This window comes from Amphibalanus amphitrite, unplaced genomic scaffold, assembly GCF_019059575.1.
Source record: "Amphibalanus amphitrite isolate SeventyFive unplaced genomic scaffold, NRLGWU_Aamphi_draft 000049F_arrow, whole genome shotgun sequence".
NCBI lineage: Eukaryota > Metazoa > Arthropoda > Thecostraca > Balanomorpha > Balanidae > Amphibalanus > Amphibalanus amphitrite.
The window spans coordinates 676320-747643 of record NW_024881545.1 but is presented as its reverse complement, the minus strand read 5'-3'; the positions used below and the strand labels follow the sequence as shown (position 1 = coordinate 747643).

Genomic DNA, 71324 nt, shown 5'->3' with positions numbered 1-71324 from the left:
AGCCAGCATTCACACCACCTCAGAAACCACTGAAGTGAGGCCAGATCATATGAGGCCACCTCGCTTTAACCGATATTACCGAAGGTCATCTTTGCCGCAACTTAACGACCGCGGAATGTCTCAAACAATCCACGAAACACACTTTCTCTTCAGATCTTCTGAAAGCTAGAATTCCGTCGTGTCACCTGAGATCGCCTGCACAAGTCCGTTAATTCGTTCAGTCACCTTCTGTTTCGTTAGTTTTTTTCAGCCTATCCAAGACTTCACCTTCAGTTTCCTGGGCTGCCTCAGCTACCTCAGGGCTCAGGCTACCACAGTCACCCCCGGTCGCCCCAGCTCAGGCCCGACTACCTCAGGTCACCTCAATCACCTCAGTCACCTAAGGTCACCTCAGTCACCTCAGTCACCTCAGTCACCTAAGGTCACCTCAGTCACCTCAGTCACACGGACCCGTCACGTACACCGGCCGCCGTCCCCCCGCGCCGCGTCGCCGCCGACGACTGGCCCGTCGTTCGCCGTCGCCGGCGCCGACGCAGGCCATCGACGGTCGGCGGGCCGCCGCGACACTCGTTCCACGAGACTGAGGGTCGACTCGGCCGTCGGCACGCTCCGCTGAGGGCACGCTAAATCCGTGATCTACACAGTTCAACCCGTGATTTTCGCCGTTCAATCCGTGATCTACACAGAATGACCTGTGATTTTTACTGTTCGATTCGTGATGTTGACGGTTAAATCTGTGATTTACACAACTGATCTGTATTATACACCGCTCAATCCCGGATATACACGGTTCAATCCGTGATAAAACTTGATTCAATCCGTGATTCGCAAGGTTCAACCCTTGATTTTCACCGTACGATCCGTGATGACCACGATTAAATCCGTGGTTTACACAACTCAATCTGTATTATACACCGTTCAACCCGTTACTTAAGCGAGCTGATCCATTATTTTCACGGACCAATCCGTGATTTACGCAGATCGGTCCGTGACATAGACGCTTCAATCCGTAATCGACGTGGGTCAATCCGTGATTTACACGGCTCGCCCCGTGATGGACAAGGTTGGATCAGTGATTTACATGAATCAATCCGTAAAATACATAAATCAATCTGTGATTTTACGGCTGAGTCGGGTAGGAGACACACTATTGGTGAGTTGTTTCGTCAGTTCCGAAGCTTCGTGACTTTCTGTGACACTTCGTGACGTTCCGTGGTACCGACTGGTGTTTTAGCTGATGTAACGCGGCGTTTCCTAACGTTTTAACTACGTTCTGGGACATTTCGTGATATGATAATTTGATGTACCGTGATAGTGCTCCTGTCTCGGTTAGCCTTGTGATGTTACGGAACATGGCCCTGCTACGGATTGCCAGCGTGTTACGGAACAGGCCTCGTGATATTACGGATCTTGACGGATGCTGTCACGTGTTATGTCACTGTTAATCTCAGTTGTCTTGCAGACGTAATACGACGGTTTACGGAAAATGGTGACGTGGCGCTACGAAACGTATCCAAGAGGATTGCAGACACGAGGTGGCGATGTTACGGTGTGTGACCTGACGTCTGATGCTATATTTGTTATATTTTTGTAGCTACATAAGTGTTGTTACATTTGTTAGCAAAATGTTTTTATCAGCGGCGACTTTTCTCAATCTTGGGAACAAATTAAAGTAGACATCGCCATACTCGCATGTGCCGACATGGTTGTAATTGTGATGCTTCTTTGCATGGTTTTATTTGAATTAGTATTTTTCATTTTGCATTGCTAGGGAAATAATTAACGTTGGATGCATTTATTTAATCATTTTATTTTCTAATACAGCTTCCCCCAAGTGATCCGATTAAGTGAACTCATTCCACTCAAGACATCCTTTGCATTTACTTTAGTTGACTGGATAGAAAGCGGATCCACTCGGCTCTCTGGCCTGGCGGCTCTCTCGGGTCGCGACTCGGCAGTTCGAGCAGGCGGCGGTATGAAGTATCACTACGTCAGCTCGGTCGACGGCTATGGTAATTGCGGCCAGTTGTGGAGAGGGTCGGGGTCATGATTTGGCTCAGCGGCGGCCGCTGCCTGCTTATGCGGATGAACTCGCCATTTGCAATGCTAACGCGGTGACACAGAGGTCTGGTGATAAAATCATATGACGGCGAGGTCGTCTGAAATCCCGCGAGGGGGGCAGAGCTGACAACTGGCGGCACTTCTCGGGGAATTTTCGGCGACCGCAACCTGACCTAAGAGCCACAATCATACCCAAGTGGTTTGGCGGAGGACGACGACGAGACTTCGAGACGCACCACAACGCACTGTGTGTTATCTGGCGACGTAATCGCCCAGCTTCTGACGTCATCTTCAACGTATCGTGCCTTCTTCAACAATCGAAACGTTAGCCACGCCTCTAAACTCTCGGAAGGCCCACAGCGAATTTAAATTGAAGTAGGAAGACTAATATGTTTTTTTGGTTATTCGCATAACTATTCCTTGAGGCCTAGGCTATCGTCTAGACTGGTACAGGTCACGAATGATGGGGACAAGAGGCGCTCAGCCAAGCTCCGGGAACGACACTTATTTGTCGACGACAAACATGCCTGTTGGCTCACACAAAAACTGGAAGGAAAGCTCTACCGGTTCAGTAACGAGCACCCAATGACTATTTGGTGCACATCCAGCAGTCATTACTTCTGCGGCGGGCATAATTTTGCGTTGGAGGGCAGGGCACACCAGCGGAGGATACTAGGCGCCGGTTGGGTTTTCTGACCTACATCACGTCAACAGTGTGGCTGCGCTCGACACAAGTGAAAAACATCGCCGCTCGGAGGCGGGTCCTGATGTAATTATATGACGAAACCTGTCAGAAAATGAAAAAGGAATGCCTACTGCTTGCTGAAATTCAAGGGAACGATATCTTAGCTATCTAAATCACCACTGAACTTGGTGAGCAAATCACAATGAGGGAGAGTAACCAATAGGGAGCCGTTAGCAACAGTAGCCGACACGCAACTTCTGAACAAAGTACAAACCAATAAACAAGGTCCCTAAATGGCACCATGCGTAATGGTATGTATCAAGTTAGCTGGAGTTGGCGAACTGAAAAGGTGATCGGAACTTAGACCGGGGCGAAGTGGTCATTCAAGGTAAAGTAACTAGAATCTATTACATACCTACTAAAATGTTCGTGACAAAGTACCAATGACGGAAAACGAGAGTAGAGTAAGTGTTCTGACCAGAGAGTGGTGGAGAGAGAGAGTGATCGTGGTTGCAATATGCTGCTATTGGGTATATTGGTACATTTGCGATAGAACTCATCCAAATGCAAAATAAAAATATATTTCAAGTGCATGCCCTGAAATTCTGCCGTTGTACGTAGTTGCTTAATGCTTGAGAACAAAGACTCAAGCACTGTTCACTGTTCTCACTGTTGTCACTGTTCGCTTCTCTTCGGAACAGTGACATTGAATACTCAGCTGCTGTCGGGACCGCCAGGTCGCCAGATCGTAGTATGAATCCACTATGCGATATGCAATGCACATGCATGACTTTGGGTAGCCATCTGAGTCTGCCACTGGCCACTTTTGCCGAGGGCGGTATGTGCAGGTGGGTTGGTGCGCTGGGCAGGGATCCACCGACCGATGCCCTTCTCCGTAATGCGTATCGACCACACAACAGACGGCCAGCCAGCCCCAGGCGAAAGGGAGGATATGGGAAAACAATTACTCAGCCCCCAGCGACTTGCTTTTTCGGCATGTGAAAAAATACAACGCCTAAAGGTTGATGCATAAAATGTGAGAAACTAATTACATTTAACAGCACTCAACATAGCTCTTAATTAGTTGTGTTGTCCAAACAGCTAACAATAAACTTACTGAGTTAACAACGCAACCACAGCTCGGATTTCAAATCACACTCCCGTCGTCGCCGTCAGGCGGGTCACACGTGACGACAGTCTCACGAGCCGCACAGTGGGCCACCCGGACTGGTGCGGCGGCCAGCCGGGACGCTGCAGTCGGGGTCAATCGATTTACGGCGGCCGCGCCGACAGCTGCAAAGATCTGATCAATTTGTCCGGCGCACGACGGACGACCGGGGATAATGACAGAGGGGTGGTGTGATAACGGGTGACGCAGAGGGTGATACAGGGGACAGAGAGGGTGATACATGGGGAAGGGACGGGGATACATGGGGAATGGATGGGTGATACATGGGGGAATGGATAGGTGATACATGGGGACACAGAGGATGATACATGGGGACACAGAGGGTGATACAGGGGACAGAGAGGGTGATACATGGGGAATGGATGGGTGATACATAGGGACGGAGAGGGAAATAAATCGGATGGGGACAGAAAGGGTGATAAATGGGGAAGGGACGGGTAATACATGGGAAAGGGACGGATGATCATGGGAAAGGGACAGGTGATTGATGAAAAACGGACGGGTGATACAGGGGGATGAAGATGGAGTTACATGGGAGCTAAAAGCGTGATACAGTGGGAGTGTGGGCCGTATGCTCATCAATGCACTTAGGGCGACTTAAATGTGACGAATAACCATGGAAACTTTTCGACCAGCTCACAACAATCCTATGAGGTAATTTTTTTACTTTGATGGTTGTCAAGGAAAGGATATAGGTATACCGACAGAAATTAATTTGAATAAAATGTATAAGGAAGAAAGTTCAAGAAAACTGGCATATGTGAAACAAACATTTGCCGTTCGGTACACGAGGGCTAACTTATTCGTCAGGAGCGACGTCGCGTAATGCTCTTTGTGTGAGTGCAGCAGCCGAAGCCAAATATCCCCCACTGGGCTACTGTTGAGCCCGTCTAAAGCAACGCAGAACACCAATCAATGTTTGCCTGAGTGCTTCGGCAATGTCAACAATTGCTCTTTCGAATCCAATAACGGGAATGGCTCCCAGCCGCTTTGGTTGTATATCGCCTCGGGCTACGAGCTGCTGCGTCAGTCGCTGCCGATCTGCTGACAGCGGTAGGGGGGGGGGGGGCAGCGGGGAGTAGTCGAACCAATAGCTCTACCACGGACCGATTAATCTACGCCCAACTTAATTAGACCAGCGGGAGGCCGCGAGCTTGGGACAAACTACAGGGTCGCCAGATACGGACAGAGCTGCGGCGAGCTGTCTCAGCTCTCTCGGTCAGCGCCCTGAGCTCAGGAGCTGAGTCGTGGAGCTGGAGCTGGAGTTTGAGCCACGCTCAATGCGCAGGCCAGAGATGGGGTGGATCTGGTGCGCCGTATGGAGCAGCGATAGGATCTCGTACTGTCGAGAAGTGTGCGAGGAATAAGGTGAATATGATCCTTTATAAAGGCATAAGAAAGTACTCTGTGTGGATTGCTTGGATGCTGCAGATGACCGATTGTCCCTCTCCCACCAAAAGATCGACAGTTACCCGTGTTCCTAAGGATTACATATTTTCCGCGTAGGAAAATATGGCATTAATTAATGCATTAATAAACTCAAAGCAAAGGAGGACAGAGCCAAGTAAAATATATAAATTGTATGAAACACTACGAAATATACTCGTATTACTTTAACCCTCGCCCTGGCAGGGCATTTTTCATAACACGGCCTGGCAGGGGGGGGGGGGTCGATGCGACCCCCCCTCGCGATTGGCTCCTATGGCACCTAGAAACACCAAATTTGGTAGGTAGGTGGGCCCCCTGGAGTTCTCGCCCCTGTGCAAATTTGGTTGCTCTAGGTCAATATTTAGGGGGGTTTTGGGGGGTATAAATGTAAAAATTTCGCTAAAAACAGGCCAAAAGTTTTTCGCTTATAACTTTTGATCTAATTAAGATAGAGCAAAAAGAAAAGCACCAGTGAGCTCAGCACGTCAAGGCGCGTCGATTGATATACTTTTTAGCTTGCTTAAGTGTACTTAAAGTTTTTCTTAAATTTTAAGTAAACTTAAATTAATAAATTAAGTTCAAGTTAACCAAATTGCATCATATCGCATATCATTCGATTTGGCTGATCACCAGGAACACAATAATACCATTTTTTAAGCTCTAGCGTCATTATGTGCCAAGTTATTGGCAAAAACGTCATTTGACCTCAGTTGACCTCATTTGACCTGACCCATGGATAAGTACACCAAACAAAGAAGCACCAAGTGACCTGCTGTTAAGTACCGTGGTTTCAAAGCACAAAAGTGATAGAACGAAGCGGATATCTCCAGTATTTTCCGAATTTAGTATTTTCCCATAGGCTTAACATTACGACGTAATGACCTCTAACTGACCTCAGGTCAGTGACCTCAAAAAAGCCGGACTATATGTTATACAACTCGGTGAACTTAGCACATCCTGAAAGTTTGAAGGAAATCAGTCAACAAATGTGAGTTGGACAGGTGCAAAAAGAAAATTGAAATTTGACCATGACCTTGTACCGGTTTTTCTGACCTGGTGACCTGACCCAAGGTCACCCGGACCTGAAATTTTCAGGTCATATGTAAAAAGATTGCCCCATAGGCTGTGCCAAATTTGGCGGCGCTGCGCGCCGCCGTTTTTACGCTATCTTCGAAAAACCTTAGGGGGGGTCGCATCGACCCCCCCCCCCTGCCAGGGCGAGGGTTAAATCAACAAGATGCACGTTCCTCTGAACTCCATGTAATCAGGGTGAGCTGCGATACCTTAGATATGTTCCAAGTTCTGATTGCCTGCGGGCAGTGAGGAAAAGGTAACGCTTTTGTTATTTATTGACTGATAAGGCTACGCGATTAAAGGGCTTGATTCCTCAAGTGCTGATCGCTTCATTACTCCTCTCGCTTATTTATTAATTTAAACTCGATAGATTAAAGATTTCGGACTTGGGTGACAGCACTAGCTCATATAGTGTCATCCTAAGTTATAAATAAATAAACAACTGCGTCGATATCGTCGACTGGCTGAGGCGATACGTCTGCAGAGTCCCATCTCCGGCAGAGGTCTGGCCCATTGGTGAGTGTGGATATTTGACTTTCCGTCTATGATCAATCGGCGCATTCGTCAGCGCGCCGCGGTGCCATCCATCATGTGAACAGCGCGATAAAGCTGGACTGTGAGCCGCGGCTGCTCGGCATCGCGAGCGTGCCTGTCGAGCCGGACGGCCGCTCGAGGGCCCCCGGGTGCCGTCCCCTCCCTCCATCCGGGGGGGGGGGGGCGACCGGTGTCAAAACAGCTCCACCGACAGGGAGTAGGTATAGATGCAGTATGGTGATAACTTTTCATCGAGTGCTGCTTGTCGGGTGTGAATAGTACTGCAATGCAAAAATGTGTGATTTATTTATTTTGTAATTAATTCCTTCTATGAATATTGTGTCTCTGAAATATGAATAGGTATGGCTCCGCTTGACATCCAACGTCGCACTGATTATTTTCATACTTTCTGCATTGTATTGTATTGTATTGTATTGAACAATCATGAGCGATCCACATTCTAAAAGTGCGTGGCGATTACTGCTCAGAATCCGTATCCGCGGTTACTAATCTAAACATTCACAGCATTCACACATTCACTCACGTCAAAGCACGGACTGAGACACTTTCGTAGTGCCACAGGTACAACTCACCCACCCACCAACCCGTTGGTCAGCGACGATCAGTTGATGCCCCGTCCACTATCGCGGCTTTAACAGATCGGGCAAAGCGGGCGGGAGACAGCTGCGACAGCTGAGTTGGGAGACTGTTGAGTAGAGCAGCGGCTCGATAGCCGAACCGCCGCCTACCCGTTTCCAGCCGTGGTCGCGGAAGGTGAAAGAGGTGGTCTTGCCTGGAGTGTCTCTCCCGGACAGCGCTGTTTGTGACGAACATGGTTGCCAATTCCTCGGGTTCGCCGCGCTGAATGGCTTTGTGGGCGATAACAAGGGTTTGGTAATCAGCCATATGACGCGGGGACAGCCACCCGAGCTTTTTTCGCAGGTCAGAGACATGGGCAAATTTACGGCGACCGAAAATGACTCTAGCAGCGAAGTTCAAAATTTTTTGGAGACGATCGAAATTTTTTTGGGACCCATTGCCATAAACTGAGAGGCAGTACTGGATGCGTGATATAACGAGTGCTGTCACGAGCGTTCTAATGATGCCATCCGGGAGACTGTGGCGCGCATGGGAGAGACCGATCAACAGTCCCGTACACCGGCGACTGAGTTCGGAGACGTGAGCGTCCCAGGATAGAGTACTGTCAAAAGTGACGCCCAGGTTCCCCACCTGCGCGCACGGCTGCAACGCTGCGTCACGGAACGATACCCTGAAATCTGGCAATTTGCGTAAATTTTGACGACTGCCGAAGACAATGAGCTGTGTTTTACTGGCGTTGACCTTCAGGGCGTTAGCGCAGAACCATTCGTTGAGTGACGCGAGCGAAACCTCCATGCGCGAGATGAGAACTCCAAGGTCCCTGGCAGGACCGCTAACCAATACTTGGGTGTCGTCGGCATATTGAAAGACTACTGCATCACCCGCGTACAGCGATAGGTTGTTAGAGAAGATGGTGAAAAGTAACGGACCTAACGCAGAGCCCTGGAAGACACCCATGGTATTAGGAAGAGGCCGAGACAGCACTCTACTTCCGGACCCATTTTTCAACGACACGCTCTGGGTGTGTCCATGAAGATAGGCGGCGAACCAGGAAATTTCGATACCGTGCAGCATAAGTTTTTGCATCAGAAGCTCGTGGTCTATCACGTCAAAACATTTACTAAGGTCGAGAAGGCATAGCATTGAGATCTCCCCCCTGTCGGTGGCGGCCAGGATGCGTTCAGTGACGGACAACAACGCGGTTTCAGTAGAGTGCCGGGGGCGGAAGCCGTGCTGTGAGGATGCCAGCAGGTGATTGTGAGAGAGGTAGATGTAGAGCTGCTGATGGACAATGCGCTCAACCACTTTCATGATTACAGGAACCAGGGAAATGGGCCGGAAGTTTGCGGGGTCTGAAGGATTGCCGGATTTGAACAGAGGGTGAACTATGGAATGTTTCCATGAATCGGGGATGTCGGATTGAATTAAGCAGGTATTGATAATATGCAGGATGACGCCACCAATAGCTCGGAATCCGGCTTTCAGCATGCGAACGCAGACACTGTCGGTACCGCAAGCACCCGAGCTACGCATACTGAAAATCGTCCGCTCAAGCTCGGCAAGTGTGATTTCTCGAAGTTGAAAACTGCATGCGCCAACACGGGTAAGACGTACATTCAAATCGGTAGGTGCGTTTTGGGCTCGGATCTCGGCAGCGACACGAGGACCGACGGATACAAAGAAAGAATTTAAGTCATTGGCAGATAGGTCAGGCTGAACATCAGGACCATCCTTCTTACCGGCAACCACCGACCTGATACATTGCCAAACTTTGTTGGGGCCCCGTTCCCCGATTTCCCTCTGTAGTTCCACCCGCCGGTCGCGACGCAAAGCCGCCCGGACAGAGCGGTTAAGGGTTTTGTACTCGCTCGAGTTGCGGCCTAAATGGCGGAGCGCAGCGCGACGTTGGGACATGAGATCTCGAGTGGCGACGGAGACGGGAGGAGCAGTCGGGTTACGGATAGACACACGCTTAATTGGGGCATGGGCATCGAAAACAGGTACGAAGAAAGACAAGAAAGCATCCCACTTATCACTGACGGTTTCGGCGGAGAATACATAATCCCAGTCAACATCGAGTAAGTCATGATGCAGTGCAGGGTGATCTAAACGCTTAAAAGAGCGAGACGAGATAACAGTGGGCTTTTGACGCAGTTTCGGCACATTCACAACGACATCGATAAGTTTGTGAGGACTGAAGTGACAATATTTAACACGGGTGTCGCAAACGAGCTCACGGTTGTTAACAATACACACATCCAGGAGCGAGCCGGAGGAAAATGTTGCAGTTGTCACTAATTGATCTAATGAGTAATTTGATAGGAAGCTGCTTAGGTGTTGACGCGCGCGGAAATTAGGCTCTTTCAATAAATCACAGTTGAGGTCGCCGCAGATGACAAGCGGAACACTGGGGTAATCGATTATAACTCGTTGCAGTTGGGCCTCGAGGTCCGTGAAGTCGGCAACCAGAGCAGCCTCACTGTGTCGGGGTGGCCGATACAGGGAGCAGATAATCAGCTGCCGGCCCTGTTCAAGCTTTAGCAGCGCCCACAGTGACTCCAGGCTGCTGGCAGGGCTCCCACTGCCCGGGATCTTGAGTCGGGTTGACGTGATTTTAGCCTTGGTGATAATTGCGACACCGCCGTAACCGCTACCATCTGGGCGGTCCACACGACAAAGCGTATATCCTGGAATGACCAGGAGGCGGTTCGGGGTGGTCGAGCGCAGCCAGGTCTCAGCCAGAAGCATGACGTCGTAGTTGTGACGATTGAGCTCAAACGTCAGCTCCTGAATTTTGGGCTTCAGGCTTTGAATATTCAGGGAGCCGATGAGTAATTTGGGCGGGTCGGTCGGCCGGTTAGACTGGCGCTGAGTCTGTCGAGCGGGCCGGCCATGTGCCCCGTCCACTGGGCTGAGGGGGCGTGGCCGATTATGACGGCGGATGACATGGGCGGGAAGACTGCGCCGGATAGTCTCGGCGACTTCCCGAGCCGTGTTGTTGTTCAGCCGGTCACGCACCTCCATCAGAAATGCCAGGTCGTATGCACAGGCAGGAGCAATTTGGTCGTCCCGTCGATGGTTGATGACAGGTGTTTGGCACTCTACACGGCGAGACCCGTGAGGGGTCCCAGTGCCGGGAGCATTTTATTCAGTGTCATCATATCTCCCTTTAAATGCATTCTCCTACACTTTAATGTTTCCTAACCTAACAGTGCTCTCTCTCTCTCTCTCTCTCTCTCTCTCTCTCTCTCTCTCTCTCTCTCTCTCTCTCTCTCTCTCTCTCTCTCTCTCTCTCTCTCTCTCTCTCTCTCTCTATCTCCCTCCCTCCCTCTTATTCCCTCTCTGTTCCCTCATCCCTCCCCGTTACCAATACCAGTTGCGGTGCCACCTCCGACGAATTCTGCAAAACCCAGATCGCGGATGCGCCCCGCTACTCTTTCTATGAAGTGCAGCATCGAACCAACATCAATCATCATATGTCCCACCTGGAACGGCTCGGCGGACTCGTTTGGGGAACGACTTCCCGTCGGCTCTGAGGGCGGTCCCGCCCGCCACTGGCATCTCTGGTTAACTGCAGGATGACTGCAACGTCGATACCGGGCGAAGTTGACCAGCCGGCCCCCATATCACGGCCGGAGTTGAATTAAAACGGATGTTACAATGATATCGGATCTGTGTGGGCTCGGTGGAGCTGAGGTTGTTCCGCAGAGATGGAGTTCAGCTTCCCAATCAATCAGAGTTCAGCTTTGGGGTCGTCCGTCTAGTTCGTAGCATCGCCATTACCAATATCGAGCTTGTGGTAATTTCAGTGTTCCCATTAACTGGTGGCGGGTATCACAGTGCGTTGTAATATGTTTTACGAAATAATTTATATGTCATCTTTAATTAGCTTAATAGAGTTCCAGCATTTCTATATAAAGTAATGGATCTTGTCAAATACCTAAAGGTGATTGTAAATAATTGTTAACCGTTTTTCCGACGTATTTTCGCATCTTCCATAGGTACAAACGAATTGTGTCCTTCTGTTTTATTATGTGCCATGATGAGCACATGCGCACACACATTTAGGGATACAAACGGGTCGGACACAGAATTACAAAAGACAATCGTAATGGTGTGACAAGAGACCAAACTCCCGCGGTATCTGCTGCTCCCCGCTCCCTCCTGTCAGTCACATCTCGCCTCCCCCTGCGGCCGCTCAGAAGCCGAAGGCCGGGCCGGAGGGCGCCTCGTAGTTGTAACCGCAGTCGGCCGGGATGGTCGAGGTGACCACCACCTCCGAAACCACCGGGCTGGCCACTACAGAGGTCAGGAAGCGCAGCGCCGTGCGCGTGCTGGTCGTCACGCGCGTCACGGTGGACGCCGGCGCGTGCTGCGTGACGTGGCGCACGGCGTTGCGAGTCAGAGTGACGGTGACGGCCGGCAGACGGACGGTGCTGGTCACCAGGCGCTGCTGGGTGCTGGTGATGGCCACGTCGCGCTGCACGGTGACCAGCCGGGTGCGCAGAGCCGTGCTGACGACCGTCTCAGTGCGCGTGTTGGTGCGGAAGAGCCGCTCCGTCTCGGTGGCCGTCTCGGTGTGGGTGCGCAGCTCCGTGCTGGTCACCAGCAGCAGGCTCGGCACCAGCTGCGTGCTGGTGAGTACACGTGTGAACGGCTGCACGGCTGTGCTGGTGATGTGGATGGTGTTGGCCGGCTGCAGTACGGTGCGCGTGGCGTACTCGGTCTGTCGGTGGAGGGGTGGGGGTGGGTCAGCGGCGGAGCGGGGCGGGTCAGCGCGGCGGAGCGGGGCGGGTCAGCGGCGGAGCGGGGCCAGTCAGCGGTGGAGCGGGGCGGGTCAGCGGCGGAGCGGGGCGGGTCAGCGCGGTGGAGCGGGGCGGGTCAGCGGCGGAGCGGGGCGGGTTAGCGGTGGGGCGGGGCGGGTGAGCGGCGGGGCGGGGCGGGTCAGCGGTGGAACGGGACCGGCTGTGTATTGATTCGGTGACGGAATACAAATTGATGCAGCCAACAAACCTGTAATTGGGCGAGTAGTTTGTGGAAGTGTAATTAGCAGGCACGTTGCAGTTCAAATTATGCACCATGGAAGTGATAATTCAGACAATGCACCTCGCGCTGAATTACAGTCACCGCCATCGCATGGATATTCATTTTGACATTTCCATTTACTTCGTGATAAACTTCTGACCTTTCGCACTAAACAATACTCGCTAAACATAATTAATAGTTTCACTTCCCTGTTTGAATAGAGGACTTGAGAACTTATGACTTCAGGGACCTGTCTGACTACCATTTGGGTGTCGAACTTTATCGGCTCACCTGAACCTGCGTGCTGGTGATGAAGCTGGTCTCGGCCGGCAGACGCTCCGTCTCTGTCACGAAGAACGTCGACACCTGCGTGGTCTCAGCCACGTCACCGGCCGCCACGTACGTGGCCGTGACGGTCTCCGTGACGGGGCGCGCCTCCAGCTGGGTGCGCGTCACGGTGCGCGTCTGGGTGGCCGTGAGCCGTCGCGTCACGTCCACGACCTGAGTGCTCACCTGAACCACCGGTCGGAACTCAGTGCTGTCGTGCACCTGAGTGCGCGTCACGAGCACAGTGCTCACCACGGACGGCGGCGTGGCCGTCTCCGTAGCCAGCACACGTTGTGTGCGGGTCGTGGTGATTGTGTGCACGCGAGTGGTGGGCACCTGCTCGGTCTGGGTGACAGTCGACACCAGCAGCGAGATCTCCGAGGCAGTGTGAGTGATGGTGGTGTAGGTGAGCCGAGGCACCACCTGAGTGCTGGTGATCTCCCGGTTGGCGGTCGAGTAGCTGGTGATGACCACGATGCTGGGCTCGGCCTCGGCGCAGAGCGGCTCGTCGGCGGCTGGAGGAGGGGGCAGGTAACTGCCGGCCGTCTGAGGCGCCGCCCTGCCCACGCCCAGCAGGCAGCAGAGCAGCAAGACCACGCGCATCCTGCGGGGTCAGAGCAGATACAGGAGAGGTCAGGGGTGGAGACAGCACGGGTGGTCACTGAGAGAGCATATGGAAACATTTGGGCCAGTAGTTAAAAAACAAACTTGGATGCTACAGCATAGCCTGCAACTAACGTTCACATTCAGTTCACAACAGTAGAAACATTATTGCTTACCGTCGTGGTTCGTCGAGAAATGTAATCATAAATGAAGATTATGTGGCTGCAGTTCACTGACGCTGAAAAGAAGAAACTAATTTCGTTTATTTCAAAGGTGTATTTCATCAGCAGAACACGATTACAGGCATAAGTTCATTCGAGATTCTGGACCAGTCGCAATTAAGCCGCCGCTAAAATGCACCATCCTGCAGTCTGATTTTAATTTCGCTGTTATGATCTAGATGACCTTTCCGCGGAGCGGCAGACTGGCGGCCGATGGGCCTCCCCGGCACCTCCGTTGCTCTGTCTTTCAGCAGCAGCTCCGTTGTGCTCCGTGCGCTCAGAACTGAAGCGGGTTCTGTGGCGTGTTGTACTGGTACCCCTCACACTGACCCTTCACCTCCACCACCCTGGTGGTTAGCTGGGTCACCAGCTGCGTGGTGGTGAACACGCTGGTGCTGGCGATCTGGCTGGTGATGGTGCTCTGCTGCACCACCGGCGGCGGAGTCACCGTCACGGGCACCACCTCTGTGACGGTGACGGGCTGGGTGACGGCCGGGGCCTGGGTGGTGCTGACGGCGGTGCGTTCCACGGTCACCGTGACTGGATAGGTGACGACGCTGGTGCGTGTCACCTCCACCACCTGCGGCACCACCTGGGTCTCGTGCTGCACGGCCGTCCGGTACAGGGTGCTCAGCGCCGTGCGCGTCACCAGCTGGGTGCTGACGCGGGTCACCGTCTCGGTACGGGTCCGCACGTCCGGCTGGGCGACGGTCGAGGTGATGACGATCTCCTGCGGCACGGTAACAATTTCCGTGCGCGTGACCGGCTCCCGGGCGGCGTGTACCGTCTCCGTCTCGGTAACGTAGTCGCGCTGGGTGCGGTAGACGGTCTGCGCCGGAGCCTGAGAGGTGATTGTGTGCCGCAGCTGTCGCAGCTGTACGTGCGTCACCGTCACCGGCTCGGCCGTCTGCGTCTCGGTGACGAACCGGAGCACCTGGGACGGATAGAAGACGGTGCTGGCCACAGTCTGGGTACGGGTGATGGTGCCGGTCGACAGTGCCGTGGATGTGACGGTACGAACAACCAGGGACGTCCGGTGCTCGACGTGACGGCGCGTCTCGGTCTGCACCTCTGTGTTGGTGATGAAGTTGGTGGCGGCCGGCAGACGGACCGTCTCCGTCTCGGTGGTCTGCTGCAGCTGCTCGCTGTAGACCGTGCGGTCCGACTGGACCGGCACTGTCTGGACCACGGTGGTCAGAATCGTGCTCGGAATCACACGCGTCTGGTGTGTGTTCACGGTGACGCTCGAGATCAGCGTGGAGACGGCGTGGCGGGTGACCGTGTTGGACACCACCTGGGTCTGTGTGATGAACTCGGTGGCGGCCGGGCCGCACGGCTGGTCGGCGGCCGGCGGCGACTGCGGCGGCAGGTAGGCGTCTGGCAGCTGCGCGGCCAGCCCGGTGCCCAGCAGCAGCAGCAGCGGCAGCGGCGACCACATCCTGCGGGCAGGGCGGGGAGGGGCGGCCGGCGGGCGGTGAGGGCGGGTCGGCAGGGACGGCGGCACGACGGCAGGGTCGGCCGCCGTCACCCAGCGCCGCCCTCCCGCCGTGCGCCGCGCCTCCCCTCCCCTCTTCCCTACTCTCTCCCCTCCTCTCTCCTTCCTTCCGTCCTCCTCTCCTTCCCTTCCATTCCCTGCACTGCACTGCACTCCCCGCTGCTCCTTCCCAGTCACGAGAAAACGACGCGGTGCCAGCTCAGGAAGGCTTCATTTTTGGAGATCAGCCCATCACTCCTCCACGAAGGCAAATAAATAGAGTCCCCTCCGCCCTCCAGATGTAATCGGCTGTAGCCAATAAGGCGATGGCATAGTCTCAGAGCACCAAAAAGTGTCATTAATTCTATTCAAAAGATAGCACCATATTGTCAGGCCATCGCTCCTTGCGGAAAACGAGGCTCCATAGACAACATCAAGATAGTTTTGTACATAAAGGTGCCTCCTTAGAATGTTCAGAAACACAAGATATTGAATAATCTATTGAGTAACAACATTGAATAATCCATTAATAGGTATTGAAAATAAGGTACCTTCTAGGCATAGGCCGATGCAATGATGATTGGACGCTGGATAAAAGAAACATTTAAATATATTGGCCATAAGCATTACAAAAAAATGAAACAATTCAAATAGGGCTGCTTAGTCTTTGATCGCTAAATGGGCTCTAACTTAAAAGTTCTGTTGAATGATGTGAGCAATGAAACAGTTTCTTTGTTCTTTAAATACGAAATGTCAGAGAAAACATGAAAGAAGGTAAACTCTTCATCGAATATAAAATCAATGATATTGCAAGAAAAACGTCTTTGATCTATGAATGGCAAATAATTCCTGAAGATATCCAGCTAATAAGAATTCTTAATTGAATAGTGTAGCTTTAAGAAGTGTTTCCATTGCGATTTCTAAGTAGGTACATATTCCTTTTCATATTCAAAACTTATTCATCAGACCAAGCACACAACAAACGGTAAGAAGGCTCATGGCAATTTCATAACTGGTTGCAAGCACTGTGTTACATTTAGCCCCTCCAAACACGTCTGCCTCACTTACCTGAAGTTTGTCGGTGTAAGCGGGGAAGAAGAAAGACACTGTTGGTGTCTGCGAAAACCCTTTCGCTTAAATACCTCCGTGGCAGGTATGGGGCTTGTGGGCGGCCCATATGGACGCCCGGGGTGCCTCAGGGCTGCCTCCCGGCGCCTTTCCGCCAGCTGGAGGGACGCACGAAGGGAAGGGCATTGTGCGCAAAAATCAGCTGATGTCCGACCCTCAAAGGTCATCGACAGGGATTCGCAGCCGGTAACAGGTGACAGGTGGAGCAGACTGCATGTGAAGAGGTGACCGATCTACATACCTAACGTTTGACCTTGTTTAACGTGGAAGAAAGAAATATAAAATTAATCGTCTGACATTTAGTCCAAATGCAGATCTCAAGCATTGCATAAAGAAAAAAAACTTGGGCGTACGGCTCTCGCGAGATTAAGCGGTAGGTTTTGCACTTTTACATTTTCGGTTATATCTCAGAACCTAATCGATCTACGATGAAGCTATTTTACACGATCACGATCATGTGAACCAACAAGTCGATCGCATCTTCAACACTTAAAGACTTAAGACGACGAAGATATAGCCTGAAGTACACTAAATTTTCTAGGTGCAAAACCTACCGCTAAAACCCGCGAGACCTGTACGCATGACTGCAGCCATTCAGTGGCCCAGGCGTTTAACCTTCAGATGTCAACAGAGGTCACTTGGTCAATTAAGGTCACTTGCGCTAGTCAAATGTATGTTGCTTGGGGAACATACATTTAAAAGCCTTGCACTTAATACCAAACGAGTATATTACCTTACATAACTATTCTATTTTATTGGTATATAGATAAAGTACCTAATGCAAGGTAGTGCATATATGAGGTAGAATAATATAAGATAGAACCTTATATTAGTTTCGTCTCATTTTCATCATGTCTGCTTCTCAAAACAGGTATGTTCATGAGTACTGGCATACTTTTAGACGGACCATGTAAATGAGTACTGAGTAGTAAAGTAATCTTGCATGTAAATGACCGTAACTCCGTAACTAACGGCTACAGGAGCTATATCGGTTTTTAAGGATAGCTGCCGCACCGATGCATAAGATGCATAAGATACCTCAAAGCGTATATTCTACATGCGTAAATCCAGTTAGCTGTGCGAAATATTCATCTTTTTAGTCAATCTGTATTGTCCCGACTTTGGGCTAAATATGCACAGTTTTGACGGGCATTGCTTATAAGCAATATATGCGTCCAGTCGGCAATACCGTATACAGGCGTATACGGTCGATTTTTCGAGCGTTCAGAGCCAGCAAAGCGCTTTGGAAAGTTGGAAGTGGTTGGCAGCGTGTGCTGAACTAATAGTGAAGAATTGAGACGACTTTTAGCCGTTTACTGAGAATATGAATGATTATATAGATAGGCATATGCGATAAAGGTACACCGTTGATTGCTTTGTTGGAAAAAAATGCATTGCGAAATAATGACATTTACCTAACTTTGGATGACCTGTTTGGAGTATGGAATCAATGTTGAGCGAATGATTGATCCAAACATATTATGAAACTTTTAGAGTAATAAATCAAGAAGTTTTCCTAGATGAGAGTGCAAAGTTCGGCATATTCATTTCTCTAGCATTTAATTTAATCTGCTGGGTGGGTTCAGGAAGAGAGGATGGAATTGTCAGCCTTATGAAGTTTTCAAATATCACACGGGAAAAATAGTATATTTTTCATTCATGCATGATGAGACAGCGACAGCAATGTGCGTTCTTCGCTCCGACAATGCCTTAATTGAAACGAATGACCCCCACTACTCAGAAGTACTTGATCTTTCCTCTAAATGCTTACCGTAAATGTAGAAAAAATGATGCCACTAAGAATGCATTGTATAGGCTGTGACATGCAACTTTGACGAGCACTCGCTATGCGTGTTGGTAACTAAATATAGACATAGATTCATGTAGATACCTATTACCTATGCATAGATGGTAGTTGTATTTCAAAGGACAGAAGTTACTGGGTAAATCACTGGCGATAATGATTCGCTACATGCAATGATAACCTCATTATTTGTTCAGGATTCGCCGAAAAGAGTTGTGGCGTAAGAACTATCCACATTGGTCACGACTTGTAGAAGTGTAATCTTAGAACTGAAGCACTTCATAGAACTGAAGTGCTTCAGTTCTATGTAATATAGGTATGTATATAGGTAATGTGCAATGTAAACTATCTTACATCACTTTGGTCTCTCACTATAGAACATTTGCATTATTGAATGCATTTTGAACTGCCAGCTGTCCTCTGCTGCTGCAGTTTTGCAGGGTTATTGTCTCTGCTTAGGCTTGTTTTCTTTGCAAGGCTGTTTTCTGGACTGTAAGTTTGCCGCCGTCAGGTTTCCTCTTTCGTTTTCTTCGCTCAGGCCCGATCATGTTGTTGCTTTAGCGTGCCGCGTGCTTGTTAGAAACCGGATCCCAATTAAATCAAGTCTTAGCGGTGCGCAATTTTGATTGGCTGCAACAAACACCATTCTGGTTGCGTTGGTACTTTGAGCCGTGGCACAAAGCATGCAGTGCAGCATTAAAGCATTAACTAATGCACTGTTCGAATCCGGGTTCACCGATCCGTGCTTCTATCCTCAGGATACTGATATCCTTCTCCTCCACGCCGCAACCCTCCTCCGGGCTGGACAGGCAACTTTATCTCATGCGGGCTGCTCCCTTGGAGCGGCACCGCTGCTCCCGAGGGAGCGCACCCCGTAGCCGGGTGCAGTGAGTGCCTTGGGGCTGGGTGGCCTGTCCTCTGGACGGGCTCAGCCCCGGCGACTCACTAGGGTGCCTGCCCAGACCAATGTCTCCCCCAATATCCTATCATCCTCCCGGCTCTGAAATGGTCTTATTGGACCGAAAGGGCCTAACCCCCCCCCCCCAAAAAAAAAAGAATCCGGGTTTGTACGATGTCCAGCTTCCGTCTGTGCGAATAGATCGGAGAAGATAACTGACAAAACACGTAAGGTCGAGTTTATTGTTTATTGCTAGCGAAGCGATCTTTCCTAAATATTCCATAATTACATGCGCTCATAAGCACTGTAGTACCTATGAACTTATGTATATACTCGTACTTATTTAGATATGCATATACTTATGTATTATGCATTATATACTTATGTATTACATACTTTGTATTATATAGCATGCATATTGCATACCTACTTATTATGCTGGATTACGAAAAGCGTCATATATCTATACGATCCAAATTCGATCGAATCCTTAGCTGTTACATATGATTGCTCCCTTTTATCTCGCTTTTGTTTCTTCCTCTCGCTCTTGCTCTCCTTCTCAGTCTCTCTTTCTTTCTTTTTCTTCTCTCTTTCTCTGTCTCTGTCTCTCTCTCTCTTTCTCTCTCTCTCTCTCTCTCTCTCTCTCTCTCTCTTCTCTCTCTCTCTCTCTCTCTCTCTCTCTCTCTCTCTCTCTCTCTCTCTCTCTCTCTCTCTCTCTCTCTCTCTCTCTCTCTCTTCTTTAAAAACAGGAGCTGCAGCATCGCCTCCGCTGGCTCATTCGTGACACGTGAGCTCACGGTTATCGGAGCCGTTTTCTAGAGCCTCGGGCTAAGAATACGATACCGTCATAGCGGTACAAAGCGGACGGGCTGGGCAGAGCGGCACTCAAGGACGGGGCTGTCACTGGAGACGGTAATGGTTATACCCCGTCCTAAGGAGAGCCGATCAGAACTCCACCAAAGGCACTCTGGCGATGAGCGAAAGTGCGAGCATTGAGCATCAACGATGGAGCTGTGCGGCAAAAGACGTGTCACATTCCGTATTTGTCCTGGACTCATGGTAAATCGTGGCTAGATACATTTGCAATTCTGTTCCAGTTCACTCGTGACCCTGCCCTTCACCTTTCTCCGTTTTTTAAATCCCCGTCGTGAGAGGCATCTTGTTTTCGCCGATCCTCCATGACAACAGTCGGCCGGCCCCAAGGTCAGGCTGCTGTGTCCTGTGTTTACCTGTGTCCCAGACTGCCGGGGGCGTTTGGATCAGACGCGGAGAGGGGTGGGAGGTGGGCTGCCCGGCGGTGACGAGCGGTGGCGGCGGTGGCGGCGGCGGCAGCGGCAGCCCTATCGTCTGATGGTCGGGGTTCAGTAAACAGGAGGTCGCTGTGAAGACGGACAGGGCCGCGGGGAGGTGTTGCGAGCCCGCTCGGCCGTACCACACGTCTCAAACGTCAGCCCTGATTGTGATAGCTGGCCTCTGCCGGCGAATTCCCGGCACACTGGGCTCTGAGGCAACGTGAAACCGGTCGCCCACTCGACGGCCGCTAGAAAAACACAGCGGGATCTGAGCAGGGTCTCGACACATTTTTAAATAGCGACGCACCTTATTTTTTAAAGCGAATTTCAGGACAGGCTTTAAAAATCGACAATTTTGTAATTATATGAACGTAAGTCTTAGTTATACCTATGTTTGTGTGCATCGCTAGGCATTAATTTTTCTTATATGCTGCATAAAGCCCAACTAGCTTCTCACAGATCTCAGAACTGTGCTTTACAAATCGGTTAAAACATCTAATAGATGCTTGAAGAAGAATTTCGAGACAGTTAAGAACCTAACCTTAAAGGAAAAGGGTCACCTTTAACATGGGGTTTGAAACTGAGATGGCCATCTCGTAGCCCGTGTCCGAAAACCCCGAGAGTGTCCCACCTTACGGCCGATTTCGGCCTCCATTTGTAGGTATCGGCAACTTTAAAAGAAAATATGCCAGGAATGCGTCCTTATCCCAGGAATGCGTTCTTATCCTGTAATACAGCCACCCGCGGCGAGGCTTTGGTTTTTAACCAATCAGCTCCAATCAGCTCAGCTTTAACCAATCAGCTAATCTGACACAAGCCGACGAGACTGTCTTCTGAAGGCTGATTGGCTTAAGTGTGATGTCATCGCTATGACATCATACAGAAGGTGCGGTAGAGAGTACAAACATAGTACCAATATGTTAAATAGTTTGACATACTTTTTTGCGAATTATGCACTTCTGGCACCAGATTTAAAAAGAACATGAAAAATAATAATGTCAAAATGAAAAGCATCGATGTCTTCATATTTCACGAAGGTGGCACTGTTCCTTTAAATCCTAGAAAATAAAGCGGAAAATATTAACCTCACCTATGGCCAAGCATGCTGTCACTTTCAGTGTAAACAGCGGTCGGTGGCAATCTCAAATTCTCAATTAGGTACCTGGAATATGTAGGTGAATTATAGCAACTATTTACCAGCGAAAATTAACCACGTTATTGGTAATTTGGTGTGTAAGCACAGCACGTATGGTAGCTAACAATTCAGGGGCGCGGGAACTACTTTCCGACTGGGGGGGGGGGGGGCACACCATAATAGAGATTAACCTAGGGTACCCCCAAATAGGTATAGTTTTCTCACCGGTTTTGAGCCACTTATTTTTCACCCCTCGGCTTTTTCAACAAAAAAGAAAACATTTGCAAAAAAAGTGTGGTATTCCGTCTCAAAGCTGTGGGGGCATCGCCCCAACGGCCCCAGAGTTGGGGGGCAGGCTGCCCCCACTGCCCCCCCCCCCCCGGCTCCCGCGCCTAACATTTCGCAAGCAGCATTACGATCCACTGCGTAGTGCGTAGCATACATAATCCGTCTCAAGTAAAATGAAACACGTCTGGGTGCGAATTGCGCTGTCATTACTCGTTTGCTCATAACATCGTTCACATGCACGGGTGACGGGAGGGACGCTACACAGCATGTCTCAGAAATCAGAGCATACCTAATCTAAGAAGTGACAGAGAAGTTGATGTCTCATTGAGCATAATAGTTTGGGACAGTAGGTAAGGAGATGAGCTGAGATAAGCTGGTATGTAAATGGACTGTGCAAAAGCATCGGGAAAGAGTGCGCGCGCTTGGGGTGAGAAACGCACCTACCCAGTTACGAATAAGTGTGTGCACGGGAGGGGGTGAGTGTTAATTGGGGAACGAGGGGTGCCGCAAAAGGGGTAAGTGCTAGTGGGTGGGGAGACGTATGATTGCCTTGGGAGGGACAAGTGTTGGCGAGGGAGTGCCGTGGGAGGGGGCGGGGCACCAGACCGTGTGGGGGCGGGGACAGGGACGGGGCGGGGCGGGGCGGGAGCGGGGTCTGCCAGACGGCGCGGGTCATTACTCGCGGTATGCGCCGGCCGGACCGAGACGATGCCGGGCCGGACCGTGACTGACGATTGACGGACCGCGCCGGAAGCGACGGCCGACACACAGCTCTGCCCCAGTGACGTCACGGCCGCTGTCCGTCACCGTCCGACGGCGTCTGCCGGCGCGGCACTGACCGATTCTGATGGAGCCCCGGCCCGGTCAGACTAATTCGATGTCAGTGACCTGAGTTAACCCGCGCCCCGTAGGGCTATCGGCGGACCCTACCACCCGTAGGGAGGGGGGGGGGGCGTTTCGGCCCCCCCTAAGATCTCGGAAATTTACGGAAATTTACGATAGCCCCACCGGGGAACTACCTTGTGACCAAATTTCATTGACCTAGGTCAAACCGATGACGTCACAGGTCAGGTCAAAGGTCGGATTTTCACCGTTCACAAGCATTTCAAGAAATGTGTTGCGAAATCGAGTAAATTGGTAAGTTATTGAAAACCATCGATGGTACATTGTTCGTCAAACACATACTTCGCTATCTGAGGTCACTGATACCAGGTCAGGTCACAGAGGTCAGGTCACTGGGGGTCACAATATGAAAGTGTCGTGTGATGCATGTTTTATGGTCCATTTTACATGACAAATGCGATTATGTGGGTCAGGCAGCCTTTGGAGCCAGCTTAGGTCACGTTTTGGTGAAGGTCAGGTCAAGGTCAGGTCAAATTAGGTCAAATTTCAAAGTTGATATTTTTGCATAAAATGGGTATCGATTCGGCGCAGCTCGTCACAGGGAGTCTAATGGTGGTCTTTGTTTTGCTCTACGTGGTCTAGAATTGCCAAAAAATTGAGTTTGAAAATTTGACATCATTTTTGAACAGTTTTTTCGCTATAACTTGGCCAAAAAACAAGACATTGATCTGAAATTTGGTATGTCGATAGAAGACGGTAGGTACTATTACATAGGTATATTCCGGTTTTTCGAAACTCAAAAAACTTTTTGGATTTTTTGGCAATTATAACCAAAAAAATGCTTTTTTATTTTTAGGGATCAATACTCATAAATTTCAAAAATCCGAGATAGCAGTTTTGTAGCCCTGTCAATTCTACACCTTTTATGTATTGATCATTTTTCTGTATCTTCAAAGATGTAGGCCTGACAGCTCTTCTCGCGAAGGTCTTTTTTCGGTCGAAAATGGCAGAACATGACGTCATTCTGACGTCATTTGTGGCCAACCTATCATAGCCTCTGGAAATTTTTTTGGTCATAATATGTAAAATTGATGTCCAGAGGGGTCCTGAAAGTTTGGTGGCGATATCTTTAGCCGTTTAGGAGATATTGACGGAAAAGTACAGGGGGGGCCGTTTCGCCCCCCCCCCCCTACGGGGCACGGGTTTTAACCAGCGCATGACTGGGAGGGCTCCAGAGACCAGAAACACTATCCTATTTTTGTGCAATGTATTGTACCTAAACCACTCAACAGTTCAAGTCTGGCAGCCTTAAAAATAGCAACTATATAGTCGCTTTTCCATTATATCCCAAAAGTTTCACGTCAACCGACTGCAGTGGTTCCGCATGAATTTCAGCTTTATCACACGCAATGGTCGTGTCAGTTGTGGAGCCCAAAAAAAACGGCCTTCAGTCGATTTCGGACCAACCGCTTATTGCACGACGTGAATGCTGACGCTTTGCAGGAAGCGGCGACGACAGACTAAAATCGGCTATCATCAACTTCGAAATTATGACCAAAATATTTCAGTCATGCTGGTCAACCAAGCCGTTGCACCGGATTTGCCTGCGTAATACTATGTGTTCAAGTCATAATCCTCATGATTGAAGACTAATGATCGTTGAGCAGCTATGCAACTCGCCTCCCGCGGCTCAGGGCCATTCAACGATAAGCAGAACGCGGCATTGTAAAGGTCACCAAACACAATCACCAAGTATTTTGATTCTTTTCCGTTCGATAAAATGAGGCTGCTATATAGTTGCTACAACACGTCACAAGCCAAATGTTCACGGTTTCGACATAATATATTGGCGAACAGAACGTGACTTGTTAGCTAGAAAAACTGACATCACCGAGAGCATTAGCAATGGAGCTTTGTCGTTTGTTTTGGGAGAGACCTAAGAATGGCGGAACCAGGGGTGCGGAGCCGGAGCCGGAGCTGGAGCCGGAGCCGCCGGAGCCGGCATATTTTGCCCGGAGCCGGAGCCGTGAAACAATATAGCCCGGAGCCGGAGCCGGAGCCGGAGCCGTCAAAAAAGGGGGCGACTCCGGCTCCTTTTTGAAGAGGAAAACAATTATTGACCTAGTTCGGTTTGACGGTACAAGACAGTAAAACATGTGGTATTCATAATGGTCTTGTTATGCACATACAGAAGCAACGTGCACCAATCGAATCGCCTTTTTCTTCCACCCGTATTTAATTAATCGCATAGGATATGTACTGACTACTGAGTAGGAGCCGGAGCCGCGGAGCCGGAGCCGCCGGAGCCGGAGCCGCCGGAGCCGGACCATTTCACTCGGAGCCGGAGCTGGAGCCGGAGCCGCCATGACATTTCACCCGAAGCCGGAGCCGGAGCCGGAGCCGATTTTTTTCTCCGGAGCCGGAGCCGGAGCCGGAGCCGTCTGAAATTTTCACGGCTCCGCATCCCTGGGCGGAACCATACTCCCTCGTTGCCGTATACCGTCGTCACCGTGCCATCATACCACGAATTCATCACCTGGTATTGACACAATCGTGGTCAGTCAACGCCAGCGCCCAGCATCGCCTTTGCGGTGCAGGTTTTATTAACGTTTTTCCTTCTATTTAACGAATATTCGTCCACTTTGTATGCTATCACTATGCGCAGCAATAAAGGTAGTGTACCTGTTTCTTTTAGCAACACAGATGTGACCATAGCGTGCACAGCACGGTCGTTCACTATGAATGCGACATTCCCAGCCATATCATTCACTAGTGCATGCCATGTGCGAAAATTAGCCTTACAATTGCAGAGCTCGTGCCAATGAAAGCCGTTTAGCCGGCCCCACTCGGCATTACGTTCAGCTTCTACGTCCATGCCGCAAACAGCAAACCTAATTTACGCCCATTACCAACAATAAAAAGGTTTCCGAGTTACAAAGGGCGCGCGGCCCTGCGCCGCGTACAAAGGTCGTCTGGTCCTTTGTAGGCGGCCGTTTTTGCTGTGTGGCCAGTGTGCCACAGCCAGCGCCCATTGTGGTGCGCCCTGGCGTACTGTGGGTGATACGGCCTCAATGATAGCCGGCCAGAGCGCGGGTCACTGCGCCACCACTGTGCCCCAGGGCCTGGCAACGACCCGACACGACCCGCTCGTATAGCCGCCGGACGGCGCCCCCTGAACCCGACTTTTCCGCTCGGCCGCCGCCGCCCTCTGCCAAAACGCGCTGTGCTGATACCGCCTGTGCGACTGTTTTAGCTGGTCAGTCCATGTAACGTGTCAATGATGGATGACGGAATGTGTAAAGCGTTACTTCATGTCCGTTCATTTGCTAATGGGCTGGCTGAATGTATGGAACTCGGGCGAGCGCGGGTTACGCTGACGAGCGTCCAAAACAGCAGTGGGAACGGGAAGCGTCCGCAGCTGCATTTGTCATACATTTGTCAGCGGCTCGGCATTTCTCTGTCCGTTTTACATCAGCTGACCTTGCATTTCTGAACATCTACCGAGGCTGTAAACGGGTTTACGGTGCGTGCCTTTTAGGTTTACGTGTCATGAATATTTCGAATGGAAAGTAAACCGAACTTCACAAGGCTGCCAAATTAAATCTGTATGCCCTACTCGTACTAATTTACCTCTGGTAAGGGGGGTGCCGGTCGATAGCTACCTTTGTTTCCGCCGGCATAAGTTATTGCGTGGTGATGGGGGAGCTTTAGGGTTCAACAGAATGTCTGAACATAGTTGTTTGCTTGGACGATGGGTCATATGGGACACCTTAGACCTGATTCACCTGCAATAGTGCAAACGACGACGTCTTTCTACGACCTTCTCACATCTTTAGCTGAGCAGAAAAAAAACATCCTCCAATACTCGCCAATACACACAAGCAAACCTGTTACGGCCCGCGTGGATGTCGGTTTATTCCCGAGGCAGGCAGTGAAGAGACAGCGGCGCACGACCCCCTTAATCTCCCCCCCCCCCCCAGCAGAAACAGCACTCTCGCATCCCTGTCACTCTCCCATCGTTGGCCGTTAAGATCGCTCAACGCTTAATCGATGACTCATACCGCTGCCTTGGCTTCAGGATGTCCATCAGGAGACGACGCTCTTACAGGAAGAAGACACAATGAGCCATCCAAAGGTCAAGGCTAGCGGCTCAGAGCGGTCTGTTGACATTACCGCACTGAGTTGGTGCTACGCTAGGCGATACAGAGGTGCGATGCTAACACTACATGAAGCGACAGATAGATCTAGCGAAGGCACTGTAGGATGAGACTGAACATGACGGGACGAACAGACATATAGACGGGACAGGGCCTCGTTTCATAAAGCGAGTCCGTAACTTACGCGGGTTTTTGGTCTTGTATTGCAAGTGCATGTGAAGCGATGACGATAGTTTGAATCGATGAATTTATTTATCTTGCAAGCAAGAACAGAAGGGAGAAGGGAAAATAAATTTATCGCTTCACGTGCGCTTGCAATACAAGCCCAAAAACCGGCGTAAGTTACGGACTCGCTTTATGAAACGAGGCCCTGGTCGTCTGTTGGCTGGAAGTCCTTAGTCGGTACATGTAGCGATCGACGATGCTACGCTACCGTCTCCTCTCGCGGTAGAATGCCTTACTGATGAAAATGAGATGATCGCACTCACCAACTACTCACACGTCATACAGAATCTCACTGGTCGTTACATACACAATAGACGAAATCACACAAAAATGACGTCCGGCTATTTCATTCACACCGAGCGGCGAGGCCGATCACGGATACAGTCTCAGTCGGAATCAGATTGGTCCCTCGAATTCCATCGGAAACACTCGTTTCCCGTTCTTCAGACGCGTTTCGGAACCAATCACTTCCGGTGTCTCAGCTACAGACCGGAAGCGTTCACTTCCGGCTGCCAAGTGGCACGTGCTGGGTGTAGCGCGACACCGTCGACATGCCGTCCACAAACTTGGTCTTGAACAGCACGTTGGCGTTGTTGAACATGCCGTCCTTGAGCGACACCACGATGAACTGGCGGCAGACGAGGGGGGAGGTACACCGTCAGCGGCCAGCCCCCGGCGACGGTTCAGCAAACACGCACCGCCAAACGACAGACGCAGCGGGGCCCAGTGCCGACGACTCCGGTGACCGTTAAATCCATTTTAGCGCTTACTAAAACGACGATAACAGAGGGCTTACCCGAGGGGAAACAGGATTGATTAGGGCGTAAAACATACGCCGAACGACGCAGTAGTGCCCATAAAATATCGCAGTTTAAAATTCCGCGAACAGAAACGCACCGACATCCCTCGCGACGACGAATCGTCCTGGGAAGCGGTGACGTCGGTCACTTCGTCAGAACCGAGGTCCAAACGCACTCCGGCGAATGCCGAACGGAACGCTACTTAATGCGTCAGAACTGGAGGTCAGGAATGCAAGGGGCATGTGGAGGTCATGAACCCAAGTAGGAAATCAATTCAGGAAAGGGTAAGCTGACTGGCAACATGAATGACATGGCAGCATGGGAACATGACTTGCCGGTTCGCAGAACAGAACCAAACGAAATCGACGAAAAGGTGAACCTTGGAGTGAACGTAGTAACAAATGAAAAAAAAAAACTTTTAGCTTACGGCAACAAACAGCTAACGGGAAACACCTGGAGCTACAATACACACAATGTACACATATGCGACAATACTGAACTCCCGTCACTGACGCTACCCACTACCGCCGCCGGCCGGCTGACCGCGCCGACCACAGTGGCCGCAGGTTGACCAGACCGTCCGCGGCCGCCACCTCAGTCTGGCGGCCGTGGCGTGCCGGCCCGACAGCCGAGTGATGAGCTCTGCCGGCCATCTGGGCCCGGTGAAGTGCCGGCCACTGCGGCTGATGGACGGGAAAATGGCCGGGATCAGCGCCCGGCGGCCGCTCGTTGGGTCGCGGCCGCGCGCCACCCAGCCGCGGGTCGCTGACGGACGGGCGACGGTAGAGGGGGTCTGGAGGTTCCCAGAACGGCGGTATATATCGGCCCGAGCAGACAGCAGGTGCCGCGCACCGCACATCAGCCTGGCGACCGATTGATCGCTTATTAACGGGAACAAATGCCTTAGTAAAGTAACGTGGCAAAGGTGGGCCCGAGCAGACCCACACGTGAGTCATAGGAGGCTACTCACGAGCGCTCGTCCGCCATTTGGTTGGGCAGATCGACAACGGGAAGGCCTAATGACAATTGTTACGTCACATAAACACCCATAAATGATGCAAATATTTAACCAAAGCGCTCAGCGCTGTGGTTACATTCGGACCCAGGGGAGCGAGGAGAGAAGACCAATTGAGAGAATAGAACGTAACTAGATATGCATCATTCAAAAGGACCCCGCGGGCGACTGGTGTTGATTCAAAGGTATTGGAGCACAAGCCTGCTTGGATCGAAGGCGCGTAATAAGCGTGACTCTCCAAAAATTGTGATTGCGGGATAGGGCTGGATATTCTACGTTCGGATTTGTGTGTGCAAATGGCCCAAAATGGTGTTAGAACATTACAGACGTGTAACTGTCGCATTTTAGCTAATTGGAAGACGGCCTGGTCTACTTGCAGCTTGTTTTCAACGAAGCGAAAGACGCTGTTGTAAATATTCATCGATTGCATAAAACAACATTGATCGATCAACACTGATCCATATGCAGCTGGAGCTCCCAGCCAGAACCTCAAGCACATTTGTTGACACTAAACAACTCCGAAATGTCTCGTCAAATTGCAGCCGACATGCTCAGAGTGTCGGAGCGACCCCGGCCAGACTGTGCGCTGCATTTCAACCGCGGACGGGCCATCACCGGGGTCGTATTCAGTTCGGCGTCCCTGCACTTGAGCTGATTACATCGAGCCGCTATCACTCCGGGAATAGCTATTTGATCTACATGGCGGACTGTAACGCAATAAAAGCCGTTCCGTTTGCTAATTCCACCAGCGATTTGCCCGGCAGCAATATAGTGGCACTCAGCCTTAGATGGGACGTTCATGACAACTTGTAGCATCTTGTTATTGCCCTTTGAGGCATAACGACCGAGCCGGTTGAATCTCATCGCTCTAAAGCAGGAGCCGGAACAATTTCGATCCTCCTAAAACCCGAATGTGTTTCGATCAATCCTAGCCTCTATAAAACCCAAATACACTGTCACTGCTCAGACTGGCTGCAGTCAAAGGCGAGTCCCCGCCCCTCCGGCCAGTACCCGAGACCTCTGTCGGTCGCATACATGTCACGGATAATCCAGGGTGCCTGATCTGCGCCCGAGCCCTTTGATCTGCATACGGGGACGAACGACACGAGTTACCTGGGCCTGGCTTCCGACCAGCGATGCCATTCCTTGGGATTTGTCCCAAGATCTTGGGATTTGAACATTAACATTGGGATCTTGTGATTTGCGCTGCATATCTTGGGATCTGGCAGAAGCTGATTTCACTTTGTCTTCTCATGCTGTCGAATGCTTTTTCCTTGGTCGATAATAGATTTAGGATGGATTTGCCTCACGGACGGTTAATAGCATTCAAACATATTGAAGTAACTGACGAAGCTTGCGATGTTTCTTGCAGGCATTATCTTCCCGAGGTCGCAGGATTATTTTTGTACCATTACTTGTTATGGGTATAGTAGCAGCTTTCAGTCGCTGTTCGCAACTGGCGCTCATTTGTTTAACCCTCGCCCGCACATGCGGGGGGGGGGGGGGTGGTGGTTGCCACCCCACCCCCCCAGGCAGTCTTTCTGCTCTGTACTCAACATTTTTAGAGCTAGAAGGCTGATTTTTCGTATAACTGCTCGTCTATCCTTTCTTGATGTCCACTGAAAATTTCAAGTTTCTGTGATTTTTGGTTTCGGAGATATGACCTTGTTTTTCAGGTCATGTCATGACCCAAATGGCCAATTCTCAACATCTTGCGTTTGCCATGGGCCTTGTGAGCTTTTGACACCCTGATTTCGGCCTTTTTTGCCAGTCTTACCTCCCACCTATCATGGAACATGTTGTTCGACGATGTACAGGGGTCAAGGTCAGGGTCAAGGTCAACCTAGGTCATCTAAGATAATTGCGTTTTAGGCAAGCTGAATTTACTTTTTGTGAAGTTTTTTGACTGCATTTTTGGTAAAAGCTTCTCAGATCATGATTTCATGTGATATGGACCCAAAAACAATCGGTGCACACATCAGTATACACACAGACATACAAACACATATAATTGACCTTGACCTAATTTGACCTGAAATGACCTCAGCAGCAAAATTCTGGTCGGATAGTGTGACAAAGAGGTTCTAGCTGGCTTGGCACCAGAAAACAGCATCGTCATCGGTATTTGATAAGCAGCGCACTTGATATCCAACGGTGACCCAAAACAGCAACATTTTTTAGTTTGACCTGACCTGGAAGGTCAATGACTGACCTGAGAAGGTAAAACTGGGTATCATTGGATTCGTCTCTTCCCAAAAAATCTTTTTGGTCTTTACTGCTAAGCTCTATCTCTAACAGGAACGAAATGGCGCGGGGGGGGGGGTGGCAACCCCCCCCCCCCCCATGCGCGTTCTAGGATGGGAAAATGGCATGTGCGGGCGAGGGTTTTAATTTTCAACTACCGATCAACGGGGATGGGTGGTTTGGCGGCATGATGTTGGATGGCTATGAAAAGCTTTTACAAACATTATGCCTAAAAAATATTTCAGAAAGCGGCTCCCGAACAAAGCGTTTCATTTTACGGTTTTGCTCTATGGAGGCTTATCCGTTGACCGCGAACCAAAATAAGGGCAATTTGTCTTTGACCTCGGAAAAGTGTCTGGTCACCTGACCTCTGGGCTCTGCTGGACCAAAAATAATCAAAGCGTAACGTACCGATCAACTGTAGGAGTCCGATCGACCCCCTCCCCCTCCCCTCCCCGCGGCCTCTAGGTACATTAGCTGCTGTAAAGACGCCAATAAGGACAAGGGTGGACCTGAAGAAGAGAAAGCTGAATACTTAACACACTAATATGTCCAAAATAAGCTATGGATTTACATGGGGTACTCCTAAGGATATGCGATGGGTAGTCTTGGGATTCGAGACGAGAATCTTGGGAAATTCTGGTCGAGATCTTGGGATGGAGCAAAAATGTGGATGGCATCACTGCTTCCGACCAGTCGCTAACTTTAGCACCCAGAGCCAAGTCACGCGGATTACAGGAGACACGGCCCCATTATTAATCTGTGATCTCTGGGGTGGTTGAGGCGAGGACCCGCTCGGGAGCGGACTCCCTGTCAGCCGCCGATCCCCAGCCCGACCTCAATATGGCACGAACGAAAAGCCGTGGGGATATGCGGGTCATCCGGCAGAGTCCCCCGGGGGTCACCGCTAGCGCGGCTCGGCGAGCTGTCTCTCGGGACGACCAGAGACGTGACTGCGCATCATCTGGGGGTCGCCTCCGCCCTAGTAAACACATCCCGAGGCTCTGCGGCGGCCTGGCGAGCCCGAAAGGCCCCTTCAAAGCACAACAAGCATACTAGAGTTTTCCATTTTTATCCGTTAATGATAGCCAAGTGCCGTCTTGTCAGTTTGCTGCCTGTCTCTGACGTTCCATCGGTCGCGTGTTATTGTGCGGAATAATCATAAATTCATAGTGTAAACTTTCGTTAGATGCATTTGAAGCGCCTCGGATTTAGCCGTTCAAGAAGCGCAGACTGCTGGCTTCGAAAGGCAAAAAACATATTTCTTTTCAGCATTAGAAAACTTGCACTTGAAAGCGTGTCAGGCTGAAGCCCACTGAAACAGCACAGATCCATAAGCCATTATATAACAGAGAACTGCTCAATACCAGAGCCTTATAGTAAGGTATATGAACATTCGAAAGCAAATGGAACGACAGTGCCGAATTAAATCGACCCAAATTAAGCCAGTGAAGGTCACTGCTCATTGCTCTAGCCCACTTAGCCACACTGCCCTAGCCCCAATTACGGTGCTGGTTCACTTTCTAATCACACTTCAACTTTAACTTCGACGTCCTCTAATATCTTCAGCACAGTGGCCAAACCGACCCCTCCGTGTCCCACCCTTCCCCACACCCTCCGTCGCACGGAGCGCTCCCCCAGGTCCCAGCAGGGTTGTTTTGAACCGTGTTTACGTACCGCGCCCAGGTGAGCGGCCAGGGACGGGCGCCGGATAGAAAGGCTAGGTAGGCGGGTCCGGCCCCGGGCGTCGTGGGTCGACATCATCGTCCGGCCGGCCGGCGCGGCGGTCGGTCGGTCGCGGTGGGGCGGTGTTTTCGGGCCCTGGCACTAATCGGCCGTGCCTTTCGGGCCGGGCTGGCCAGTTTCACACCCAGTAGAGCGGCAGGCAGGACGGGCAGGCAATGAACCGGGCCGGCACAGCAAATCGCTCCCACTGGCTAATGGATTTCCACCAGAGCCAGATTGGCTTTTACGATCGAGAGGCTGGACGCTTAGACAAAATTTTGGTTAATTATTAAAAACAAAAATAATCCAGGCTCATGCATTCCACCATCAATCCAAGTCAGCTTCGAACTGAAGCGTCACCAAATTCATGCATTTTGGAGGCTGGAACATTTTTTTATATAATATCCTGCAATGAAACCTGCGAAGAATAACAACAACGAAAACGCTGAAAGGATTGCCGGCTGCCGCTCGAATTCATTAACAGACACCTAGAGCCGTAAATGTCGATCAATCTATCAAGACCCTCTCCTTCCATTTTTCACCCTTCAGACACACTACCCCGCGCCACTCGTTTCTGGGGAGAAGCCATCGCAACTGATCCAGTTCCGTGCTGCTATAACAGGGCCCGATCAAAGAGTATCGGCCAGACGCTAATCAGCCAAACGCCCGCCCGACCTGCCGCCGTCTGCAAGTTACCGGTGTTCGTCGGTTCGTCGGTGTCGACAAACCCCTCCGTCGGCGCCGACGAACCCTCCGTCGGCGCCGACGAACCCCTCCGTCGGCGCCGACACGCTCTGTCCGACCGCCCGGCAACAACGACTGTTAATTGGTCGCCGTCGGGCCGACCGTTAGTCGTACTAGCGTCGGCAGACGTCGGCCAGACGAGATTGGAGAGGCCAGTTCGGGTACGGGACTGAACGGGGAGGGGGGCATGCAGGCTGGTCGGTAGAACGTGAGGGTATGAGTGCAAAATATGATAGATGGGCAACAAAACGGTGGTCTGGGTGTAGTCTGGTCGGTAGCCTAACGGCGATTGTCAAAAGGCGAGTCAGGACGCGGGCCGAGGAAAGGAGGGAGACATGGAGTAACAGGGTACAGCTCTAGCCACACACGAAAACATCTGTGTGATTTAACTCTCAGCGACTGAGTCTGTGCCGTGAATAGTAGACAGCCCTATAACACTTATGACATGCTGAATACTTACGTAGCGCTGACGCAGATATTAATTTGTAAGACAGCGTTGGCGCCGTAAATTTCCCCTATGATATATGAGTGCGGTGAGGCCCACTAATTTAATTTATGGATCATACATTGTGTCTGTCGGACAATGGAGCTGCTGAAAATCTGACGAAACCGAACCTGTGCAAATTAATTAGCTCCGTGGCTTCGACGTCAGAACCCTAATTAGAGCGATCAGACTTCAGAGCCGCCTGGCGAGTGATGCTTTCCGGTTCAAACCCAAAGCTACGGGCACGGGAAAACACCCTCACTCAGGATTACGCCGATCATTGTGCTGCACGCATTGCATGATGAAATCCTTGATGCAGTTTTCGTTCGTTCGTTCATTGGGGTTTACGGGCGCGTCGACTGCGGTGGTCATTTTGCGCCCATAACGCTGTACTGGTAAAGCGGATATGTCAACAGAGAACTGACGAACTGAAGAAGACTAGAACTACTTGAGATACGTTATACTAGTAAAACGAGTATATCACAGGAAAACTGATGGATTGAATATAAGAAAAGATGCTGCCGGATAAAACCCAGGGTGAGTCATCACCCAGCAGGTGGCGAATGGTGGTGCCTGGGACAATGCGGCCGAGGCAGCGTGTCCGGTTTGGTTCGAGGTGCGGGCAACTTAAGAGAATGTGAGTGACTGTGAGCGGCACGGCACAATGGCTTCATGTTGGTTGGGCATCTCCACGAAGGAGATAGCCATGCGTTGCATACGTATGCCCTATCCGTAGTCTGCAGAGGACCACTTCATGGTGTCTTTTGCCTTGAAAGCAGGACTGCCAGGGCTCCAGAGTAGGTTTCACCTTTCGTAGCTTCTCGGATCCATGGAGACGCCACTCTGTCTGCCAGCTAAACGTCGTAAAAGATCGAACGGCTGGGTAAAAATTGCCTTGATGCAGTTTTAGGACCTCTGATAAAATCGATCTCAATCAGCTTACCCCTGAACAGTCAGCTGAAAAACTACAAGTTTTGATGACAACTGAAGTATTTGCAGCATGCGCTCTCATAAGAACCGTCTTCTGGTTCCCTATGCCGGTGCTGTCTTCCCTGGCAGGCCAGTCATCCCCAAAGAAACGCTGTCACGCATGGCAGTGCTATCGCGCTACGCAGATGGATGCCTTTCTTGGCAGTCTTGTCATCTCCCCGTCCGCCGCGTCTCTCTCTCTCTCTCTCTCTCTCTCTCTCTCTCTCTCTCTCTCTCTCTCTCTCTCTCTCTCTCTCTCTCTCTCTCTCTCTCTCTCTCTCTCTCTCTCTCTCTCTCTCTCTCTCTCTCTCTCTCTCTCTCTCTCTCTCTCTCTCCCTCCCCCTCTCTCCCTCTCCTCCATCCTCTCTCCTCACCTGTGAGTGCTGGAAGTGAGTGCGCAGCATGGTACCAATATTCTGCGTGTGCGACAGGTCCAGTGCTGCATCCACCTCATCCAGGATGTAGATGGGGGCCGGCTTGAAGAGTAGCAGTGACAGGATCAGCGAGAGCGCCACTAGAGAACGCTGTCCTCCGCTCAGCTCGGCGAGAGACTCTTTCCAGACGCCGCCGAACGCCACTCGAACCTGGGGAGAGAAGGAGGGGTCAGGTCAGGTCTGACTCCTAGATGTCACCAAACGCCCCTCGAACATAGAGAGTCTGAGGGGAGGCCAGGTCAGATTGGTCTCAACAAGGTTAGTTTTTTCTTCTTCTTTTTTAGCCTTTATTGGCTCCTTCATACATAACGCGAGTTACAAGATGAATTGCTGCTATTGTTTAAATACACTGTTGCTGTTTGGTTGCTGTTACACAAAGTTAGGACAGGCTTGGAACTCCGCCATTCTCTCAGCTGGAAGCCTATGTATTTCCCCAGAGTAATTCCCCCCGATCGGGATCCCCTAGATTCCTAAAAAAGTGGCATGGTGGGAACGGCCTCGGGCCGGAGTCGACTTTCAAAGGCCCTCGGGCCTCCAGCCCACTCCGGCCTGGGGATGGCTATCCATTCCAAGGGAGTACACCTGATGATATACGTGATACACCACATGAAATACAGTACACACCCTCACTATTCATCTGCTTGAAAACGGTTATATCAATATGTAATGACACAGCAATAACGTCGGCCGCTGCAAATGACGCTACATCCGCAAACACACGACATATACAGCCTTTGAGGCGACAATGATATGCCTGACAATGGGGATAACGTCCGTACCGATGTAGGGATGTTTGCCAATGGGTCGACGTCCGGACGAAACGGTAATAGGTCCGATCGGGACGCTTCCCAGGAGAGAAGCAGTTGAATAATTGATGCCTTTTCATTTCCTACAGGTATTGTGCTACAACCAATTTTGCTACAAACGACGAAGCTGCCAACCGTGTTGAACCACTAATATTGCGACTTAACAATATGTTCTGAAAAATCACTGCAAAAACAATGATGCTATACTAATTGAATTGCGACCATTGACAGGTACAGCCCTCATGTCACTGCGTAGTGGGCTTTTTTCGACAAAACCGATAGTAACTCGAAGGCTATGTTATCAGTCGATCAGAACTTATTGCACAGAGACGCGCCTTGCTCCACTCCTTCGATTGTGTCTGGCACTAAATAACTTATACGCCAAGTGTGGCAACAAAAGGCAATAACTTGCTTTGGGGGCAGATATTAACTATTGTATATTGTAGCCAATTTGAGGGAAAATGTATATTACGATGTGCCCAATCTAGGGTGTGGAGCCCCGCACGTCTTGGTGTTACGATTTCTAAGTGACCAATAACATAGTCTTCGATTTATTCTCGGTTTTGTCGAAAAAGAGTACCTACCGCGCAGTGAGATCAGGGCTGTGCACATTTCAAAAGCCAAGATCCACCTCGTCCTTCCTCCTCGGGTTTGAGAGATAACGTGTAAGTACACAGCGGCCGGGATTACGTGTGTATGCTGTTTTATTCCAGTTTACATAGTGCTACTGGCGAAAACAGGTACAACTGAACTGTTTGTACCGACAACTTCCCAACAAGAACAGTCATTCAGTGCTCTCTGAGGCCCGCTCCCTCCCGTGCCAATCTGTCTGCAGTCCAATCCGGCCTCTGTAGCCGGGGGACGACCCACGGGCGCCGGCGGGGCCTCAGTTCCCGGAGCACACCACTGTCGGCAGTCGGTACCTCGGCCCGGCCACCCGGGCGGGCAGCCGTCTCCAGCTCACGGAAACAGACCATGGGCTGAACTATGGACCATCCGTCCGAACGACCGCGCAGAGACCCGCAGAGCCCGCCGGCCGGAAGCACAATTTGTCGACTGGAATGGCACCACTGCTCACAACCGGCCTGCAGGTGGCTGGGGACGGGCACCGGCCATCGGTCACCGCCGCTACCGGCTGGGGACGGGCGGACGTCTCGGCGCGGACCGGGATCGGTCAGAGCCGCCGCCGCGATACGGGGAAGTCGGCTCAGAGTTGTCCGGCGGCAGGCGGGCCGGGCAGTTCTGGCCAAAGGCCGGCGACGTGACATTTGACGGCGCACGGCGCTAGAGCCGACGGTCGGACTGCGTCGCCGGTATCGCCACCGCCGGCCAGCCGGCGTATACGAGCATTGCATGTATCATAACTTGTTCCTCCAGCATTGGAACGACCGGTCCGCCCCGGCGGGCAAAGTTGTGAAGCGATAAACATCATTTCAGCTAGGTCTCGGAGTGAATTCAGTTCGTCGTATTCGTGACTCAGGTTTATTGACAAAGCTGCCGAGGGCGCATCAAAACTCCACCCAAAACACTCGCTGTAGTCCACCAGGCACTCTGTTCCAGTCTACCAGTCCCTTGGCGAGGGGAGAGGAGGGGAGACTCTTCCTCTTTCCCAGTTCCTCTCTCCCTCTCTCCAGTCCACCAGCATCCTTTCCTCTCTCCAGCCAATATGCCCATCTCCTTCCTTCAGTTTCCCTCCCCAATGCACTTGGCCAATGTCAGTTCATTTTCCCTCTCCTCCGTCCTCACAGTTCGTCTATCTCTCTCCTTGTCTCCAGTTCAGTCGCCATTCCCTCTCCTCTAGTCCACCGCCCTTCCCTCTCCCCATCCCATACCTCCGTCCCCCTCTCTCACCTCGAGTCCATCCAGCACGGACGCGCCGTCGGGCGGCTGCAGCTTGGCGCTGGTGCCCGGCAGAAGGGTGCCGAAGATGGAGCCGAAGTCGCGGTTCACCTGCTCCCACGCCTGTTTCAGCGCCTCGTTCTTCTTCTCGTCCAACTCCCGGATCACGGTCTCGATCTTGGTCTTGTCGTTCTCCACGATACGTTTCTTGCGCATCAGGTCGTTGAACTGAAAGGATGGGTGTGTCATAAGAAGTCGAGGAGACACCAATGACACCACTTCACCGTTGAAGGCACCTAATAACATATTTTGAAGTTGATACTTTCCTTGCAAAGCCTGAGAGGTGCTAAGTGAGAAAAGTAAATGAAGGAAGGGCGAAAGTTTCTCGTCCTCCCGTTAGCAGATCATTGGTGAAATTGTGAGGCTGGAACGAGAGAGAAAAAGCCTACCCTTATGCGTGATCAACACAAATTAGCAGTCCAACTCCCACATGCTGCTCGCTTATCAACGGGTTCTTGACGTTTGATATCTAAAATGTCTGAAAAGTTGATGCTCTTATTGCTTCCACAGGAACCAAGATAAAAAGCTCCCGAAAATGTCACGCACCTCTCCAAAACAATTTCCTAATGATTCAGCAACCACTTACCTATTGCTCCCGCCATCCCTCCACATACAGTTCCTGCTCTCACAACCCACCTGTTCCTCAGCCTTGCCCAACATCTTCATGGCCCGCTTGTTGATGCTCTTGCCGAGCTTGGAGCGCGCCTCCTCCAGCTTGCCGATACGCTTGCTGGCCTCCACTGGGTCCGTGGCTTTGAAGTCGTAGGAGGTGTTGGGCTGGCCGAAGAACTGCTGGTCGGCAGCGATCCACTCGTGTTCCGAGAGCATCCGTTTCACCTGCCGGCAGTGGCGAGTAATCAGGGAGTGGTCAGGGAACGGTCAAAGAGCAATCATATGATGAAGCTGTCAGGATGTGGCAGGGGCTCCCCCATCGGGGGTGGGAGAAATGGCGGTTCGAGCCTCCCTCCTCCAATAATGTTACTTCCGTAGTGCAGCCTATGTATGAGAGCGTGCATTTTTGGGTCGGATCACCCAATCCTGAAACCGAGGCGGAGCCCATCATTGGAATGTGGCGAAGGAAAAGTTGGGGAGGGGGATGTAACGGTCTATCTTGTAGGAATGGTAGAAGGAGATGGCTCGGCGACGGAAGAATGGATCACATGGTGTGGGTAGCATGCGCAAAAAAAACTAAATAGCCACACCATTTAATGAAAAATCACCACAGAAAACCATTCTGTCTTAAAAAAGCTCCCTGATATACGAGCCCTCCTGGTACAGCTCGAGTGTTCCAAGTCACCACACAGTGCCCACACCTGTACCAGCCCGTTTCCGTCCCACTCACCCTCTCCTGGGCGTCCTTGGCATCGTTCCTGGCCTTGCTGAGCTTGTGGTCCAGCTGTTTAATTTCCAGCTCTCGGTCACGGTTCAGACCAATCAGCTCGTCCTTTTTGGCCGCCATCGCCTGGATCTCCTTGTTCTGGGCGTTCATCACGTCCTTCTGTGCCTTCACCGCCTTCTGAGCTTCGACCAGCGCCGCCTGAGGGACACAACGGTGACGTTATCGGAGGTAATGAGGTGACGTCACGAGGGGTAACGTGATGACGTCACGGGAGTTCGTAGTGACCTTACGAAAGGCCGTGGGTGACGCCCATTCGTGAGATAGCTTACGATATTGGCGGAAATGCCGATGAACGGAAATGAATGAACGGAGAATGGGCACGACATGGCATTCCAAGGAACCAGAATCTTTAAGCACAGCGGAAGACGTACAATTCTTACATTACGGAGCATTGTTTGTTTTTGTTGGGGCTTTATGGCGTGTCGACTGCAATGGTGATCTTGCGCCCATAATCATGATAAAAAGCCCAAAGCTACAAGCCCAAGCTTCAAGTCAAAACACACACACACAAAAAAAAAAAACGGAATGTAATATACTATCGAAGCACTAGAGTGGTAGCTGCTAACAAATGGAGCCCGCTGAACTACATATTCATCCATTCGCTCGCGATCATGTACTCTGAATAAAAGGTTCGCGTTACGCTTTCAAGAAATGATTGCATTATGGTGATTGGAATCCATTCACATAATGGAGCGTTTGGTAGAGTGCCAATCACACAAACAGAGCCATCAATAGAGGTCCCACGCTAAAAACATTGAGGCATTAGCAGATCTGTTGAAAGTTGAAACTAATGGCGTTGTTAAACCCAACAGATCTTAATTATCTCATGATTTACACCACAGGTTGAAAAACCCCATCGAGAATAAGAAACCACATACAACAAATTAACGGAAAGATGTCACGTAGGATGCACTTCGCAGGGAAAGCATATGATTCGTCGAAAGCTTGGCTGAAATATGCTAAATAATGGGCAGCCATCGAGCTACAGCGTTCTAATATCGAGCATGTCATCAAATAACTCCACCAAGTTCAGCAATGAGACTTTCCGAATTGGCGCCGATCGAGGTTATAGAGGTTATTACGCCAAGTTTAAGGCGTTGAGCTTACGTTACTTTATGCTATCCCTGGCCCGAGTTGCTCGCCGCGGCTACTTTACACCACGATTCACTCAGGAAGTTTGAAACGATACTACCTGAGCGGCCGTATCATTTTATATTCACGTATCACACGGCCAAGTTTGGCCGGCCGCCGGTCTGATGGGCCCGGGTACACGGCAGGCCGCCCTCACACACAGATAACGGGGAGAATAACTTCAGACCCGTGAACCACGGTGTGACACATGCTCGGGTGAAAAATAGCACACGCTTCCGTGGCAACAGCCGATCCCGGCTCATACACGTCGTTTTCCTCAGCAAAGGTACAAATGCACTGGTTCAAAAGATTCCCATGCATCACCACTACATATAGGTATCTGATCTCCGGGCGTGGCACTCAAATCTCAAAACAGCTCAACGCTCCTTTTCGTCCATTCAAGAAACTGTAAGCACCATAACCAAAAACGCCGCCTAGTAAATACTCAGAAGCCGCTACGCGCATGGTTAAAAAAAATTAGCGGCTTCTTTTCACTCTTAGGGGATGACAAAGCACCATAGCACTCAATGCTGACATCCAGGACCGATTCGTAGATGACTGTCACGAACTCAGGACAATGTGCAAAGTGCAATATGCTATATGGCAACATGCAATATACGGCAATATGCAGTGTGCACTGTGTCCCGCAATACTATGACCACCTTTGACTCGCCGCGGTCCGGCAGAGCTCATTGCTACCAGGCACACTGTCTGGCCGCCTTCGAGCAGCTATTGCATTGCACTCAATACCGCGCCAGTCGCCAGACGCCTAGACTACATTTGATATCGTAGAGGCACCATTGAGCGTTAACGATGATATTCGATAACTTCGTGGGAGTGTACTGATATTGAACACGGTTGTGGCGCCTTAGGGCAGGAAACATGTAATAAGTCCTACGGTTCAACGCAAGGTCTTTCTAAGGAGAGAATGCTGTCGATGTCTTATTAAACCCTTCCAAGAGAAGGCAGTTGGTTACATGCTCTAAGCCAGAAGATGAATACAATGACAGGTGATGCACATAAAAGCTAGCGGGATCGATTCGTTATCAAGTGTCACAGGTTCATGTTACAACTTTGCTCAAGGTAAGTGCAGTTTTGCCGTAAGAGCGACATTGAAAATGACGGTGTCGAATGCTGATCTGAGCATTTCTCGCATCCGATGCGGTTACCTAAAAATATGTGTGATTGCTGAACCGGTGCTGCCTTCGAATTGATGTTTGTGTTGCGCCACAATGCCTCTCCTCCGGGTCACGTGTCACAAATCACACGTGAGCCAAAGCACGCCACCAAAGGAACCCATCGTGTCAACGGACACACATCAAACACCGAACGACGCCGCACACCGCACGTGCCGTGTGCGTCTGAAAGGCTGTAAGTAGCGAGCACAACACAGACGCACAAAAACACAAAGGGACAGCAGAAAATAGAAAACATTGCCGCCTCGTCCCGTCGGCAGAAGTCTCCTCGGTACGGGCGACCGGCCGGTATAGGGCGGTTGACGCTAGACGCTGCTTGTTTGGCACAGGTGTGACGTCAAATGCGTTCGATCCAATACGGCGATGGGCAGACATCGCGACAAATAAAGGTTGTGCGCATTAACATTAGCGAGAAATTATTGGATGTCAACTACGTCATACACTGGCAAATTAATATACGCTGGCATGGAAGTTTTCACAAAAATACGGAGAATAACAAACGCATGCTGCAATATCTTCCTCGCATGTCCAAGGTAACTGCGCACTGCCGTCTCTCCGCTCAAAAGCTGTTCGCTAAGGTAATAATCCGTCGGTACAAACTGCAAAAGCTACCATCCAGTCTCTCTTCACGGCCTCTCGCCCATCGTCGGCGGCCCCGGACTCACCTTAGCTTCCGTGAGCTCAGTCTCAGCCTCTGTCAGCCGCTCAGCGTACTGGGCGAGCGCTGTCTCGGCAGCAGCGATCTGCTCCTCAGTGGTCTGAACAGAGGTGCCCAGATCGGCGATCTCCAGCCGCATCTGCTCCTCTTCCTGAAAGAGGGAGAGTGTTCAGTAAGTTCAGCACGAGGAAAAGAGTGGGAGGGAAACGATGAGATGGGCTCCGAAGTAGTGCACTAGTGGGCGGACATTTACACACGAGGTGCGCACAAAGTACACCATTTTTGGCTTAACTGAGCACATCATGCGCCAAGGGAACCATGACCAAATGTTTTGCATTTCCACGTTTACAATCATTTTGACATTTCTGCACGGCTTAACTTTAGACATAACAAGGCGATGTGTCATACGAAGACATAGGCATTCCCATACTTTCACGTGGAAGTACCTAAAGTCGCTCCAAGTACATCCCACGCACATCTCTTTCTCTTTCTCTGCTGTCCCCTCTGCTTCTCTCCTCTCTCTCCCACGCACCTGCTGCCGCTCTTGCCAGGCCTTCCGCGTGGCCTCGGCCTTGGCCTTACAGGCCTTGACCTCGCCCTCGGCGGCCTTCAGTTCCCGCTCGCGCACGGCCTTCTGGTCACGCATCTGTTCCTCCAGATGAGTGACCCGACCGCGCTGCTCAGTCTCCACCGAGACGCACTTCTGCTGAGTCTCCTCCAGCTCCACTGGAAACGACGGGTGGACGTTATGAGACGAACAAAACGAATGTTAGAGGAGTAGGTCGCTGGGGGTGACGTATATCTATCAGGTTACAGTATGAACTTAAAGACACATGAGGTCATAATATTGTTGAATCAATTTCGCGTGGGTACAAGACGTCACATCTACCATATTTTGATTGCATAGATGTGAGCCAAGTATGATCCACGTGTACCTAGCTTTGGTACAGCATGAACAGAATCAGAAATTACCTTGTCATAACAGCATTCTCCACTACAGGTTGTGTGTGCTTTACGATTGAGCCACTGGGGACAAAGTGACCCGTTTTCGGGCAACTGCGTTGTGCGGTAGTGATATATGTGAGTGCAGATGTGTTTGTTTTGATAACGGCGGCAGACAGTCGGTGTAACAGATGTCTTCCTGTGTCGCCAGCGGAGCTCGTAATACGCTGTGTGTATCATACGTAGCGAGGGTTACAGTTGAGCATTGTGAGTCGCTGCCTTCTATTGTCAGTGTGTATTGATTACAGTCGCGACTGCTGTCGAGTGTCATTGGAGTGGTGTGAGTGGGGGGGGGGGGGGGGGTGGATAGATCTGAGGGCAGTGGAGGCCTGTTTAGACACAGAATCGGTCCACATCGAATGTGCATTGTAGACAGTTCCGGCAGAAATGATACGCTACATGGCGATGTTGTTTGCTGTGAAATCCGTGCGCGTCCAATGAAATTCAGCAAGAAAATAGACCAGCAAACAAACAAACAAACAAACAAACAAACAAACAAACAAACAAACAAACAAACAAACAGGAACTATGGGTTTCAGGAGAATTTCTCAACATCTTATATCATTCAATGTTTTATTCGGCTAAACCACTATCAGCGAATACATGCAGCGCAGGTGAAGAGGTGCATATAACTGCAGCGACCACCTCAGGATGAAGTTCGTTTCTCCGTTGTATACATACGAGTAGTCCTACGAGTATGTAGCCAGCTGTGGTTGGACTGAGGACATCCCCTGGGGGGCACGTGTGTTGCATGGACCAAATAAGCACCCCATGGACCCCCCATCTCCCTCCCGCAGTGTGGAGCACTGACCGATCTGCGCCTCCATCTGCTCCACCTCCGCCTGCAGCTGGGCGTGTGTGGTCTGCGCCAGACGGTCCCGCACCAGGCCCAGCTCGTGCTGTTTCAGCTCCTGCTGCTGCTTCAGCTGCGCGTACCTGAGGGAGGGGCGGCGAGAGAACCGTCAGACCAGCAGCTGCTGCTACCTGGCGGAGCACACGGCGACAGAAACGTCAAAGGATGTGACTGTACCAATCAGGGTAGTGTGAGACAGATTGTGAGTTTGTTAACGTTACTCGTTTGTTGAGCTAATTAGCAGGAGTAAAAGGTATTCACACTCTTTGCAGCAATATTGAGTAAATAACCAGCAGCTAGTTGAGCCCTCACCTCAACATGCTGGAGCCAACTGAAACATATCCAATATCCAGCCTCGATCAAGTTAAGAGGTTATTTACTGCTGGTACCAGTCTGTATAGGTATTCCTCAATCCATGAAAACGTTCCCAAACGTATTTCCGTATAAAATAATTTTTCTTCCCTTCTAACAACCCATCCACCCACCTATCCGCGTTCTGCGTCAGATGCGCCAGTTTCTCCTCCAGTTTGGCCAGGTGAGCCTCCAGCATGCCGAGACGTTTCTGGGCGCCGGCCAGAGCGTGCAGCTCGGCCAGCACGGAGCCACGCGCGGCGCGCGAGCCGCCCGTCAGCGTTCCGGCCGGGTCGACCACGTCACCGTCCAGGGTGACGGCGCGCCGCTGCACGTGCGGGTCGAACGCCACCTGGTTGAAGGCGAGAGGGGGTGATGAGAGGGGGTGTGAGGAGGCGAGAGAGGGTGAGGTACTCACACTCATATTTTGTCATTCACATCTGCAGACAAAATATCGACTATTACAAATGCTATGTAAATGGGAAGAACAGCGTTAGCAGTTTGGTAAGAATGTGTTTGGAAATATGAATTGTTTTAATCAATTGAAAGGAGTGTAGATTAATGTGGACGTAATCGTTGGCACATGACGTAAAAGACATGTCACAGCTGAAACAAACAATAATTATAAACGTGTTAGCGGAAACTTTACAGCTCCGTCATCCAGCAGCAGTTCCCAACAACCCGTCGAGTGTTCATCATGATGACGTCCAGCCAGTGTCGCTCAGACAAAATGGGATCAAATAACTCATCCCGTCACCGTCGCGGTACGGCCGCCGCGCCATCCGGCGGATCCGACCTACGCGCACTAATTGGCTGGACATTCCGACTCGCTACATGACATGGATTCTTGCAAATTATAGCGTTATGTAACCCGGTTCCATATGCACGGTGGAATGCACCGACATCAGAGCCAATATCTCATCAACAATCATACGGCAAATCCGGCTCGAGCTGTCGGCTCTGTTGCGTGTTGTGACATTGCTTTTCATGGATCGGGCTATCAAGCCTAATTCCCAATGCGATGCAGTCTATTCGACGCAGAACCCAACTGTATTAACTCAATCAGCATTCGGGATCACTTTATGGCGAAGTTCACCATCCGCTGGAAGGCTCAAAGATATGCAAAGTTATTTATCCGTGTGTCCACACTCATGTGCCAGGCTCACACAAAACTTTTGAAAACTTCGGAAACGATATACGCTCCGGCACTACCAACCATGCCTACGACGCAAAAGCTCTAGGGCCTTACTACGAACACAAGATTATTAGCATATTTCTTGCTAAAAAAGCAGGACATGCCTCGGGCTACTCGCTGCTTCATACAAGCTCGTAAGCAGGCCGTTTTATTGACGCCAGGCAGCGCTCTGCCTGTCCCTCTCCCCTCTCTCCCCATCTCATCCTCTTCCCATCTAAGCGCTACCGGTAGGTAGGTACCTTTTTGGCGGTGTCTAGGTCACGGCAGATGAGTGTGTTGCCAAACACCCACTCCATGGCCTTGGTGAGCTGCGGGTCGTGTTTGATACACGACAGCGCCGTCTGCACGTTCTCCTTGCCCACCTGAATAATGGAGGGGAGAGGAGGGTGAGCAACTGGTAAACAGACAGAAACTGACAGCACTTACAATCCAAAAGAAATATAGAAACATCAACATACATTACAACGGACTAACAACGGACACAAATAGAAATAGATAAGACTGAAAATGAAATAAATAAATCCCCACAAACACTCGACCTCCACTGAGCCTGCGCACCACAGCATCACCTACTCGATGCAGACATTGGAGCTTCACCTTCCCCATCCCTCTCTCTGATGCAAACCGCGCCCGAAACGGCAGATCACCGACCCTCAAGCATTAACCTCCGCTGTCTGCACGGACTCTGGGCACCCGTCGCACCCACCCACCCACCATCTACTCGACACTCGTCTCACGCACCCATCATCCGCCCGACACCCATCCCGGCAACTCAGCATCCGTTCGGCACCCGTACCGCCCACCCACCCACCATCCGCTCGACACCCGTCCCCACCACCCACCACCCGCACAGTCCGAGTCTCCGCGCACTCGTCCCCACCACCCACCATCCGTTCGGCACCCGTCCCCACCACCCACCTGCTCAGTTCGACTCTCCGAGCACTCGTCCCCACCACCCACCATCCGTTCGACACCCGTCCCCACCCACCCCACCACCCACTCAGTCCGACTCTTCGAGCGGGGAGCATCCGTCCCCACCACCAACCATCCGTTCGACACCCGTCCCCGCTACCCACCATTCGCTCGGCGTGCTGGATGGTCCTCTGGTCGATACACGAACTGGAGATCTTGTTGAGCGGAATGAAGGTGACGCGCTTCTGGAGCTGACCACGCTCCAGCAGCTTCTTACCGACCACCTCAGTGTCTACCACCACGTTATATAGCTGGCGGCGCGGGGGAGGGGGTCAGATGGCGCAGCGGTGGTGACGGGAGACAGACACAGGGACAACACAAATGACAGAGGGAGAACTGGGAGACCTAGGGCAAATCCTAAAACTGAATAGATGACAATGTAGCACGATAAATTATGATGATTTTAGAAGTTTTCTGAACAAAAATCACTTACCTTACTTATTGGTGAAATATGTGACTTCATCTAAGTCGTAAAACGGAGACTTATTTAAATATTCATTTGTTTATTACCAATTGATCAGCTATTGACTACCAAATATATTAGCGATTTATGAGCTGCAATCGATGGATGAAGTGTATGTGACCTTACGAACACTCGCCCAATCCCCTAACCCCCCTCACCCCTGACCTACCCTGACCAGCGACCCCCTCGGGCCCCTGACCTACTCGTGACCGCGTTGACCTACCCTGCCGCCGGCTGTAACCTCTAGAGCGGTGGCCGTGTTCACGTCCTTCAGGTTGAACAGTTTTCCGACGACACCGCGCACTGTGCGCCGGTCAAAGTCCCTCTCCGGGTCCCGGTAGTCGAGGGCCAGCTGGGGGTACCTGCCGACAGCCGAAGGGAGGGGGGAGTCACTGGTCTGATAGGAGGAGTCTCAGAGAGAGGGCATGGTACCAGTGTGTCGGACTGGTCGCGGTCGAAGGAAGTCGATTCGAGAGTCGTAAAAATGGGAGAGGACAAGGTAGGTAAGGCGCATTGTAATAAGAAGATGTCGATGAGTTAAGGGGCAGGAAGAATCTAAATGAATAATACCCGAGTACCAAAAGGACAGTTCCAATCCAAATTCACGCAACAAAATGTAAAAGCATGCACAGCAACCGACAGAGACGTTTCGTTCTTCTCCACAGCTTACAACTATTGTCACTGTCAGTGCTATCATGGCTGTCACTGCAGCATATTGTATATTGCATATGAGTTATTGACTGTTGTCACTGAGATTCTCAGTGACATTCTCAGTTCTGATTCTCAGTTCTGAAGCACCCAGCGGCCAGTCGGTCGGCTGGCAGGGTTACCTCGACTCCAGCACGTCCAATTTCTCCCGGACTCGGTTAATCTCCTGACGCAGCGCGCGGCGTTCCTCTTCCAGTTCCGCGATCTGCTTCTCGTCATATTGCAGCTGACCAATCGCTTTCTGCAGGACGGGACGGTAAAGGGGGTCAGAAGTGGCGCCAGAGCCGACAAAAGGGGAAGGTATGGTAGCCCAGAACAGAAATCATGCTCTTTAAGGAGTACGCAGGTCCTCGTCGCCGAGCATTGCTGGTTTGATTACCACTGGGTTGCTCTACTAAAGTTGCAAATAATCATGGAAATTCCGTTGCAGCTAAACTGTTGCGTCGTCGAGTGCTATCTCGATGACGCATGAGGTTAATTAGCCCACATATGTCTCATATCCTCGCCATCTTGTCCACCTCAACCCTACCTCCCTCGCCACCTTCTCCGCTTCTATTCTTCCTCCCACACCACCTTACCCATCACTATCCCGTTTCGCTCACCATCATCCCCGCATCCCACCCAACTCTAATAACCTCCCTCGCCACATTGTCCGGCTCTTGTTTATCTCGCTCACCACCTTATCCCGTCTCGCTCACTATCATCCCCGCACCCCACCCACCTCTATTCTGGCCACCTCCGCTTCCATCGTCTCCAGCTGCTTCGAGTCTCGCTTATACTCGGCCTCAGTCTTCTTCATGGCCGTGCGCCTCTTGTTGAGCTCCTGACGTGTGTGTTTGAGTTTCATGTCAGCCTGTTTTCGGGCCGATTCGGAGTCGGCGATGGCCGTTTTGGCATCTGCAGGCGACAACCAAACGGTCATTGATGATATACTGTCAGACGATAATGGGAATTGGAAAGTGACGGCGCACCTGATAAATAGTATCAGGTAACAGCGCAGATCGGTCAGTGACATTGAGGGTCAGGTGTTAGCGGGGGTCGGTTGGTGACAGCTGATGTTAGTGTCAGGTGTCAGAGGAAAGTGGCACCCGGGAGATTAAGTGGGTGACAGTGGCTGACACTGGAGCGTGCATGTGGAGGGGGGGGGGAGGGGGAGTGGCGACTCGAACCCAACCCAGCGTCATAACTGGGGACATGGAACCGCACCTTTAACAATGACATGCCGGGCGATAAAAGACATTTAGAGGGTTGTCATGATGCTTAACAAAGAAATAACCGAGCCGCTGTCATCCATCAGTGACCCTGACTGACCGGCAAATGCGTAGTTCCGCCTGATTACTCGACAAGTCACCCTGTCACTGATCCGCTATGCACTAGCATATGTACCAGCTCATCGGTTTATCCCCGGAGACCAGCGCAGTCACAATAATGTCCCGTCATGGTCGGCTGCTAGATCCCACCCATTAGTGACCCCAGATCGGACAGGCGTAGCGACAGCTCTGTACTGATAAATGCGTCCGTCTGAGTGAGACCACAAACCAGACAGCATCACCGCACGCAATCCGATTTGTGGCGTTCGCCCCGTCATCGGATGCGGTTGATGAGCTGCTATGATGTTGTGTTTGTCAGTCAATGAGCAGAGCTGAATGCATTACCGAATTGTGTAAACGATAGAACAAAACAAGTCCGGGCTAACCAGCTACACTATCTAAACGACCTACAAAGAAATCACTGGTTATCTGTTCTTACAACCTTTCGGAAAATCAGCTTGCAACTTATTAGTCACAACGCATTTCATTTCCTGGGAAGTCCCGGAAGCAAAGTCGCTTATCACCGTGAACAGGAACTTCACAAGAAGATCGATACATAGATTCACGATTCGAGCGACATACACTTGAACGAGACATCGCTCGCTCGCTCCCTCATTCCTTCTTTCTCTCACCATCTCCTTTTGCTCACCCTCCATCCCACCCGCCTCCCCGACTCACTCATTAGCTGCTGCGCCAGCGTGGCATCCTCGCCATCATCACCGCTGAACATTCCCGAGCTGATGGCCTGGAAGCGTTTCTGTGCGGCGGCCAGCGCTGCCGCCTGCTGCTCGTCAGCTTCTCGCAGCGAGTCAAACACCGTCTTCAGCTGGCCCATCTCAGCCTCCTTCTGCTGTAGCGCCGTGCGGTCCTGCGGGGGGCGAGGGGGAGTGTGAAGTGAGGGAGAGCCGGGTGCGGAAGAGCCGGGTGAGGAAGAGCCGGGAGAGCCGAGACAGAGAGAGAGAGAGAGAGAGAGAGAGAGAGAGAGAGAGAGAGAGAGAGAGAGAGAGAGAGGAGAGTGAGAGTGAGAGTGAGAGTGAGAGTGAGAGTGAGAGTGAGAGTGAGAGTGAGAGTGAGAGTGAGAGAGAGAGAGAGAGAGAAGAGAGAGAGAAGAGAGAGAGAGAGAGGAGAGAGAGAGAGAGAGAGAGAGAGAGAGAGAGAGAGAGAGAGAGAGAGAGAGAGAGAGAGAGAGAGAGAGAGAGAGAGAGAGAGAGAGAGAGAGCGAGAGCGAGCGGAGTGGGGAGGCAGCAGGGCAAGTCAGCAGGGCGAGGGACAGGAAAGGCCGCGGGGTGAAGACACGGCCTCTCACCTCAGAGATATCGCAAGAGACAGCTGGTGATGGGACAGCAGAGAGAGAGAGAGAGCGAGATTGCGGGGAGGTGGCGGGGTGAGGGGAGACGACAGCCGGATGGTTGTCACATGGGGCCGCGCTAATCGCATCTAATGGCAAGAACATGGATACAATTAGGAATAAGCTACAGTTCCATGAACACACAATATATGGCATGGAAACAGATATCAGACATGACGACAAAGAATAAGGTAGTTACCGCTTGTTTGTCTCTAAGGCTAAGCCCCAGAGCTGATAAAAGCACGATTATATACGGTAAGTCTGAACACAGCTTGTGTGACCGTCTGTACGTTTAAAACCACCCTTCCACCACACTCACGTCTGCCAAGCTCTTCTGAAGTTGTTTCTTCTTCTTCTCCTCGGCCTTGACAGAGTCCTTGATACCTTTGACGGCGGCCAGGGCTTTGGCCTCGACCTTGACGTCCTCCTCGAGCTTTCCCTCCAGCGCCGTCAGCTGACCGCCCGTCTCCTGGAGGGCGCAGGCGAAGTGGAAATCAACAGAGTGAGTGACGTGGAAGAGAGTTGAGGGGATAAAAACGAGATAGTAGAGGGAAAGGATAACACGTTGTAAAATAAAAGTATACTGGTCCAACACAACAGCAGCCGCATGGTCATCGATCTCAGACTGAGAGTATGTCAGAGTGAGTCGGTGTGGGAGACTGAGACACACCGACTGTGTGCACGGTGGTCACATCCGCACCACCCACTATCAACACCATCATCAGCAACCAACACCAAATCACCGTCACCACCACACGTTACCCCGTAATACTCACCGTATCTCTCTGATGTTGCAGCTCGACGATCTGCTCTTCCAGCGTGCCGATGTCGGTGTGACCCTTCTCGATCTGCGCGCGCACCGTGCTGATACCCTCCTGCACCTCCTGCTCGTCTGTGACCGCCTTCTTACACGACTCCTGTGCGATGGACAGAGCGGAGGGAAGGGTCAGAGATGCGCGTAAAGTAGGCGCGTAAGCATTCGATGAATGAGTCCTTCCAGTTAAAAGGTTCTGGCTATTTTATCATATATGTACATGATGATTGGTGTGGTCTGGGCCTTAGGTCCGCCGGTATGCAGATTAAAACGCCATCACTACCCATGCGTAATTGTACAATCGAGACAGAAGAAAGAGCACATTGAGCGAGATTGCCTCATGCCAACAAAGAGAGATTGCCTCATGCCAACGGTCACTCGCTAGGTTGGTTGCGGGCTGGAGCTAATAATTAATGGTCAAAAGTTATTCCATTAGCGCGAAGTTAACGCCAGTAATTCAACGTCACTATTACCAGTGACACGAATGCAAGCTTCCGTTGTGAAATAAGTCATAAAGTAAGGAAAATGGGGAAACGATTTCATCAGCTGTCCTTTTTCAGCATCTCAGCTGACTTTCTGTGACTGTTAGTTTACGACACAGTATGCAAAGGAAAATCCACCGAAATGAGACTGTCTGTTTACCAAGGACGCGTCCCCGAGGAAAACATATGTGGCTAAAATTGCAATGGCATCGGCCGGTTGTTTACTATGTGCCTGCAACTCTAAAGACACAAGAAAAATGGATGTAACGATGAAGAGTGCCGTCCATCAACTTATTTGGCAATAATGGCTTATGCAGTAAATTGGATAGGACTAACCGCCGGTGTCAAAACATCTAATTACCAATAGGTAGGTATCTGCACAATTAACAGCGTCGATAATAGTCACCTCGTCAAGGGCTGACCGGTTTGGGTCATCATTCTCAGATAGCTCCGATGATTAAAAAACCGTCTCACACTTCAGGGTGACAATGTGGGTTTTAGTGAGTCCGAACTAGCAGATACCACCCGGTGTTCATTCCACGCTCACAGTCACTAAAGCTCACAAAATGTAGGTACATATACCACGGCAGCCCTAAACCACACCCACCTGAGCACTGACGAACTTGAAGGCGATGCAGAACTTGCTGAGGTGTTCGTACTCGCGCTCCACCTTCTGGTACTCGAGGTAGGTGGACCGCTCCTCCTTCAGCTTGTTCATTGTTGGATTGATCTCCTCCTCCAGAATCTGGAGCGGTTCGTGGTGACGTCAGCAGGAAAATTGACGTCATCGAAGCTCGAAGTAACGTATCGGCCGTAGAGTAACATTAGGGGCCGAGGGAGCTGCAGCTAAGCACAGCGTTCCGTGCTAGATTTCTGCACCAATGGCGCCACCTGCCCAGCACTTGAGTGAAACATAAGTCAGACACCACCAGGGGCTTCTGCCGTACCATCGAGACACACTTCTACTGTCGTGGTACAAAGACAACACAACTAAGGCTGATATTTGATTGCATAGAAATGTTCACAGACATCGCAGTCACTCTCTTGCCTCACCCAGACAACTGATTTTCACAGTCTACAAGACACTTACATCGTTAATTTCCTTCAGTTTGGCGTCCTTCTTTTCGATGGTCTTCTGCGCCACCTGTTTCTTACACTCGTACAGACGGGTGCCGGCCGCCTCCTCAATCATTGACAGAATCTGGGTAGGATGGATAAATGTTACATCATACATTGCTATGGGGCGGGGTGGGGGGTCGATGAGTGAACAGAGGAAAAGAGGAGAGGAGAGGGCAACGATAAAAAATCGGCGGGCAAGTTCCGTGGTCAGCAGCGCGACAAAAGAAACGGATGGTTAAGAAGACTTTCACCTAAGTTACAGAAGGTTCATATGAGTAGGGGAGAGTGGGGCACTTTCGTGCATGGGGCACATTCGTTTTCAGCAATTTATGGGAACACGAGTGACTGCCCGAGCTCAAGGTAAATTATGAAAATATGTCTATCATTGCCGCTCCTCGTTCACTGTAGAAGACAACACTGTACCTAGCTGTCATGTTTGATAAAAACGCCAAGTTGTGTTATTCGTGCGCTTTCCAAAATGTTCTCATAACATCCATTTTCGTGATCCTGACTCGAAAATGTGGTTCAGCTTTTCAAAATTGGCGGCGAATAAGCTCATTCTATTCACGGAACTGCTGCAAACTTGTCTGTTGAAAAAGTGTCATTTTTTCAACAAGAAGTTTTGAAATATATTACAAATAACGTTGTGGGGCAGGTTCTTGTACGCACTGCCTGGGGCACATTCGTGCATATTTTTTCCGTTTTTGCGATTTATGACTTTATCTGGATTCTGTAGTAGGTTTCACTTATGACGCTCGCCTGACTCAGTCTCGGCTGCTTGCGACGTCGTGACAAGTAATTTACGCGACCTTGGCGAGGTCACGGAGGCGGGTCGGCAGTTGACACATTCTTGTTGGCCTGCCCATTCTTTCTACATTTGCTGTGCAATGCATTCTCATCGAGAGGAATCGTGAAATGGCCACATGCCAATTTCTTTTGGTAAGTTTGTGGTAATACCCGGTAATTTCTCGAACTTTGCAGGGTGCACGGAAGTGCCTCACCCCTTGCACGAAAGTGCCCCATAGCTGGGACAGTTTCGTGCAAACGTTAAGCTATAAAAAGTCATTTTTTCTAATAGAAGCGATAATTTTAGAGGATAACTTTTAAAGGGGAACATATCTGCAATAGTTCCGTTCCAAACTACACTCGACAATTTTGCCATTGCACAAACCGAAGAATAGAAATATGGATTTATCCAATTTTCGCACGAATGTGCCCCACTCTCCCCTTTGCAATGGCCAAAGGAATGAGGATGCATCGGCAGTCTCAAAAAGGAAACATCGCACTAAGTACAGGCCGTATTTCATTCTCCTCTCTCCTTCCACTTCCTCGACCCCCAACTTACCCTACCACTGGCCATCCGAAGCCCCGTTCACTCACCTCAGGCGGCTTCATGTTGAGCACCTTGGTGATGCGGCCCTGCATGATGAGGAAGTGCGGGTTGTTGACGTTCAGCTTCACCGAGCGGAACAGGTCCTGCACCCGGTTGTTCTGCACGTTCACGCCGTTTATAGCATACTTGTTTCTTCCACCGACAACCACCTGGGTCATCATCAATGAGTCAGTTGGCCCGCTCGGGTCGGAGAACACATGTAGATCTCGGACCGCCTACCATAAGTCCCAGCCCACAAGTCAGCGCAGCAACAGATTACGTGGCTGACCCCCAACCCTCAGTTAACCCGCGCCCCAGTGGCGGTCTCGGCCAACTTCGCCCTAGTGAGGGGGGGCATATGTTACCACCCACCTCTAACTCAAAAACTAAGAGGGCTAGAAAGACGCGGTAAAAAGCAGTCGATAGCTCTCAATGCGTACGTTTGAAAGTATTTCGGTCATTTTTCACCTTAGAGCAATATTAGGGTCACCAGAGGTCATCAAAGGTCAAAATTTGCCAATTGTCATTATATTTTTCAGAAAACATGCCGCTATTTCAGGAACTATGGTAGCTAGAAAAACGCATGATAAAACAATCGATAGCTTTTGAACTCTTCTTTTGAAAAGGTCATTATCAGTATTGACTTCAGGTCAACGGTTTAGCCTCCAGAGGGCAAAAACTCCAAAAATAGCTGTTTTTACGAAAAGTGTTTTTCGCCAATAATTTTCTATTACAAAAAGCCATGACATTTCTTTTGCCAGAATCGTGTTCCCCTCACCGAGACGCGTCGAATGAACTATAATTTGACCTTGAAAGGTCAACTTGAAAATTTGACCTCAGGTCAAGGTCATGACCTGACCGGAAAAGGTCATGTTGCATATCAGTCGATGCGTCTCAACAAGACAAACACAATGAGGCCATCCCCAGCGTTCTATCTCTTTCCAATCGCGAGTTATTGGCAAAAAACTGTTTGTAGCCTCAAATGACCTCGGATGACCTTTCTAGAGGCTATCAGCAAAAATGACACCTTGGTCATCACGAGTGGACTAAATTATTGTGATTCTGAAATATTTGGACGGTTCCTATGCGTACACACGGATCTAGAGGCATTTTCATTTTTCTCCATTGACTTGTAATGGAAAGGTCATGCCACTGACCTGACCTTAGGTCACGGATATAAAAAATCCGAGATATACAAATTGTAGACACCCATAACAGCATGCAATCCACCAAGTTTCAAACCTTTCTGACAAACACTGCAGGCTGGACATGATTGCAAACTTTTTTTAAGGCTTGGTCAGTTAACTTGACCTGGTGACCTGACCTGACATGACCTGGGGTCAAAAATTTTACACATTGTCCAGAATTGATGTATCAAAAGCTACCCCAAGCGGCGCGGCGCTACGCGCCGCGGTTTTTTATTCACACGCAAAAAACGTGGCAGGGTGGTAACACATGCCCCCCCCCCCACTGGGGCGAAGGTTAAGGTTCAGCATCGGCTACGGGTCAGCATGGGCCGGACGCGACAGTCGAACTCGAGACAGGAAGAAAAGGGAACAGATTGCGGTCCACAAAAAGAATAGCAGGTCAAACAACGTACGTACGAACAAAACGTGGATAGGAATTGCTCGAAATGCAAAGAGCGCAAGAGTTGCAGAGATGGCGCATTTATTACAGTGGCGCATTTATTGTCCAGTAGGTAACAGCATCATCTCAACTTCCCACGAAAGGTTAGCCGGCGTCTCCCGACCCAGCGATGCCGCACCTGTCTGGTGATTGTGATTTCATCATACTGCTCGTAGCCGAGCGGACTCTCGGCCTTGTCCGTGTTGTCGAATTTGATGGACACGGTGGCCTTTGTGATGCCCGCCTGGCCGTTCTTGTAGACCAGCTCCTGCAGGTTTGTGGCTCGCACCTGCCGCAGCGAGTCATGTGTTAAAGAGGCGGAAGGAGAACGGGTAAGGCGTGGTAGCTCAAGAGACGAGAACAATATACCCAACGGCAACGATAAATGCGCCGTGTGTTGAAACTTAGCTCATTGTTTCTTTCACAAGCTATGCACCACTTAATATGATAAATGGATAAAATCTTTTAATTACGCGAATTACTACGTGACAGAAGACGGCTGTGAAGATGAACTCGAATGTATGCAAGAGATCGCCAAGGTGAAGGAGAGGGACCGGGATACGGTCACGGATATCAAATGATAAGGAGTCACTACTGAGGTGACTGTGCGGCTTTGTTACACCAATGAAACCGATTTATAGTTACTGCTTCCTGTGACAGCGCACACATGGCATATGCAGAAAAGATATAAAAAACGATAGTTCTGCTGAAAGTATGAAAGCACAGTACTTACATGACTAAGATTGGTAATTCCAAGGACGAAACATATGCCGTCAAGAATGTTGGACTTTCCACTACCATTCAGGCCTGTGATGGCATTAAACAGGGGGTCGAACCCTGTAATCTCCGTCCGTTGGCCGTATGACTTGAAGCCATCAATTAGCATGGAAGTCACATACATCTTTGCGGTACTGAAACACACAAAATAATGAGTGAGTGTAACGTTTAAGGATCATTAGCAAAAAAGAGCTTCCTGCCAAGGTGTTGTACATGTGAAGGCCATTGCTAGGCTTTTGTCTATGTAGTGGTGCTGCCCCTTGTTGAGATGGGAAATTGATGACACAAAAAGATGCTGATGCCAAATGACATCTTGGTGCTTTTTCCCTGTTCTGCAACTCAAGGACACAGACATAACATAGACAATATTGTGCTGCACTTGCAGGTTCACCCCTCCACCCGGGGCTGGCTGTACAATTGTACACCATACTGGAAACATCCATACACTATATCAATACCTGTCACCACTCACCAGTCACTGTGAGACTCTCATGCACCAGAAATTTTGCCCTGGAATTTCAGCATGGTTTAAGCCGAAAGTTGGATGCTTATCTGTGCCAAAATTAGACCACTTTTACATCAAGTAGTGACAGGTGGTGACTTTTAAGACCTTTGCCTATCAAATCACACAAGGTGTACACTTCACCCTTATACCGCCTTGACTTCACAAGTTCACCTACATACCAAGGCTATATAAAGCAGATTGAGATTGATCATTTTGGGCCAGAAGTTCCGGAGCCACAAAAATCAGCTTCCGCCTTCCTCCCTCCCTACTTTGACTTTAAACTGCGTCACCTATCCCACATAGCTACATTTATTTCTAACAATTATAATTCAATGTTTTCAATTTTTGACAAATGTTAGCTCAATGACTTCGATATTTGATAATATGAGTGAAAATTCGTAGAACATAAGTTTGAAGTAAGTTCGATTTATTTGTATCAAAATAGATTTAAGAAACATACCTGACAGGTTGGTATAACTGGACGAGTCTACCTGTGACATGAACGTTTAAAGAAACGCCATATTTTCAAAAAATTCCATTTATACACCCGGTCCCATTCATCCGACACAAAACTTTACTTCAACTGCTTGACTTCGCTTGGCGCCAAATATTGAATTTGATGCGCCATAGTCGAGTTCGGCGGGAGCAAATTTGAATGGAATAAGACACGGCTACAAAATAACTATCATGTATGAAAAGCATGAAAGTGGGGTCGTGGATAAATACATTCATTCATTCATGAACAAGGGAATATGATCGATAACTAAGCTAGTCAATCTCTTTTGTAAAACCTATCAGTCAAGGTGTTCAAAAGTGTTTCAAAAGATATTGTTTGTCCCTCGAAAAAGAAGATCAATCTTGGATGAATCATGCACATTGCACTATAGCCCCTAAACTTCTTCCAAGTCCAGTCTATCTGAAAATATCTTGATCCAGTCTATATCTGGGAAATCCCCGGGGAAGGCCAAGGGGGTAGGGCCAGGGCCTAGGAGTAGCGCTTATACACTTTGACTAGAAAAGAACGCGAAAATTCCTGTCCTTGCCTGGGCTGTTCAGATAAGGAGCTGACATTTGAATGCAATGCAATGCCTCCTTGCTGGCATCTCAAGATTTGATCCCAAGATTTGATGAGATCCTGTCAAGTGTCATATCGCAGTTTGCACGCTGTCTTGGCATGCTGTTGGTTGAATCAAGAAATAAGAATGTCAGGTACGTTATCAGGAGCCAGTAGGCTATTTCCTCATTCACCCTGTCATGATGTTCTAGAATCTGTCGAATCTGCTGAATCGATCCCGATCCACTTCCGATCCGAAGGTCCGAGATCCAAACTGATCCAAACCTCCAAACCAAGCGCTGTCAGTATTCGGGATTTGACCATTTTATTTATAGTAGAATATGCGTATTTGAGGTAAGATTATTAATGGGAAAAATATTCTATTATATTCAAAACACACATAGCATCTACCAAAGTAATTTAAAACATTTTATGCATTATTATAACAATATACGTCATTTTATTTGCTCTCGAGATCCAACACACCAGCTCGGATTTACAGGTACCTTGAATAAACTTATATTCCAGTGGGAATGTGGCGCGGTTTTCTCTGCTCTGTTATTGCGTAAGTTCTTAGCCATTGTTCTATATATTTGACATTTCTATTTGCTAATATTTACAATGTATTGAGTGGCCTTTCTTTAAAAGCATGCATTTGTATGTAGGATCGATGGGTAAACTGGTTTTAGCTATATAATACTGCATGTAATAGTGCGCCATAATTGTATTTTCACATTATGTACTGTTTGTTGAATTTGTGCTATTATTTTATACAATGCCATCGAGTATGTGCTAAAAAAGCAATTAAATTTCATAGTTAACCATCATTCAATGTGCCCCTTTTCCCCATAGCAGAGGCATAACGTTTATAGATAATCGTGTTGTTGCTGGGCGTCAGTCTCATCCACATGTAGAGAAGATGGAAATATGTGTACCTAACAGTTATATTCATAAAATACTCATAGTATATGCTATAGAGGAATATACCATAGCATTTATTTGAAATATACCCTTTACCTATTACCTGGGCCCTGGGGGCTGGGAGTGAAATCCTTTTGCACCCTAGGCTAGAAAATGGAATAGAAACCACACTATATTGTCACAAACCATATATAACCTGAAAATTTGGCACAGGATCAATAACTTCTTAAAAGACAGGTGCACTACAAGCAGGAATAACAAAGCATATTTTAACCTGAGCTTACTGAACCTGACCTGACCTGGCCTTGTGTACTAACCTACTATCCAGCACCCTACCAGCCTACAACCTTCATACCTACAACCTACAAACCTACAACCTACTCAGACCTTTTGTGTACTAATACCACCAATTCAATGTGTGGTCAGGTGAAACATATAGGTATGCTTTGTGTAAAAAGTATAGGTATATATCAATGTGTGATCTCACTTTTTAAGCTTAGAGGGATGTGTTCTTTCCTTTCATGCTCTTATTTTTTTCAATTTATCCATTTTTTAGGGGGTGAAAAAATAGGAACTGACCTACCTGGGTAGTAAGGTGAAAGCACATGTAGGTAAATGATATTACTCAGTTGCAGCATTGTAGTTTTGTTTTTGAATTGGATCTTAAATAGCAAAGGTGTACCATTTTGCAGTTTGCACATAATAGTTAAAGGAGCTGACATGACATAAGTATAAAATGTGTCATTGTTATCTGATTTATCAAATCCAGTTTGGGCTTATACAATGCAAGTAAAGCAAGTTTTCACCAAACAATATATTCAGATGCTGACAATATTAGATGAATAGGTGTACCTATATAAGCAATGAGTGCTTAGTAATAGCTCCAGGCTCAAGTATTATTAATTTGGCATGAGGAAAAATTTGGTTATAAGGCTTATGCTTACAACTTATCATCTGTTTGCAGAATGTCAAGATAGTTAAGTAAGTGCTGGTGGCTGCCAGTCTCATCAGATTCTCCTCTGGCTACTCATCAGTCATCACCAATCACCAAGGCCTCTCCTGTATCTCTACTAGTCCTCTGTAGCCGGTCCCGGTCGCGGCCATCCCGGCGCGGCCCGGCGGCGCGATGGCGGACCAGCCGATGACGGAGCTCAGCCTGCCGGAGCCGGCGCCGGCGCTCGACTCGCTAACCGCCGCCGATGACGACAGCCGGCTGAAGAGCGAGATCATCGACGAGCTGTTCGGCGTGCCGGCGCTGGCTGAGCCGGACCCGGAGCCCGAGCCCGAGCCGGACCCGGGGCCGAGCCGCGCCTCGCTGCGCACCTCCCTCGAGGAGGAGGAGGGGTCATCGGGGGAAAACCTCGACAGTGTGGCACTCAACCTGGAGCACGCGCTCTCGGAGGTGTTCGGAGAGGTGGAGGGAGCCACCGGCGGCAGTGGCGGCGGCGGCGCGGACGGTGGTGCGGCTGGTGACGCTACTGGTGCCGCCCAGCCCACCACTGGTGATATAAATGGTCAGCCGGTTAGTAACGGCCAGGTGGAGTCGTCACACCCACCGGAGACTGTGAAGGAGGGACAGCAGCCTCCGCCAGCTCCTGCCGACACCGCAGCGGACGACGATGACATTGTGGTGTTGGATGAGGTGATCCCGGCACCGTCGGCCAGTACCGCCACCAAGCGTCGGCTCCGCGGCCCGGCCAGCAAGAGGAAGGACTTTGCGCGGCTGGGGCCGCCCAGCAGCCGTATGCCGCCTGTAGAGACTCACGGTAAGTGTGGCTATAAATAGGGGAGGTGTGTAAGGGGGAGAGGGTACTTGGTCGAGCCCAGTGGTGTGCCCTTCTAAGTGGGTTCACCGCTCAGGGCTGTTGCGGCATGATCAGTTGTGGTCTGTATCAGTTGATACCTACGGGTTAATGTCATTGGTCAGTGGGCCCAGTGGTTGTTGTCTGAGTAGTTGATAACGTCCTGATTGGTTGACGTCTGTGCTTCTGTAACATCAGGCTGTTGCTAACCACTTGCCTCCTTTTCACAGTGTCCTCAGACTCGGAGATCGAAGTGGAACAAACCTGGACGCCACAGGAAATCAAAATGGTGAGTCCCTCTCGCATTCTGTGAAGATCGTGTGGATACTATCAGCTACACGGTCATTTTTTACAGTTTATCTTTTTTAATAACTCATCAGTGTCACACATCAGCATCTCTATCTCCTGCTTTATTAGGGAACATATACATATTGTTTTCCATAATGAAGGAATGTTCACTTGGTGCCTGGTGGTATTTCGTTTTTGGCTAGATAAGATCCTTTCCACCCATGGATTGACCCTTACACGTGTATTATTTTGTAGTTGAGCCAATAACCCTCTCCCTACGGCCTTAGGTATGTATGTAACTGAATGGAAGTAATGCCCAAGTTAACAAAGTGCCTTGAACATATTCATCTGCCATGTGTCATATCTCAGTGCCCTAATTCCCTGCGTATATATGTAAATAAGGTTCTGATGTCTGTGGAAATATTCAATATTCATCCCTACCCACTCACTGTAAGCTCTGCTTGATGTCCAAAATTTTAATGTTTGTTTTCTGTCAGAACTGTTCAGCGATTTCCTTCAGGTCATTTCTGGCGTTACGTGAGGATCCCTAGCGGTAATTCCAATGTCAATTGGCAATAGCTGCTGGTACTGGTGTAGTCCCGGTTCTGCTGACCTTACTCTACCGCTGCCCGCCGACCCTCCCCTGGCTGGGCGCTGACCCTCCCATGGCTGCCCCGCTGACCCTCCCATGGCTGCCCGCTGACCCTCCCATGGCTGCCCGCTGACCCTCCCATGGCTGCCCGCTGACCCTCCCATGGCTGCCCTGCTAAGTGCTAACCTTCCCCTGCTGGTTCCGCTGACCTTCCCCTTTTGATCTCGTCTACCATTCCCTGCAGATCCCCTAACCCTTTCCCTGCCGGTCACGCCGGGGGTTAGGTTAGTCCAGTGCTGCTGACGTCCACTGCCTGTCCGTTCACTCCTGCAGGTCTGCTGACACCCTTCATCTGTCCGCTGACACTTGTCCCGTGCCGGTCCTCTGACAGTTCCCCCCGTCGCCCTGCTGACTCCCCTTGCCGTTGGTCTGTTTTCATCAGATGCATGAGGCGCGTCGTCTGAAGGTGGGCGTTGATCTGCGGCTGAACAACGTCTGCCAGGAGAGTAGCCAGACGGTGCGGCAGTGGTCGGTTACACTGCAGCAGAGACGGGACGCCCGGAAAAGGTACTGGGAAGAGGTGCGCCGCGGGCCGCCGCGGCGGCCGCCGCCGCCTCCACCGCGCCGCTCCTCGCGGGGCAGGGGCCGCGGCAGGGGACGCGGCAGAGGAGCGGCGCCGCACAGACCGCCGCTGTCCGCCGTGCCGCCCGCGACTGCCGTGAATTTTGCCGCCACCAAGCAGTTAATGAATCTGATTAACCGAGGCGTGCTGCAGATGAACAGTGTTTCCAGTGCACCGACGGTGAACGGTCGGCCAACCGTCACGACGACGGTGGCGGCGCCACGCGGCCGCGGCCGCGGGCGTGGCCGTGGCCGTGGCCGCAGCCCGCAGACGGCAGGGGCGATGGGGCGTGGCCGCGCCATGGTGCAGATACCTGCGAGTAGTCTCCAGCGCGCGTACGGATCGCCGACGGAGCAGGGGCGTACCGCCAGCATCGCCAGCCCGCATCTCGCAGCAAAACCATCGGCGGGAGCCGCCGAGCTGGCCGCCATCCCCGACCTGGGCGAGAAGCAGCGCTCCCAGCTTATGAAGCTCCTCAAGGGCAACAACGGCACGTCGATCTCTGCTGCGCCGGTCGGACCGCCGCGCACTCTCGGCCGGCCGCCGAACCGGCGTCGGGGTGCGCTGCCGCGGCCGGCGCCTCCGCCGATCGCGCCCGCGCCCGCTCCTGCGCCGAAGCCAGACACGCCCCAGACGATTCCGCCCTACTGCTACACGACCAGTGGCAACCCGGACGATCTCTTCTCGGTGTACCTGTCGGCGCCGCAGCAGCCGGAGAACTGCTTCGTCAACATGCAGGTCAACAACCAGTGCCTGAAGGTGCGCCTGCCGCCGCGGCCGGCCGCCACCGGCATGGTGTTTGCCCAGGTAATGCGCAGCACCATGGAGCCCATCTGTGAGGTGATGGTTGACTCGAGCGTCTTCATACCCCCGCCGCCGAGCTGCGAGCAGCCCGGCATACAGACCTCCCGGCCGGGACCCAAGTCGCGCCAGGTGCAACCGGCGCAACATCGAGCACAGCAACAGCTGGCACAGCCTCAGGCACAGCAGCAGCAGAAGGCGCAGCAGGAGCCGGCGGTGAACGCCTACGGCTGCTCCAAGTGCTCGCAGCGCTTCCCGACGTCTGCGATGCTCGAGTACCATTTCTCGGTGTTCCACCAGTCGATATCGGTGGGCGACTCCCGGGACGTGATCCAGTGTCCGATGTGCACTCACTGGAGGGGGCCGGCGCTCCGCCTGCGCACCCACGTGGCCGTGATGCACCACCCGGGCACCAACCGCAACTTCTCGTGCTCGATATGCGGCCGCGCCTGGAACCGACGCGCACCCGGCGCGCACGACCAGTGGCTACGACACATCATGGACCACGCCCAGCCAGCGTCGACAGCGGCGGTTCCGCAGCCGCGCCCGCCGCGTCGTGAGGGAGCGCGCGCTCAGCCGACTGCCTTCAAGCAGTTCCAGTGTCCCCAGTGTAGGGCTGTGTTCCCTGACGTCTCACTGTTCCCCGCGCACTGGCTGAAGGTACACGCTGGCGGCAGCAGTAGTGCCGCGCCTGTGCCCGTGGCCTGTCCGGCCGGAGCGGCGCAGTCGGCACCGGCGCAGCGCAAAAGTGCCGCGCAGGAGTCGCGCTTCGCGGCGCGGTTCGAGTCCAACTCGACCACGGCGACGCCGACGACCTCGACGGCGGCAGCGACACCGTCGGCCGGCGACGAGGGCTCCCTGCGCTGCACGCGCTGCGGTGAGGTGTTTCCCAATGAGCCGGCCTACGCCCAGCACTGGATCAACGCCCACACGCGCGTCAAACTCTCTGCCGAGCAGCAGGCGGCGGCATCGCGGGCGGCCGCCGCTGCCGCCTCCGCCCCCGCCGCCGGCCCTGCCAGCGCTGCCGCTGCGCCCGACTCATCTTCACCCCCACCCCCGCCGGAGCCGACCGAGACGACGGGCAGCGCTCCTGCCCCGTCAGCGGACGGCGAGCAGGCTCCGTCAGCGGACGGCGAGAAGGCTCCGTCAGCGGACGGAGGTCAGGAACCGTCAGCGGCTACTGACGACTCTGTGATGGACGTATCTGAGAACACTGCTCCTACGGGCCCGGCAGGGGAAGTGCTGGACAGTGCTGCCATGGACACGTCTGGGAACGAGCCGCCGGCCGATGTGGCCATGGACGGTGTCTCAGATGAAGGCGCAGTGCCGCCGACCGGTACGGAGAACGGAGCGCTGACCGGCCCTGTGCCACCTCCTCTGGACCCGGCGGACGAGGTGGCGAACCTAGTGCCCTCCGACGCCGACTTCGAGATGAGTGAGGAGACGCTGGACAGGATGCTGGAGCAGATAGTGCCCGTGAAAAATCGAAAGTAGCGCGTCCGTCGGCTGGGCCGTGCGGTGGGGAATGCTGCGATCGGGAAGGAAGTGTGAGCATAACACAAGGCAGTAGTTTATACTGGCCTGATTTTGTAATGTTCTGGTGTTCACTGCAGGGCGGCGCTGGTGTACATACAGGTGGCGCTTCTCCTTGGAGCGAGACCCTATGGAATGAGGCACGGGCTGGAATGGCTCGCTGCTGTACGTAATGAATCACAATTCCCTGTTGATCACCCGCGATAGGTTATGTTCATTCTGTCACATCATCTTGGGAGGGGATATAACGTCCACTCCGTATCGTTGTGAGCCTGGATATTGTGTGCAACGAGTCAGGGGATGACTATGACAGCTGGGACTCCCGCATTATGTCGGGAAGGTATGGTCATGTATTCATTCGCTGCACGGTGTTCCCGTGGCAGGTAAACCCCCCAGCGATTGCCATGCTCGCTTTGTCGACTTTTCACTAGGATGTTGAGGCCATGTTCCGAATCTGATCGGACACTGTGTGGCGGTCTCTCACCATTTTCGATTTGTGTGCCTGGCGCCTGCTCCGTGTATATTTTTGGTATTTAACGTGTTATTTCTGTTATAATAAATGGTAGGACAGCGATGTGTTCATTTCGGTGTGGCAGTCACTGAGCATCTATCTCGAAGTAGTAGGATCATATGGAACTTTCACGGTCAGGTCAGGTGAACAAAGGTTGAGCAATATACGGATTCGGAGGATATCTTTACTTTCTTGAATTTCTCGGAACTCGGAAACACTATTCGTTGTGTCATTGCCAGGCGATAACGACATGTGTAATCGAATATGTTAATGAGATCACGGTAATAAGACGACCTATCAAATGGGTACAATAATAGCACGCTTCATTTGCGGCTTAGCTTACTAAGTAGGCACGTAATACCTACCTACTAATGGACGTCAAACCCCTTGAGACCCCACTTTTTTGCGATAATTTTTAAATGCGTCAACTCTCGTTGACAATATTCTGGCAATGTGTGTTTCAGAACCTGCCGAAACTTTTATTACTAAGGTATTTTGACGCCAAACGATTATTAAAGGTACTTCTCATTCACTCGTAATGTTAAATTTCACGGAACGAATCTGCTGTTTGGGTAGAGGCTACGCGCTCATGGGGCGGAGCCACGTAATGACGTCAGCGCTAAGCTCCGCCCTACCCCTCCGGCGCCCCTTGCTCGGCGACCGGTCACTCGCGTCTCTCGCTCCATTCAGGCTTGATGGTGGGCGGTAGCTGGTAGCGGTAGCGGGCGCTGGTAGATGGCATTTAGAGTAGATGGCGCTGGTGGCGGGGCTCGAGTGTGGCCGAGCGGGGTTACGGACAAAAGTACGTATCGCTAAAGTACGTAGGACAAAAGTACGTAAGCAAAAGTACGTAGGATTAAAGTACGTATCGCAGAAGTACGTACAGTATAAAGTACGTATGGACAAAAGTACGTCAGGGACAAAAGTACGTATCGTAGAAGTACGTACAATATAAAGTACGTATGGACAAAAGTACGTCAAGGACAAAAGTACGTATCGCAGAAGTACGTACAGTATAAAGTACGTATGGACAAAAGTACATCTGGGACAAAAGTACGTATCGCAGAAGTACGTACCTACTGTATAAAGTACGTATGGACAAAAGTACGTCAGGGACAAAAGTACGTATCGCAGAAGTACGTAGGGTATAAAGTACGTATGGACAAAAGTACGTCACGGACAAAAGTACGTATAGCTAATGTACGTAGGGTAAAAAGTACGTATAATGGACAAAAGTACGTCACGGACAAAAGTACGTATCGCAGAAGTACGTAGGGTATAAAGTACGTATGGACAAAAATACGTCACGTACAAAAGCCTACGTATAGCAAATGTACGTAGGGTATAAAGTAGCCTTGGGCAAGACGCCCCAGATAATTTATTTTGCTACATAGGTACCTACTTTTGTCTCACATCACCTGGAAGGCCAAATTTGTGCTCAATGTGTTCTTTGGACATTTTACTCTAAATTCCATCCCTCAAATTCATTCACTTATGATCGGACTTCCAGCTAGGAAGTGCTTTGTGAAGCAACTGCAAATGGGACATTTTGCCCCAACCTCAGGGCAAAACGCCCCACGGCCTGAGGCAAGAAGCCCCATACACTAGATTAGCCCTCGCGGGCCCGGGGGGAGCGTTTTTCGCCCCCCCCCCTTCCTGGCGAATATTTGCGATAGCTCCCGAACGCTTAGGGATAGGAAAGCAAAACTTTCAGTACCTTTTCTCCCATCAATTTGACATCATCTGAAGTAAAAAATTTGGACCTAGCCCCATTGATGCCGTCACAAAGTCGATTTTTCTAGACCCCTGCACGGCAAACTTCGGTGTCACAGACGCGAACTTCAAATAGCTGCTAAAAATAGAGTTTTAAAGATAAAGACAAATTACAAGCACGGTTGTGTAGCATTTGACCTAGACAAAAATACAAAAATAGTTTTAGTGACCTGAGATCAGAGGTCAGGTCAACGACCCCGAGCTGTGGTTTTAGTTTTTCGCAAATAACTTCGACAAAAAAGGTCCTAGAGCTACGGCAGTGTTATCATCGCATTTGTCTTGTCAAGCCGCGTCGAATGATATATATATATTTTGTTTGGAAAAAGGCAAGTTTTATGTTGACCTCATGTGACCTCGAATGACTTTTGGTTGACCTTGACATATCAAAAGTCGTTTATGATGGATTCGTACCCGCTGATCACGAATCTGGCATCTATTTTCCTCTAAGCCTTTATTTAGAGCCTCCGGATGGCAAAATTGTCTTATTTATTATTACTAACTTGAATCAGTGAAATAGCCTCTAGCAAGGACTCTCTTCTGTGACCTTGACCTTTGAGCAGCCTTGTATCGTAAGATGAACCACAAATAGGGACCTGATAAGCCTCAAAACATTTCAAAACATCTTGGAAGTTGACACACAAGATGTACGAAAAAGTGTAAGTTTGAGGTCAATTTTGAGCATGACCTTGACCTTGACCTTTGATGTTGAGCACATTTTCGGAATTCTCAGATTCTCTTCTTTCGTTTGACACCCAATGTTACCGGTTTTATGCATCCTGCCGTCCTCTAGTACGCTCACTTTGAGATCACTACACATGTGCCGGTTTTTGCCTTTGACCTTGACCTCTGACCTTGAAAATTGGCCTGAGGTCAAAAAATTTAGGTGCTTTAGAAGCGTCTCGTAAGGACCTTTCGTTTGGTATCGCCTTTGTTTGCGTAGCTCTCTTATTTACGGAGTTAGACAGGGGGGCGAAAAACGCCCCTCCCCGGGCTGCGGTGGTTGGAATTACCCTCCGGGCCCGGCCGGGTTAACAGAAGGGAGAACCCTGCCAGTTCCGAGAAACATCGGTGAGGCTGTTTACCTCGGCGGGGCGACTTGCCCCGGTCTACCCTACGTGTGGACAAAAGTACGTCACGGACAAAAGTACGTATAGCAAATGTACGTAGGGTATTAAGTACGTACCCCACCCTTGGGTTAAGTTGATCAATGTGTAATACCTTTCTTATTCTTTTTTTTTTAATGAGCATTTGTTACAAGGCATAGCAAAATTTATCGATGAGTAAATGGGCGAAATGGACAAAGCTATATTATTTGGTATATGAATTTATCATGAGTTCCCTGTAGTATGGCAACAGAGCAGCAATAAAGAAAAAGTGGCTCAACTTACACTACTATACCCTACTTCTAGCATACGTAGGTACTTTATACACTACGTACTTTGGCATACGAACCGTACGTACTTTTGGCATACGTACTTTTTACACTGCGTACTTTTGCATACGAACTTTTGCGTACGAACATTTGCGTACGTACTTTTGGCATACGTACTGTATACACTACGTACTTTTGCATACGTACTTTTGCGTACGAACATTTGCGTACGTACTTTTGGCATACGTACTTTATACACTACGTACTTTTGCATAAGAACTTTTGCGTACGAACATTTGCGTACGTACTTTTGTCATACGTACATTTTACACTACGTACTTTTGCATACGTACTTTTGCGTACGAACATTTGCGTACGTACTTTTGGCATACGCACTTTATGCACTACGTACTTTTTCATACGTACTTTTGCGTACGAACATTTGCGTACGTACTTTTGACATACGTACTTTATACACTACGTACTTTTGCATACGTACTTTTGCGTACGAACATTTGCGTACGTACTTTTGGCATACGAACTTTATCGCCTACGTATATTTGCGTACGAACATTTGCATACGTACTTTCGTCCTACGTACTTTAGCGATGCGTACTTTAGTCCTAAAATCAAAGACGGTACAGGAACCATCTAACCATCTAATGGTATAGAAAGAAAACATATGGCAACTCGCGACACACGCCTTCGAAGCAGAATTGTTCAAATTAAAGCAGAATTGTAAACACCAGAATCGATGTTACATTTAAGACACTCCAACAAATCCACCACAGTGACCAGCAGGTACTATGAACGTCAAACCCCTTGAGACCCCACTTTTTTGCGATAATTTTTAAATGCGTCAACTTTCGTTGACAATATTCTGGCAATGTATGTTTCAGAACCTGCCGAAACTTTTATTACTAAGGTATTTTGACGCCAAACGATTATGGAAGGCACTTCTCATTCACTCGTAATGTTAAGGTCAATTCAGGCCCGGGCAGAGGCTTGCGCTCACCGTCTTTATACCCATTGACTTGTGATGGGCAGGTGACAGGTCAAGAAGTTGATCTGATTTTAGGTCGTCGACAGGAAAAATCTGAGGTAAACATCAACCCTCGCGCGTATAGGGGGGGAGGGGGGTCGAATGGACCCCCCTCCCGGTTTTTCGCGAATAACTCGCGTAAAAAGCGGCCGATCGCGACGAAACTTTCAGTACCCTGGCGTCAATTAATTTTACACCTACCCTGAAAATTTAATGGCCCTGGCCCTAATTACCTATGACCTACTTTTCGAGACCATGTTTGGCCGGATTCGCGATTCGGCGTATGTCGGCTCGCATTAGCCGCGCGTTTGCAGTCTTTTCGTGGTTTCAAGCGTTTAAACATGGAATACGATGTCGCTCCCATACATTAGGGAGGGTGCCAAGGTCACCTGAAGGTCAGGTCAGGTCATTGGCTTATGATGACATCGGTAAACTTTTTCGAGCTTTACATGTTTCTATGCTAGTTTTTGGAGCTGGATTCGAATTTGGCAACCACTTGAACATTTACGAAGTAGTTTTGGTGCCTTCGTAACACGTTACGAAGCTGTCAGAGGCGGTATACATCTTCAACGAATACCCGGCAAAACCGCTACTGGTTGACTTGACCTGACCTGACACGACCTGGCCTAAATGTTTGAAGACATCTCAATCTGTGATCAAAACTAACATGATATTCATGATCAACAACCCGAAAAGACCATGGCAGCCACACTTTACGACGTCCTAACAGATCCCGATTCTCCTAACTTTTGGGTCATTGACCTGACCTGGAAGGTCAACCAATGACCTAGGAACTTATGCTTGGGTACCATCGGCTTCCTCTCGTCACGGGCAACACGCACGTTTTTTTTCCGCGAAGCTCTAGCTCAATCAGGGCCTATTTTAACATGTTAACTGGGGGGGGGGCAAATGCCCCCGCACTCAATAGCATTGCCCCCCCAGTCGTCGAGATTTGCCCACTATAAAAATGGGCATAAAGGAACAGGGTGACAAACATACTACTGTGACTTGTTTTGCAATGGATGTCAAATGAGTCAGTCTGCAAGTAATGACCAGTGGTGGATCCAAGGGTGGGTCATATGGGTCATGACCCCCGCCCCCTTGGGGCCCGGGGACACCACAGGCCTGCCAGGGGCACCACAGGCCTGTTGGGAGCACCATCGACCTAGCAAGAGCACCGCCACCTAGGTCTGCCAGGGCACCACAGACCTGCCAGGGGCCCCACCGACCTCGCAGGGGTACCTTGGGCCTGTCAGGGGCACCACGGGCCTGTCGGGGGCGCCACAAGTTTGTCAGGGGCACCACAGGCCTGTCAGGAGCACCATCGGCCTAGCAAGAGCACCATAGATCTGCCAGTGGCACCACAGACCTGCCAGGGGCCCCACCGGCCTCGCAGGGGCACCACCTTGGGCCTGTCAGGGGTACCACCACAGGCCCGCCAGGGGCACCACAGGCCTGCCAGAGGCACCACAGGCCTAGCAAGGGCACCACGGACCTGTCAGCGACACCACGGGCCTGTCGGGGGCACCTCAGGCTTGCCAGGGCCAAGGGACACCACAGTCCTTTCAGGGGCACCACAGGCCTGTCAGGGGCACCAGAGGCCTAGCAGGGACACCACATG

At 50.6% G+C, this 71324-nt stretch overlaps 3 protein-coding genes across 3 annotated transcripts; 1 reads left to right on the top strand and 2 right to left on the bottom strand.

The window, feature by feature from the left end:
* Positions 1–11583: 11583 nt before the first annotated feature.
* Positions 11584–16385, bottom strand: LOC122377706. Its single transcript, XM_043358055.1, has 3 exons — positions 16290–16385; positions 12888–13527; positions 11584–12297 (listed from the first exon to the last, which is right to left on the bottom strand). The coding sequence occupies exons 2-3, from the start codon at positions 13524–13526 to the stop codon at positions 11770–11772; spliced, it is 1167 nt and encodes a 388-aa protein (XP_043213990.1). The 5' UTR covers position 13527; positions 16290–16385; the 3' UTR covers positions 11584–11769.
* A 10085-nt stretch (positions 16386–26470) lies between these two features.
* On the bottom strand, positions 26471–57987 carry LOC122377705 (structural maintenance of chromosomes protein 2-like). Its single transcript, XM_043358054.1, has 23 exons — positions 57853–57987; positions 56844–57021; positions 56250–56399; positions 54493–54654; positions 53084–53194; positions 52601–52738; positions 51474–51614; positions 51017–51166; positions 50028–50217; positions 48761–48936; positions 48162–48280; positions 47555–47693; positions 46973–47119; positions 46136–46258; positions 44836–45053; positions 44309–44433; positions 43028–43221; positions 42503–42646; positions 39454–39648; positions 38748–38948; positions 38064–38279; positions 35347–35556; positions 26471–27619 (listed from the first exon to the last, which is right to left on the bottom strand). The coding sequence occupies exons 2-23, from the start codon at positions 57009–57011 to the stop codon at positions 27491–27493; spliced, it is 3546 nt and encodes a 1181-aa protein (XP_043213989.1). The 5' UTR covers positions 57012–57021; positions 57853–57987; the 3' UTR covers positions 26471–27490.
* A 968-nt stretch (positions 57988–58955) lies between these two features.
* On the top strand, positions 58956–65579 carry LOC122377704 (serine/arginine repetitive matrix protein 1-like). The gene is made up of 4 exons (XM_043358053.1): positions 58956–59011; positions 60332–61133; positions 61400–61458; positions 62492–65579. The coding sequence occupies exons 2-4, from the start codon at positions 60494–60496 to the stop codon at positions 64964–64966; spliced, it is 3174 nt and encodes a 1057-aa protein (XP_043213988.1). The 5' UTR covers positions 58956–59011; positions 60332–60493; the 3' UTR covers positions 64967–65579.
* Positions 65580–71324: the final 5745 nt, after the last annotated feature.

Coding starts and splice junctions, on each gene's coding strand:
- LOC122377706 (XM_043358055.1), bottom strand. CDS start 13,526: ATGCGCGTGGTCTTGCTGCTCTGCTGCCTGCTGGGCGTGGGCAGGGCG. Junction 12,298..12,887: donor TCACCAGCACGCAGGTTCAG/GTGAGCCGATAA, acceptor CTCCACCGACAG/ACCGAGTACGCCACGCGCAC.
- LOC122377705 (XM_043358054.1), bottom strand. CDS start 57,011: ATGTATGTGACTTCCATGCTAATTGATGGCTTCAAGTCATACGGCCAA. Junction 52,739..53,083: donor AACTGAAGGAAATTAACGAT/GTAAGTGTCTTG, acceptor GAACCGCTCCAG/ATTCTGGAGGAGGAGATCAA. Junction 47,694..48,161: donor TTGGACGTGCTGGAGTCGAG/GTAACCCTGCCA, acceptor GGCTGTCGGCAG/GTACCCCCAGCTGGCCCTCG.
- LOC122377704 (XM_043358053.1), top strand. CDS start 60,494: ATGGCGGACCAGCCGATGACGGAGCTCAGCCTGCCGGAGCCGGCGCCG. Junction 61,134..61,399: donor GCCGCCTGTAGAGACTCACG/GTAAGTGTGGCT, acceptor TCCTTTTCACAG/TGTCCTCAGACTCGGAGATC. Junction 61,459..62,491: donor CGCCACAGGAAATCAAAATG/GTGAGTCCCTCT, acceptor TGTTTTCATCAG/ATGCATGAGGCGCGTCGTCT.